The sequence below is a fragment of the Salvia miltiorrhiza genome, chromosome 8 (assembly GCF_028751815.1).
Source record: "Salvia miltiorrhiza cultivar Shanhuang (shh) chromosome 8, IMPLAD_Smil_shh, whole genome shotgun sequence".
Lineage (NCBI taxonomy): Eukaryota > Viridiplantae > Streptophyta > Magnoliopsida > Lamiales > Lamiaceae > Salvia > Salvia miltiorrhiza.
In genome coordinates, this window is record NC_080394.1 from 33,067,267 (window position 1) to 33,139,355 (window position 72,089).

Genomic DNA, 72,089 nt, shown 5'->3' on the forward strand with positions numbered 1-72,089 from the left:
CATATAGTTCGTAACAGTAATATTGTAACCTTTTGATAAAACAATATTAATGAAACCTCCAACTGCCCAAGAAAACTCACGAGTAAGCCACGTTAGGGTGGTCGTTTACTCATGATTTCCTCAACCAGACTATTTACCTAGTCATTTAATTTCCATCCATGTCAACTTAACCTTTTGACAAAGGAAATTAATTGTTGGACTTTAACTAGACCATATCATATTCAAGAAGGGACTCCGTTGGGGAGTTGTACATTGTACTTGAAATGATATCTAAGCAGCGACCACAATTTAACCTTGAGCATTAAATTCTTAAAATTGGCATACTCACTAGGACCATACCGCTTTCAATTTAATCTCTTGGTTATCTTATTTAAAATCCATCCTCTAAAGTACTTATGAAAATCATACGAGTAAGCCACGTTAGGGTGGTCGTTTACCGCATAACTCCCACTACTTAAACGGATCTAAATATTTTAATAGAAATCTCAACTTGACAAACTCGTGAAATTAAATATAAAGTAAGCCACGTTAGGGTGGTCGTTTACTCATATTCTCAATCACTTCGTCTTGAGACCGCATGTGGAGGTCTAAAATAATTTTTAAGTACTATAAAAATTATTAAACAGCTTAGTCTTTTTCATTCAAAAGGTTCGTTCATGCTCAAGCACATAAACCTAAACATGCTTTTCTAGAACGCAACATGTAAAACATGCTCGCAGAATTCTAAAACATGCTTAAGAAAACGGCAAACCTACTATCATGCTTGTCTAAGCGCAATTAATAAACAAATATTAACAAGCAAAGACGTGCAAAAGCAGGTAAAGAGCAAAAGGGATTAACAACCACGACATGCAAAGAACAGTAATAAAAGAATTAAAATTCTTCGTGACCCATTCGTGGAAACCCAACATCTATTCTATTACAAAATAAAATAGAAAAAACAAGCCCAAAAACTGAAAATAAAACTCGGCCCGAACACATGGGCCCGTCAAGCTAGGGTTTGGGCCCCCTAGGGTTTGAAACGCAGCCACCTAGGGTTTGGAACCCTAGGCGCCGCCGCCTCATTGCACAGCCGCCCCGGCGCGCGCGGCAGACCGGCGTGTGCCGCACCAGCAGCCCGGCGAGCGAGCAGCCCAGCGGCAGCAGCCTCTGCGCGGCACCGAGCGAACAGCAACAGTCGGCAGCAGCCTCCAGCACGCCTCCAGCGCGCCTCCAGCGCAGCAGCAACAGGGGCCTCGGCGATCTCGGCGGCAGCTGCTCCAGCGGACGTCAACAGCAGCGGCAGCAGCGGCAGCGCGCCGCCCGCCGGGCGCGCAGCGCGCAGAGCGCGCAGACGCAGCCCCGGGCGCGCACCGCCCCTGCCCGCTGCTTCCAGCCGTTCGCCCAGCCCTAGCCGAGCCCGCCTTGGTCTGCCTCGCCTCGCCACGCCTCGCACGCAGCAGCAACAGCCTTCGGCATCCGCGGCACCCGGCGCTGCTCGGCAGCCCGACCAGGCGCGCGCGGCACAGCGCGCAAGCGCTCGTGCGCACGCGGCCCTCGGCGCCGGCAGCCCGTGTCGCGCCGTGCTGTCCCGTCGTCCTCCCACCAAACATCGTCCTTCGTTGTTGATTCGTCGTCATCCTCGTTTCGTTCTTCAATTTTACAGATTTACAACGGAAAAACAAAAACAATTGAAATCCTAATCTAACCACGGATTTTCTCGTGGTGAAAAACGATTACAACGTCAAAACGACGTATCCCACGAATCAACGAATCACGAAGAACAACAGCAGTTAAAAACAACGCACATTATTAATCGTACACAAATTAATAATAGAGCCAAGAAATTAATCCTGGGCTCTGATACCAATTGAAGGAATATTAAATTGAATTAATACTCGATTGCCCGATGATCGTTTCTTGGATTATTATTAATTCATCATACAACGATTAATTCCTAACATGCTCCTATGAATTTAACAGCTGCACTTAGGTGTTAGGAAATACTTACTTGAGAACTGGATGCACAGATGATTGATGATCGCGTTGAATGATTCAGACTCCAGCTCTGATCTTCTCGACTGTATCCCGCTCAATTCCCAACGTTGGATGGACAACGAGCTATGAGAACTCCCAAGACAGAATGGCACCTCACGTTTTTTCTGCGCCTCCCTCTGCTCTCAAACCCTAATATTTTATCAGTGTATTTTCCTGAGAGCTGACAGCTGTATTTAATAATACAGAAAAGAGGGAGGAGGCGCCAATTAAGTGCTAGGGCCGAAAATCTGTCTTCTTGGGCTAGGAGACATTGGGCCAGCCCAGGGACCAGATACAAGGAATAAAGATGGGCCTCAAATAAATTAATTCATCCATGGTCAGCCCAGACCATAATTAATTTATAAATATCAGTTCATTCCACTAGAGAACCGATACTGACTTACCCCTTTATTGCCGGTGATGAGTCGGGGCTTGTATTTAGACTTATTAAATCTCCGTATTTAAAATATCCGACATCCATTAATTAATTAAAGCTCTGACAGCTTAAATTAATTAATCTCTTAATAATTCCTTAAGCAGTACCACTCAAACTTTATTATTACGCCTGAACTTAATCAACCTGCAGGGTTTAGCGTAATAAACCTTATTGAGCTCCTTAAGGGGATGTCATTATCCTATACCGGATACGGGTACTAATACAGATAATCAAATATCATATATTAACCGCTATCACCCAAGATACAGAGTACTCGAGTTAGTATTTAACTCTCGCTCATAGTAAGTCAAAGTGATATACGAATTAACATATATATTTGAATACTTATTAGTATTAAGATTTATGAGTCACCGAGATCTTGATTCTTCACTTAAGTCAGATAGAAGAATACATCTCAACTGTTGGTCCTATCAATACGTAATGACGTACCAGTATAGACAAGTAGCCAAGACAAACTACTTCCATCTATACTGCAGCCTAAACCAATAACTTGTCCTAGAGTTATTTCGGCTGTGATCATATTATATCTCTTAAGGTTATTCCAATTATACGGTCTTCTGTGATCTACAACACACCATATAATCTACTTATACAGAGATAAAGAACATACATATGCAATCATGAACACAATCAGATAGGAGATAAGAATAGTGAATAACAGGAATCATTGTATACAAGCATAAAGTTCTTGCTTTCAGTATACAAATCCAACAAAGGATCGTTTGTAGAGTTGGTCATTAAGCAAGCAATAATTTTCGTATCGGGCCCTCTGATTAGATTCTCTGTTCAACCGCTCCCCTGTCTTGAGGAAGTGTATAATTGGGGCCCGCCAGTCATCCCTGATCTCCACGGAGAAGACCTGTGAAGTCCCCATCTCTCTGGTATCACAAAGTAAAATGATCTCGTCATTCCACGTTTGCTCTACTGCACTGGCCATGCGTGCCAATAAGTCCACTTTTGTGTTCTCGTCCCGAGAAATCTGCTCGATCTTAAATTCCATGAACTTTTCTTTCATCTCGCTGATTTTGCAATGATACGCCTTCATCCGCTGATCTTTGACATTATAGGCTCCTGACAACTGTTGAGCTACTAACTGGGAGTCTGTCTTAATGATGACACATTCGGCCTTGAGTTCCGACAGAATATGCGCCCCTCTGACCACAGCCTCATATTCAGCCTCATTGTTGGACAGCCGGCAGGTGAATTTGATGGCGAACTGATATGTCCCATAACCTGGGGAGGTGATGTACACCCCGATTCCACACCCCTCCTTCGTTACTGATCCGTCCACGAAAGCAACCCAAAACTCTGGCAAAGGACGGCGAGTTGTTTCTTGTATGAAATCCGCTAAAGCTTGTGCTTTGATCGCCGTTCTCGACTCGTACTCCACATCATATTCCCCCAACTCCACAGCCCATTTGACCATTCTTCCCGACAAATCTGGCCACCCCAACACTTGTCTAAAAGGTAGAGCAGTGCGCACCACTACCCGGTGTGATAGAAAATAAGGTCTCAACTTTCTTGCCGTGACCATGACCGCCAGAGCAGCCTTCTCGATTTCTGTGTAATTCGACTCAGGACCCTGGATGATTCGGCTGACGAAGTAGATGGGTTTCTGGTGACTTCCCTCCTCTCTGATAAGCACAGAGCTGATTGCGTCTTCCCCCACTGCTATGTATAGATACAACGTTTCTCCCGGGACCGGCTTGGTCAGAGTTGGTAGCTTTGCTAGATACACTTTGAGATCTTCAAATGCCGCTCGGCATTCCGCTGTCCACAAGAATTTAGTTCCCTTCCTTAAGATTTTGAAAAACGGCATGCTACGCTCTGCCGACCGTGAGATAAACCTGCTCAGAGCAGTGATGCGCCCATTCAGAGTCTGCACTTCCTTGATTCCTCTGGATGGTGTCATTTCCATGATGGCCTTGACCTTTTCCGCGTTGACCTCAATCCCTGCGGGAGTAACTTTATAGCCCAAGAATTTCCCTATTGTGACCCCAAAGGTGCACTTCGCTGGATTCAGCATGAGCCGGTGTTTTCTAACAACGGTGAAGATTTCCTCCAGGTCAGAGACTTGTTCCTCCGCCCTGATACTCCGCACGAGCATGTCATCCACATACACTGAGATATTTTTGGAGAGCTGTTATTTGAAGACTTTTTCCATCATCCGCTGATATGTGGCTCCCGCATTTTTCAAGCCAAACGGCATACTCCTCCAGCCGTAAACCCCACAACAGACGGCGAAGGCCGTTTTGGCAATGTCTCCTCTGTTCATTTTAACTTGATGGTATCCCTGATATGCGTCCATCATAGATAGTAAGGCGCATCCCGAAGTAGCACCTACCAGCTGGTCAATCCTCGGCAGAGGATAGTGGTCCTTTGGACAAGCAGCGTTCAAGTCTCTGAAGTCCACACACATCCTCCAAGTATTTGTTTTCTTTGGTACCATAACCGCATTCGAAATCCATTCTGGATATTGCACCTCCTCTATGTGCCCTGCTTCTAACAGCCCTTGGACATGCTCTCTGATTGCAGCGTCCTTCTCGGCCCCAAAATTCCTCGTTCGTTGTTTCACTGGCTTAACTCTGGGGTGCACGTTAAGGCAGTGCTCTGCCAACCCTCTGTCAATTCCCTTTAAATCAGCGGTACTGAATGCGAACACATCTGCATTCCGCCGCAGACAGCCAATGAGCTCTTCTCTGACCTGATCACTCATGGAAGACCCGATTTTGGTCTGGAAGCCCTCCTTCCCTGGAAATAACTCGATCATGTTACAAACATCACTTGTAGAAACCAGAGCGGTCTTCTCTGTACTATCCCTGTCCTTCAACAAGTCTGCCAACTCCTGACGTTCCTCTGCCGGGGCCTGTACTTCGCCCACTTTCCTCTTCTTCCGCATATTCACTCCCTCTGTTGTTCTTTCCCTTTTTTGCCCTGAGGAATGTGTAAGCATTTGTACATGGCATGCTTTCGATGCCGTTTGGTCACCACAGACTTCTCCCACTCTTCCCCCCTCGATGGGGAACTTCATCTTCAGGTGAAACATAGAGATTACCGCCCTGAACGCCATCAAGGCAGGCCGGCCGAGTATTACATTGTAAGATGGTTTTGGCATATCCACCACCAAGAATCGCACCATTCTAGTTTTGCTGCTATCAGCTGCAGTGCCGAGAATTAACGGCAATTCCACGTAACCTATAGGCATGACCATTTCTCCCCCGAACCTATAGGCAATTCCACGTAACCTATAGGCATGACCATTTCAATATGTACTTCGATTCCCATGTTTTGAAGGCACGACAGATATAAGATATTCACTGTGCTACCTGAGTCTACAAAGATACGGTGAACAATGCAGCCCGCTATGTTCGCCATAATAACCAGCGCGTCATCATGTGGGTACATTAGTGTGCGTAAATCCTCTGCCCCAAAGGTGATAGCCAGCTCCTCTGCCGCACTTGTAATCTCCATAACCCGTGTAGGGTAGTACCCCGACTTGACTGCTCGCATGACTTGTTTCTTAGCCCTGTTTGACGTGGGCATCCCATTTTCTCCGCAAATCATATGAACTTCCCTCCTATACGGGAAAGGAGGTGCTTGTCCTTCTGGTCCCTCTCTTCGGTTATCCCGGTTGTCATCAGGTCTGCGGTCCCTATTGTTTCCCTGTTCTTATCTTTGTTCTCGGTTATTTCTCTAATCCCTCTGATCCCGTTGATCCCTCTGATCCCTATGATCCCTCTGATCATTCCGCCTCTGGCCCTCATTCCCCCTGTCAATGAACTGATCGAGATTTCCCTGGCGAACCAATAATTCCAACTGGTGTTTGAGATGACCACAATATTTGGTATAATGTCCAAAGACATTGTGATACTCGCACAGCTTATTGTTGGGCCCCTCCTGCGGCGGCCCGTCCCGATAAGTCCCTGGTGCCCGGAAGAATGTTTGGTTTTTTATCAAATGGAAGATTTTCTCTTGTGGTTTGTTTAGAGGTGTGTATTCGGTGAATCGCGTGACTTCGTTCACAGTACGTTGTTGTCGAGGCGGCATCTCTCCTTGGGGTGGCAGTTCCCTTGGAGGTAACCCTCTGAATGGTGCCCTGTCCTGATGTCGTTGTCTCTCTGGTGCTTCCTCAGCTCTTTTGACTTTGTGTTTATCGTTTTCCGCTTTTCTCGCCATCCTGGCGTCCTCTAACTGCAAATAGCCTGGCAACCTTGCCATAATATCGTCAAAATCCTTTGCTGGTCGGATCTGTAGTTCATCAAAGAAAATCCCCGGCCTGAGCCCTCTGACGTAGGCGCAATTCTTAATTTGGGATTCCGCCTCTGGCACCTCCAGAGCGGCTAAGTTAAATCTGGCAGTATATTCCCTCAGTGTTTCATTCTGATCCTGTTTGATATCCATCAGCGAAAGAGCTGACTTTCCCACCCTTCGCGAGCTTGCGAACTGACGTAAGAAGCGAGTCTGCAAGTCCTCAAAGGAGTAAATAGAATTGGGGGCAAGCGTTCCGAACCATAGCTGAGCTGGTCCAGTCAGAGTCGTGGAGAAGATACGGCACTTGATGCCCTCAGTATACATATGCAGTGTGACCAACCCCTCAAACCGATTGAGGTGTACCTCCGGGTCGGTAGTGCCATCATAGTCTAGCGAGATGGGTTTGTAGCTTCTGGGTAAAGTGTCCGCCAGAATGTCGTCGGAGAAAGGACTGCGGTTGTTGATAGGGTGGAACCTTGACGTTTTGGCCCTTTTATCCTCCTTATCTCTCCCATGTTCCCGTCTGTCCCTCGGGGAGTCGTGAGCGTGGGGGCGCTTGTGATCCTTGCGCCCTGGCCTGCCAAAGGAATACTCCAGCTCCTGTTCCTCTGACTTCTCTATATAGCGTGATTTCTCTGAACGATGGGACCTCTCTGCCCTGTACGACCTTTCTGCTTTGTTCGATTTCCCTGACCTCTGCCCTCTATCGTCCCTTCGGGATTTCTCCCTCAGTGATTCCTCCAAATCCTCAAGCTGGTGCTTCAGTTGCGACACCTGGTTTTTCAGTCGTGCTTTCTCCTTCGGCCTCTCCTCCTCGAACACGAGCGAGACGGATTGACTATCAGACTCATCAACCCCCTCCCGTCTAACAACACTATTGAGCCTGACCCGACTCCCCTCCGGTCTTTTCTCCACTTCCTTGTCAGCGGGAACCATTTGTATCTCCCTCGGCAGCGGGGCTTGTGCTTCGGGTGAACTGGTTGTTCATCTCCTGAATAGTAGGAGGCGGGGCTTCAGTACCCTGTGGAACGAGCGCTCCTGCCAGAGGAGTTGCAGCGGGGATGGTGGACAGCAGAGGAGTCCCCAGCGCCTGACGCATAGTAGCGTAGTTGAGTAGAGCCATCATTTGCTCTGCCAGTCCGAAGTTGAGCGGTCATCCACCAGATGTAGGGGCCAAACCTGGCATCTCGGAACCCGGAGTCACCAGAGCAAATCTCTGGACCCCAACACTTTGCCCTGACGGCGGAGTGGCTGAGACGGTGTGAAAACCCGGCGGTGCAGTGAAGATGGTGCTGGTGGGCAGCCCATTAAATAACAAGGTGGGCACTTCAGTAGTGTGGGCAGCAGAGCCAGATCCCACGTTGTCGAACTCCTTCTCCAGAATACGGCGAGTTTCAGAGGAACCCATAGTACCTGTACATAAACAGAGTGAGAAGAAATCCAGACAACAAATGAATAGATCCTCCTTTACTGATTGAAATCCCGATATAAGAAATCCCGAACATCGGCACAGAGGCCGTTTAAAAAATTCCCCTCAAGATAACTCTATACCCTGGGAAATAAACCCAGGGCATAGATTGGAATAACAGAGCCCGAATAACAGAAGTTTCCCCCGTGAACTCGTATTAAGATCCGGCAGAAGAAACAGAGTGTCAAGAAAGTAAGAGACGCAAGGATAGACATGAACAGAGTAACCACCAAGAAACTTGTTAGCGCAATACATTAGGCATGATATATAATGAGAATTATGCAGGAAAACGAACATCGTAACCCAGAATTATCACGATCGTGCAGTAAAATAACAATAAAACCCAAAAATGGCAAAATCACCACAGCAATCAGCCGGATTATTAACAGAACGCGCTAAATAGGGGATAAAACGAAGATTTATCATTCTTAAACAGGGGAAGACGAAGATTTAGCCATAAAAACATAGAACCCACCGATAATTATCACCCTTAAGCAAAAAACACCCACAAATCCACAGCACAAGCCCAACACAACAGAAACAGAGTACCACCCCATAGTCCACCGATAGAAAACGAAAATTAGCCGCAAAAACATGGAGAACATCGATAATTAACACCCTTAAACGAAAAACAGCCGCAAATCAACAACGCAAACCCAGCATGACAGAAACAGAGTACTAAACAACTTTTCATCGGTGCGAAACCCGTAAATCAACAGCAAAAACCCAACACAACCCAAAACAGGGTAATACCCCACGATCCACCGGTATAAACATCAGATCTGTAAGTAAAACCCCAATTCTACGAAGGAACCCTGCATTCGCGTACAATTAAACCGATCAATCGGTAAATAAACACAAATTCCCCCAATTCACGATTTACAACCTTCACCACCTTTCCCCATGCATTAAAAACGTAACTAAACACAGATCGCAGAAGATTAAAAGCACACCAGCCCGAAAAACGTAATTAACGGATCGAATTCATCTGGGTGCCCGAATTATCGGCTCGAACGGTACCGACACACGCAAACCCGATTGGAATTTCAGATCTGCGCGCGCCGGCGACCACAAACTCACATCCTAACTCAGTTATTTTCCCACAGACGGCGCCAGTTGGTGAAGCAAGGAACCAACACCTAGACTAGAGAGTAGTGAACGTAGACTATACCTAGTGTGGTTGAACGGAAGAGACAAAGAACACAATCGGAATGCAGAAACTCAAGAGAAAATACTGCTGTATTGAGAATTTGAGATAACGTAGCTTACAATGCACGAGCTCAAGGCTTATTTATAGATTACATGGAGGGCAAAATAGTAAAATCGGCATACACGCATGCGCCTTGCGTGGTCGAGGGTATTATAGGAAATTCATCTTTACGCGGGAGATTTCGCCGCGCTTTTGTTGCTCCCTTCTGGCGAAAGTGACTTCTCTGGTGGGCGAGACTCCTCTGGCGAAAGTGACTTCTCTGGTGGACGAGACTCCTTTGGCGAAAGTGACTTCTCTGGTGGACGAGACTCTTCTGGCGAAAGTGACTTCTCTGGCGATCAAGATTCCTCTGGTAAGAATGGTTCCTCTGGCGAGTATGACTCCTTTGGTGAGGATGGTTCCTCTGGCGGATATGATTCCTCTGGCAAGGATATTTCCTCTGGCGAGTGTGCTTCCTCTGGTGAGGATGATTCTTCCAGCGAGTACGATTCTTTTGATGAAATCTACCTCGCTGCTCCCCGTCATTCCACTGGTAAATAGATTCCTCCGCTCTACATATATTACTCCTCATCAGTTTGAATGCATAGCTATTTCCATTCAAATGCGCATAGCTATTTCTAAGCTATTTCCATTCAAATGCGCATAGTTAGATTAATAAATATTTAAATGTTCATAATCATTTTATATCTAAGTATAAATATTATAATAAATATTTATCTAAGCTTTTCTTTGTTTTAAAATGTTTTTAATCATTTTATATGTAAGGATAAATATTTTAATAAGCATTAATCTAAGATATTTATTCTATGTTCGCATTTTACTTTTAATCTAATGGAATATGTTTAAGTATAAATATTTTAATGGAATCTAATGCTATGTTGCGCATTTTACTTAACTTTCTTATAATTATATGTTGCTCATTTTGTTTGTTTGATTTATTGGGCATTTTTTTTGAAAGAGGTACTTTCTTCCATTTAATTGCTGAAATGTGGCGCCATAAGTAATTAACATAATTCAATCATATATTGCATAATTAATGTATTTTTATAATTGGGCATTTATGTAGGAGCAAGACAGATTGGAGTTGGTCCCAGATGAATTTGAAGTCACCACTATGTACTACTTGTCTACCGTTGGAATTTATATGGGGGCACAGTATAACGAAGGCCAGAATCAGGATTTTCAGGACATCCCTATCCAAGGTGAAGAGCCAGAACAAGAATATGAAGTGCCATTGCATGACACCATTGTACAGGAGGAAGAAGTATCTCTGCATGATATACCTATTCATGCGCATGATTTGCCCGCGACAGGGATGGATAGACGGGCGCGGAGTTCATCCTCCCGCGGAGGGGGTTCTCGTGGACGAGCTAGGGAAAAGCGTGTTAGGCCACCTACTACATCTTCATCCTCTAGTAGCGGCGATCATAGTAACCGACCTGTAGACCGTGCCTATCTAGATGCCACTGTGAGGAGGATGGAAGAGGCACATGAAGAGAGATTGAAGCGGCACAGCGAATCTATAGAGGCACGGGTGAAGAGGACTTTGAAGGAGTTTTTAGTGGAACTGAAGGGATTTTTAAGTTGTAAGAGTGTTCAAGCTAGGGATGTACATTCCCCAGCTCCTCGACCTACACCGGCATCCGAGACAAGACATTTTGATGATATACGAGACGAGGGTGCCGAGGAAAGCGATGTTCCTCGTGATGATAATGTGACACAATCGCCATATGTTCCACAGTTTACTCAGTTTGAGTGTGGGAGCACATCTTTTTTGGGCACTGATGCCGAGATCCCCCGTTTCTCCAACCCAATTGATCAAATGAGAGCATGTTTTGATTACATGGGAGAGGTACAAACTTAATTATAATTTAGAAATCTTTTTTTTTTATTTTATATTCTTATTTCCATTTTGTTGGTATTTGAATAGGAGATGGTTAGTTTTGGAGAGCCCTCCCAACGCATTGAGGCACCGGTATTGCCCCGTAGAAGTACACGTCAGAGATTCCCATCTCAACAGTTGGAGTCCCCGTATGCTGCATCTGGAGAACCCAGACTAGTTTCAACAAAGGAGTTGGATAACTTCAGGTCCTTTCTTAATGGAAACGATTCTGGGGCAACCGTGCTGGAAAGTAACCATAAGCTATCGAAGAATTGGTTCAAGAGCATACTGAAGCCCGATGCTTCTCTTCATCAGGATGTTAGTTGCTTGACTTTTGTTTTTAAATTTCTAATTATTTATGCAACTTTATGAACTGTATTGTATCTTGTAGGTTTTGGAGTTGTTCATATTGAGCTTGCAATCCAAGTTGATGCATCGGGTTTCTCTTCTCCCATTTGTTAAACCCGATAACACGATGATATCCTCTTTTGATTTATATGTAAGTACTTTTATTTGTCTTTAATATTGTGCGCATGTACTTTGCCCTTGCATAAATATGAAATTATTTTCCGAAATTGACATTTGTTTTATGAACAGCGAGTTTGTGAGCAATATTGGGGTCGTTGCTTCTTTAGTACAAGGTTGAACCATGTTATTCCTGGTTCATACGAATCATTTCATGATTGGGTTGTCCCACAATCCATCATATCCATGATTCAAGGAGTGAACGGTTCATCAACGGCTCAAAATTGGTTTGGTGCCACTCAGGTACAATATTTCCATAATGGTCATTGTAGCTCTAAATATTCTTTTGTCTTCTATTGATTAGTCAAAAATATTTTTTTATAGATTGTTGTTCCATGTCGGATTAAAGCACATTACGTGGTTGTTAGAATATGCCCGGGACCTTGGGAGACCGAGTTACACGATCCACTATTTTATGGTATGGATGACATAAGAAAGAAAGAGCGTGTAGCCGAAATCCAAAGTTTGTTGAGCTTGTTTGGAAAGATTTTGGAGGATGCTGGGTATTGGACGTTGAATGTGTATGGATGGGAAAGGAAGACTTGTCCATTGACATTGTATATCCCTGGACCGGACGAGCAGTTCAGTCAAAAGGATACTGTTTCGTCTGGGCCTTTTGCTTGCATGGTGATGGAGCGCGTACTTTCCGATTCTCCTAGTATTACTTGGGGCAACACCCGAGTGAAAAAATACAGGGAGATTATTGCTGCAAGCGCTTTTAGTATGTGTGTTATTGATTAGATTTAGTATTCGTCTTGTTAATTTTATTATGAAGACTTTGAGAACTACCATATTTCATCATTTCAAAAGGTTTGTTGCACAAAATGGTTACTTTTTAGGGATGCGCATAGTTTTAATTGTTTTTATGCGCATATATACCATTATCAATGCGCATAGTTTTAATTGTTTTTATGCGCATATTGACCATAGAATGCGCATAAAACAATTGAATGCGCATAGTTTAAACTTTATGAATGCGCATAAAACAATTGAATTGATGAATGCGCATTTGTTGTTTTATGCGCATAGTTTAAATAGTTTTATACATTGTACTATTATTTTATCAAATTAGACAACTGATTCATTAAATATCAAATTAGAGGGCCACAGGGAATCAAACATAAGGAAATATGTCATTAAACAACGTAATTCAAACATAGTTCAAACATAATTCAACCATAGTTCAAACACAATTCAGTCACGGGGAATCAAATAAGGACATATGTCAATAATGTGCGATTCAGATCCACACAAGCTACATGTTAGAGGGCCACGGCTACTGCTACCTGAAGCAGCATTCTCTGATTCATTTCTTCGTCTTGATGTAGTTCTTTCAGTTGGTGCCCGATGGCGCGTGCTCTTTGGACGTCCAACTTGTTTACCGATTTTAGGCGGATCAATGGCAATACCTTGAAGGTTTGCAGGAATCGTCCATGAAGCTAGTGGGGGCACTGAATTAACTCGATACGAGTATGCCTCGCGCAATTTTGCAGCCTGATAATAATCCCCCACATGCTTAGATATATCATCACCTGTATTAGAGGTGGCCACGGTTCAGTTCCCGGTTCGAACCGGAACCGGAACCGCCGGTTCCCGGTTCCAAAAACTGGAACCGGAACCGAACCGGAAAATAACTCTCACGATTTCGGTTCTGAACCGTGAACCTACGGTTCCGGTTCCGGTTCGAACCGTTAGAACCGTCAATTTTTTTATTTTTATTTTTACTTTTTTTATGTAATTTGTATTATTTTATATATATTGTTGTGTAAAATTTAATGAAATTTGCTTTAATAAAATAAAAGACACAAAAAAATATAAATTTCATATACTTTATTTTCTAAATTAAACTTATAATTCAAAGTTACACCTTACAACTCTTATAAATACAATTTACAAATTACAACTTTTGGATGTTAAAATAAAATTAAGAGCATCCGCATTGGGACCTCCTTGATAGCCTCCTTGATAGCCTCCTTGATAGTGTTTGTGTTATTGAGTAGGTAGTGCTGCATTGGGGTTCCTTGATAGCCTCCTTGATAATATTAGTTTTGATTTTATGTTTTTCATTTAAATTTTATTGCATAATTTAAATTGCATATTTAAATACTGGATTAAACATAAAATTTTAAATTACTTAAAACATAAAAAAAATTTAAAATTACTTAAAACATAAAAAAAAATACATAAAAATTTAAAAAACCTAAAACATCATTAAAATCACATAATTAAAAGCCTAGGATAGACCACGACGCCTGAGCACGTCGGCGACCATGGACGCGTGCAATGCACGTTGTGCGTCCGTCATGTTCGTCGTATCCGTGTTCAGGAGCTGCATATCGAGCTCCCTCTCCCGGAGATCGTTCCTCCGCTGGTACTGGGCGGTGAATGCCCTCATCTGCGCGTCGTTCCTATCCAACCTCTCCACAATTTCTGGTGGAGGATCCGAGCTCGTATGCGACGCTGCAGCCTTCCCTTTCCCTTTCGCCGCCGCCGTCGCCGCCTTGGCCGCCGCCTTCGCCGCCTTGTTGCCAATGGGCCGAGCAGAAGAGATCTCCTCGCCCGACGCCGAGCTGGTGAAGCCGCCCTCTTCCGTAGTCTTTGTCCTCTTGGAGGCATGCACGTCTCCAAGGAGGTACATCGACTTGAACTTGGGATTGTGCCGGAGAGTTCTCCACGCGTTCCAGAAATTGAAGGAGGCATTGGTTGGGCTTCTAGCCTTGAAGATGGTTTGGGCCTTTTCACGAATCATATCATCCGAATGACCGGACGGCCAATTGTTGCTCGTCTCCACCCAAACAGCTTCCCAGAGACGCACATCCGCGCTCACCCGGGACCAGTGGCCTTGAAGTTGCTTAATGCCGAGGTCGACGCCGATGATGGGGCACACACGTTCGCGGATCCGGCCCCAATATGACTCGCCCTTCTGATCCGTCCCACGGATCGAGTCGTTGGTCTCCTCCGCCCAAACTTGGACGATGAGATCTGTATGCTGTGGAAGGTAAGTATGACGGTAAACTTTTGGTTTGTCGTGCTTCATTTTGGTGGCCTTTTCCTTCCTCCGGCCGCCTTTTTTTGGTGGGGAGACACTCTGCTGAGCACTCACCGGTTCCTCCTCGGGCGGGCTCTCCTCCAAGTTGATTCCTCCCATATCGGGATGATAATCGGAGGAGAGATCAGGGCACCAATTTGGATCGTAGAAAGGGTTGTGTGGATCCATGACGGAGAAAATTGTAGGACAAGAACAAGTGTGAAGAGAAGAAGGAAGAAGGATGAAGGAAGAAGGAGAAGAGGTGTGGAGAAGAGAAGAAGAAGATGGGTGTTTTAAAGAAGAAGAAGAAGGGAAAATTAAAAAAAAAAAAAAAAAATTAAATTCGTCGGTCAAAGGTGCGGAGACCGAGGAGCTGCAGTCAAAAAAGTGTATAAAAATTCGAATTTTCGATTTTTTCATTTTTTTTTTTTTTTTTTAATTGGGCGCGTGCATTGCACGCGCCATCACCATTTCCTATCGAGGATACTCGATAACTCGAGGAGGCCTCGAGGAGCTCCTCGCCGCATCGCCCTCCTCGAGTGGGATGGTCTCCTCGAGGACCTCCTCGAGTACCCGCGATGCGGGTGCTCTAAGGCAACTTAGTTTACAACTTGTAATTGGGGGAAAAAGAAATAAAGAAAATAGGACTTGAGCTTAATTATAACATTTAAGTTATAATTGAGTTGCCTACGTATCCCGAAAGAATCAAAGTCCACTATGGATTAATTAACGAATAACTATTTTTAAAAAAAATCAATTAACTGATAACTATTAACCTATACCACTAATCAACAACTAACGACATAAGTATTTTTACAACTCACGCATGATCCTCCATTTGTAACCAAAATAACTCGGTTCCCAAAATAATAAACACTATGGAGCTACTGATATAAACTCCCTCCGTTCCGTCTTAAGTTGATCAACTTCTTTTTAACATAAAATTTAAGAAATTAATATTTTAAATGTATTTGATAATAAAGTAAATACCTTACTTATAAGCAGTTCTCAGACGGTTCCACGGTTCCCAGTTCTAACTGTGGAACCGTAGGTTCACGGTTCCAGCCCGGTTCCAGCACGGTTCCAACACGGTTCCCGGTTCCACGGTTCGGTTCCGGTTCGGAACCGGGAACCGGCGGTTTGAAGAAATTGGAACCGGAACCGAACCAGCCGAGCACGGTTTCGGTTTCGGTTCGGAACCGTATGACATGGTTCCAGTTCCAGAACCGTCCCGGGCGGTCCGGTTTCAAGGTTCTGTTCCTGGTTCTGGTTTTTTTGGCCATGTCTAACCTGTATGTCTGAACAACATTCATGCAAATATAAAAATATTAAATTCTACACAAAATAGAGCTCTACTTATCAGGATGATCAATACCTTATGGCTGCAACTGCATGCGAGCATGGTAGCCTGTTCGTATCCCACTCCACACACGTGCATGAATGCGTTTCAAGGTTCACTTTAAAAGTCTTGTTAGAACTCTTAACCTTGAAAGCAGTACGTGACATGGGAACGACCTCATATCTCCTTGATCTTTCCAATTCAACAGTTAGCTTGCTTAGAGCTTCCGGTGTCACATCAGCAGAAAATGACTTGGCGGCTTCATGTCTTTCATCGAACCATTTTTCTATGATATGACGGATTGCCTCAACCATGGAACATATAGGCAACCTTCTTGCCCACAATAAACGAGAATTGAACGATTCAGCAATATTTGATGTTAAGAAACTATATCGTGGAACAGGACACTTACATCTTGACCATTTCTCCGGGCCAACCTGCATCAATTTGCTATAAGCTCCACCTTCTTCCTTAAGAGCTTTTAAACTTGCCATCGCATCATCAAACTCTCTTTCTCTATATGCATAAGCTGCTTTCTGATATAGTGCAACTGCTGCCTTGCCAAATCGAGTGAGTTTGTTCAACAGATGGTAGTAACACAAACCATGTGCAACCTCCGGATATACAGCTTTCACAGCATTCGCTATACTAACATGTGCATCAGAAACAATCAACATTTCTGAATTCTCACCATAAGCTGACTTCAGTCGAGACAAAAACCACATCCATGATTCATCATTCTCTATAGGCTCAACACCGAATGCCAAGGGAAAGACTTGTTCGTTGCCATCCTTCGTCACTGCAACAAACAATATACCTTTGTTACGTCCCTTCAAGTGTGTGCCATCTACCACAATTGCTGGCCTTAGGCACATAGTATATGTCAGTCTACATGAACCTAGTGCCACAAAAAGGTGCTTGAACCGACCACTAGCATCAATTTCCAAGTCTGTCAACGATCCTGGATTGCACGTCCTTAACATGTGTAAGTAGGCAGGGAGCAATGAATACGATTCTTTGTGCCCCCCATATATCATCTCAACGGCACCATTTCTTGCTCGAATTGCCACATTGTAACTGATTTTCACACCATATTCCCGCTGTAGGTCGGCCATAATAGTCCTCGGCTTCACGATTTCACCATCCTCACGCATTTTCTTTGCAATATGTGCTGCAATGACTCGAGCATGGAACTTTCGCACACCAGTGTTTACCATGTCCCCAATGCAAGTATGCGCAGGCCCAAACTTGCGAATAAACCAAAAAGATCCCTGCTGAGTGGCTCGTAACTGAAATGGACACCGATTCCGATATTTGCATTTGAAAGTAATCCTATCCAGGTCGGAACGAGGAATGATGAATTCTGCTCGATGTTCCAAATGCCACAAGCCAACAGCTAGCTTCAGAAGTTCTTTGCTTTCGAATATCGAACCTTCAGTTAGTTCGTCGGGATTTGGTATGTCAGCAAGTCTACCAGCAAAAAGATTCTCTGTAAAATCTTCTGGAATAATCGGAACTAACCAATTCCTCAACTCCTGCGATGCTTCTGGACCTAAATCTTCAAACAGACCTCGTGGGTTTGTTTGCATTATCATCGCCATAAGCTCGCCAATTCCACCCTCACGGCGTATCCACGCAATATGCTCTGCAAATGTTCCATAATCCACTCGAGCTGACTCCCGCTCCTCTGCTTCTTCTTCCTCTTCATCATCCCCATCAGAATCTGTTGATGGGACGTACTCATCATCATCAACGTCATCATCCCTAACAGATCTCATAGTGTGATGATTCATGGTTGAATTAGGAGTTGAATCCGAAAACCAATCAAACCCTCTCATCTGGTCTATGATGGAATGATCAACTGAAGTGGAAGAAGAAGGTATATCCACTGAAGGTCGATACACTTCTTGCTGCGGCGGTGGAAAAGTGCTCTCTTTCAAAGTCACATAAACCTGTGGCTCGACCTCAGTGGTGCATAATCGGAAAAGTTGTTCATCGTTGCTTAACAGAGACCGGATCAGCCTACCACATCGAGTTCTTGATAAATAATATAGATCGTAGCTTGGATTCAAAGAGTTGGCAACCAGATAATAGTCAATACTTTGTCTCAACTCCAAAATGCATATTTTATCGGCTCGAATGTAACAAAATGTTGCACTCCCACCATTGTAAAGAATATCATTCCAATATCCTCCATAATTTACAATAATATTCTTCCACTTCGCCATCTAAAAAAACAAAGTTAACACAATACTCGTATTAGAAACTATGCGCAATAAAACTATGCTCAACACAAACTATGCTCAATTCAAACTATGCTCAATTCAAACTATGCTCAATGCTCAATATAATATACTCCGCGCAATAGATTCAACATTTTCAACTATGCTCAATCATAAATACAAGCAACAAAGTAAATTGCGAAACAATAAAATTCAACTATGCCCAATAAAATACAGTAAAGTTTTCAACTACAAAATTCAAGTAAATTGTGAGACCATAAAATTCACTCTGCCCACAAAATTGCGAAAAATATACCTCGTTCCGATCAAGCTTTTCCTTGTAGTTTTTCTCAGCTCCCTTCCAATTTTTTTGTGAGTTCGTAGGTTGGAGAAATTATTTGATCTATTTTAACACATTCACCCAACAAATGAATGGTCAAAGAAATGTAACACATTCACCCGTGAACTACGTGTACCTTAATTGATTACTATTATTATTATTTATTTTGAAGCCATTGTACATCAAATAGCTACTATACATGTGAATATTGTACATCAAATAGCTGCTATACCTAAAAATATTCACGTGAAATTTGAATAAATTGTGAAAACATAGTACATCACATATAACTTTTTGCAGATAAGATTCTTCACGTGAAAGTGTAACAATTTTATTCGAATTATATGCGCAATAATTTTATTATATGCGCAATAATTTTATATGCGCAATAAATTTAAAACTAATTTAATTATATGCGCAGTAATTTTATATGCGCAATAGTTTTAAGTCTATAATTATATGCGCAATAGTTATAAGTCTATAATTATAATTATTAAAACTAATTTTATATGCGCAATAGTTATATGCGCATTAAGTTTTATATGCGCAATAGTTATATGCGCATTAAGTTTTACTATAATTTTAACTAATTTTATATGTGTATAAGTCTATAATTTTATATGCGCAATAGTTATATGCGCATTAAATTTTTAATTAAAATACTAATTTTATATGCGCATAGTTACTGCGGAAATCAATAGTTATATGCGCATAGTTATATGCTAATTTTATATCTCAATCTTAACTTCCAATTATTAAAACAATGCGCATTCAAATTGCAAACACTGCGGAAATCAAAAAATTACAACGCATAGTAATACAAACAATGCTCAAATTAAGTATAACTCAACTATGCGCTCCAATATTAACTCTGCGCATATTAATTGCGCAGAGTTTGGACTATGCGCAACGAATAACTAACGGAATCACTCAGTACGTCGACATCCACACTGCAAATCATTTTCCCCAATCATTACGCACAACTTTTTCAGGGTAAGAAATATTAAATTAATACAATGGGTATGGGGTAAATCATTTTCAAAAAGTGGGTATATGGGAAATGTAATTTGTAAAAGGTGGGTATTTTAGATTTCCTCCCAATTTAAATTCCATTTCTTTTTTTAAATTTTTTTCTTTTATTTTTGATTTTATATATTTTTATTATAATTTCAGTATGGATAAAATAATTCATTTAAACAAAAAATGGTTGTAATTGACCTTTTTTTTTTTTGTATTTTGAGAATGTAATTGACCTTTTCTCAAGTAAACTAGTTGTTTAAGAGTATTAACACAAGAATTCAATTGGAAATTGTAGCGCACATTAAATTTTTTGTGAATGTAATTAACCTTTTCTTAAATAAACTGCTATTTAGGAGTATTAACGCAAGAATTTAATTGAAAATTGTAGCTCACATTAAATAAAGAGTGATGATGCTGAGTAGTCACATTGTGGCTATTCACACACTATTTAAAATTAAAAAAAAAATACTTATTTTGCTATATCATTTGTATAGTAGTTATTCTAATGTAGCTTTTTTTATAAATTTTTATTTAAAAAAAGTACAAAAAAATTATTAAAGTAAGTACTATATAAAAATTACAATAAAATAATCAAATTCTGTTTTTATTTTAAAAAATAAATAAATACATCGATTTTTTTTTTTCTATTTAACTTATTTATGGGTGATCACATTATCACCGCAAACATTTATTATTAAATAAAATGCACCACAGTTAAAGGATAAAAGCAAAGGGACTTGGTCCCAATGGTTCTTGATGTTTCCCTGTGGTTCTTCAATCCTCAGATGTTGTTGGCCGCTGATTTGTTACGCTATGATTGGGTGAAAAAGTGATGTTCACGTGCCACATCCTTGAGTCACATGGAATGGAATAGCATTTCACGTTTTGACGGGATTGCACTCGCATGCGCATTTATATATATATATATATATATATATATATATATATATATATATATATTATTGTGGAAGTGGATAACTAATAACGAACAATTTGGTTCACTATATATTTATCATAGCCAAACATTTGCAGGAGCGGTATGTAGTTTTGTGATTCTTTCTGAATATTGAGATCTATTTGGACAGATGAGGGTATTATGAGGTGCGTTTATTTTTTCTGCATTTGCACCTGCACCTCTTTCTCTCTCTTTCATTTATTTAACGGCCGATGACAAGAGAGATATGAAAGGTGCGGGTGTCAGTGCAGAACAAATACAACATCTTTCGTTTTATTTTACTCATCTTCTATCATTTATGATTTTTGAAGATTTGTATGTATCTATAGGATTCGGTTCCGAATTAGTGATTTTGAGAATCCACTTTTCTTACAATTCGATAATTCAATAAGAAAGACGTTACAAAATATCGATATTTTGATGATTTTATAATAATAATAACAATAATAGAAAATTTGAGTTGTGGGGATTCTTCCTATTAGTGCAATCTGTTTGTCTGGAAATGTGAATACCGTTTGCCTTTTTGTTTTTCATGAATAGGAATAGGATCACTTGTGCAATTAGCTATATACAAGAGGTTGCAATTAACATCCGCAAAACATTTACAAAAGAACTACAATAGTCTATTGATGTTTTAATTGATTTTGATTCCTATTTTCTCATCACTTCTTACTTTTACTTTGTTATAGTTATCTAGATAATTTATCTTCTTTAGATAATGTTCCATTTTCTTTTCTTGGTTTTTTATACAAAATAAATCAGAATATGTAATATTATTGTTAATTTGTAATTTATCCAATAGCCTTAAATTATATGTTTACCTATATAGTACTTTGTTTGCTAAAAAGAATAAAAATTCATTTCCAGTTATCTCAAATAATATTCTCTCTGTTCCAAAATTGTAGTATTATTTATCTTTTCTCACACAAATTAAGTAAATGTATTAAACGCATTAAAAAGGTAAAATCAACCTATGAATTTCATAGTATTGTATATCTCATGTACGTAGCTATAAAAGGTATTCATTCTACAAGATCATCAACTTGTAGGAGCATATTAAGAAAAAGGTGTAATTACAAGTCTAGTCCCGACATTTCAGCTTTTATGAAATAAACTACTCCGTGCGATGCACGAGTATTATATTTTTTTAGATATTATAATTTTTATTTTTTTCTTTAAAAAAAATTATTATATTTTTTATTTTATATTAGTATTAAATTATATATTATATAAAAATAATGTGATTGTGATGAGTTAATATTATTTTTTGAAGTGGTATAAATTTAGGAATATATCTTTGTAAGTGGCATGAAATCACCAATCATATACTATATCAATAGTTTGAAGTGAAATTGTCTAAAAAAAAGTTTAAAGTGAAATTAACTAAACGATGAGTTGCGATCATATTTATTGAGCTTCACTATTATGTACACAACATTTATTTTATACACTTGTTTTAAAATTTAATAATAATTATGCAAACGATAATTTATTATTGAAATCCATAAAATTAAACATATTTTGTTGTTGATTTTATCATAGCCATTAAAAATAATGTATTTACAATTTTTTCAATGAACACATGATCTGCTTTTATATATAAATGTAGCTTTCTGATTAGACGGTTGCACTCGCGTTCAAACTCTGACCCGCGCTCAAATACAAACCCGCTTCCTGATTCGAACCTTGTAAATGACACTATTCAGTTACACAAATGACACTGCATGTAATTGACTCTATTCTGTTATACAAATGACACCACGTATAATTGACATTATAATATTGTAAATGACACTTCTTGTCATTGACATCATAAAATTGTAAATGACACTATAATGTTTCAAAATGTTATAGTGTAATTTGTATAACTGAATAATGTCAATGTTTCAAAATGTTATAGTGTAATTTGTATAACTGAATAATGTCAATTATAGGCAGTGACATTTGTATAACTAAATAGTGTAATTTACATGATTTAAATCAAAATGCAGGTTAAAGTCTGAGTGCGGGTGTAATCCGATTCTACAGTGCACCCAATAGCACCTAAGTTTTTGTGTTCTGTTTAATTGTTTACCTATTTTTATAAACGAAAAATTAGTGTTGCTGATTATTTTGTTTCAAAATCTAAACAATTTAACAATTATCATCTAATTTCATGAAGAAAATGCATACTACCTAAAAAAATACTCTATCTTAACTATTTTTTTTCCATGTCATCGTTTTCAATTTTAGGGTGAAATTGATTTTTTATTTTTTTAATCTTTTAACCTATATAAATAATTAAATATTTTTTTAATTTTATTTATGTCTCAGTGAACATATTTTCAACTAACTTCCTATCCATATAATCATTTTACATGAAAACAATTTTTTATATATTTTGACGATAATTATTAAGTTTAGAATAAATTAATGTGGTTTAAGAACCTAATGTTATAAGTGTATTGTATGAGAGATTATTTTTTACCAAAAAAATATCATTATACTTTTGTAGTATTGATTCTCATGAAATCCAATATTTTAAGATAAATATAAATGCTAATTCAATTGAGCATTTATATTGAAAATGAGAACAAATTGTAGTCGTAATTTAATAGATCAGAAATAGAACTTGCTAGTATAAATAAAAATCAGCATTAATTATGTAAATAAATGTTGAAATTAATATTGAATTGTGTAAATTGATTAATTAAGGTTAAAATTGTAAATGACACTATAATGTTTCAAAATGTTATAGTGTAATTTGTATAACTGAATAATGTCAATTATAGGCAGTGACATTTGTATAACTAAATAGTGTAATTTACATGATTTAAATCAAAATGCAGGTTAAAGTCTGAGTGCGGGTGTAATCCGATTCTACAGTGCACCCAATAGCACCTAAGTTTTTGTGTTCTGTTTAATTGTTTACCTATTTTTATAAACGAAAAATTAGTGTTGCTGATTATTTTGTTTCAAAATCTAAACAATTTAACAATTATCATCTAATTTCATGAAGAAAATGCATACTACCTAAAAAAATACTCTATCTTAACTATTTTTTTTCCATGTCATCGTTTTCAATTTTAGGGTGAAATTGATTTTTTATTTTTTTAATCTTTTAACCTATATAAATAATTAAATATTTTTTTAATTTTATTTATGTCTCAGTGAACATATTTTCAACTAACTTCCTATCCATATAATCATTTTACATGAAAACAATTTTTTATATATTTTGACGATAATTATTAAGTTTAGAATAAATTAATGTGGTTTAAGAACCTAATGTTATAAGTGTATTGTATGAGAGATTATTTTTTACCAAAAAAATATCATTATACTTTTGTAGTGTTGATTCTCATGAAATCCAATATTTTAATATAAATATAAATGCTAATTCAATTGAGCATTTATATTGAAAATGAGAACAAATTGTAGTCGTAATTTAATAGATCAGAAATAGAACTTGCTAGTATAAATAAAAATCAGCATTAATTATGTAAATAAATGTTGAAATTAATATTGAATTGTGTAAATTGATTAATTAAGGTTAAAATTAATGCTACACTTTGGGCGGGAAAATAGTATAGGCATATTGGTTCCACTTTTATATATATATAGATACTAAGAGCATCTCCAACCGGGGGATCGAAGGGAGCCTCGATCCGGTGCGCCAAACTGCTGCCTGCGTTGGAGAACCGAGCTTATGAGAGGCCGTGTCCATTTAAAAAAAAATCGAAAATTTGATTATTTTTTTTTTCAAATTATAACAGCTGGAATTTATTTATTTATTAAAAAAATAAATTGGACCGTTGGCTTTAATTATTTTAAATATCTTTAATTTTATTTTAATTATTGTAATGTAGAATTTTAATTTTAATGAAATTTAAAATTTTAAAAATAAAAGTGTAGAAATGTGAATTTTGTGGAAATGAAGATCTAAGCACCCCTCTAAGACACAATGCATTGGAGAGGGATGTGTCTTAGGTGGGGATCACCATCTAAGACACCCCTCTAAGTCACTTGCATTGGAGATGCTCTAACTGAAGTATCATATGAAAAATGATAAATTTGATAAATATATATATATGATAAATATATATTTTATTATTATTTTTATTAAAATAAGATTTTATAAAAGAAAAACGAAAACCTAAACCCTTGAAAGCACAGCGAAGTAGACTAAGGGTCGAACCTCATTAAAACCTCAACTTGAGGAAAAAGAGTACTCGTCTAAAGAAGCGAAGAAAAACTGTGAGGGAGCGGAGTGAGACCACCTCAGAGACTCCGGCCTAACCATTGTCCCTAGATTGTCTCGGCTACCCAACACAGAAAAGAAAAAAAGAGAATAAACAAGAGCAGAAAACAAAAGAAACCAACAATAAGAGCAACAAAACTAAGTGTTATCCCAACCAAGCCAGCTCCTAAGAAAAGTGGGGAACTCTGAGTGATCAAGTAGCCTATTACTGCAGCCACCAGAAGACCAAAGCTCTAAAAAGAGCGAGACACGGCGTATCAACGACCAAAACTCGCCGGTCTCAAGAACTCGATGCCAAAAGGTGAAAACGCCAACGACGGAGCAACCAAACGAGGCCAAACTCACCAGCCCCAGCCTTGAGCTCACCCAAGTACTGAAAAAGAATAGGAAAGCAACCCAACAAAACAAGCCATTTCCCCAACGAACCTTGAAAACAAAATCAGCAACACAGACCCGCAAAGTGTACGAAGAAAGTCCCCAGCGAAAACTGGCCAAGAAACCCAGGAGATGCGCCTGCTAACCCCCCGAAAAATTCAAAATCTGCCACCTCTAACAAAACACGTAACCATTCCAAATCAAAAGCTCAGAAACGAGCGAGACACGGCGTATCAACGACCAAAACTCACCGTTCTCAAGAAAACTACGCCAAAAAGAGAAGACGCCTATTGCGAATAGAGCTGTCAAACCTTGCGGGCCGGCCCGGCCCGGCCCAACCCAATTGGCCTAGGCAATTTTTTGGGCCGGGTCGGGCCGGCCCAAAATTTCAGAGGGCCTTGAACATTGAAGCCCAGCCCGGCTCTATACGGGCCGCCGGGCGGGTCGGGCCAAAACGGGTCAAAAATTGATAAATTAATATATATATATATATAGTTCCAAAAATTAATAAATTAAATCAAATTTAAAGAAAAAGATTGAAGACAAATTAGATGAAACAAAAAGGACCTTAAACAATCTACATCTAAATTACGTAATTGACTAAAATTAAATGTAAACAAATATGACTAAAACTAAATGTAAACAATATGAATACAAGTAAAAAAACAAAAACTAATTGCAAAAACAACAAAAACAGAAAACGATTTATTCACAAATTAATTAATACAGTAATCAAATCAACTGGAATCAAATAACAACCACCAAAAATAAATAAATCTTTCAAGTAAAAATAATTTAATATTGATTGTTGATTGCTAATTTAAATCCTAAGTTAGGCTTCGACTCGTCATTGTCGTCAATTGAAGAAATGGACTTAGATTGGGTTGGGTCCATTGGAATTTGGGAGGAGATATAAATTTTCGAAATTTTCACCTTCTATATTGACGGGCCGATTTAGGCCCGAAAGCCCGGCGGGTTTTTTTGGCCCGCGGGCCGCATGGGCCAGGCCAGGGAGGCCCGGTTTTTTTTGGGCCTTGAAAATCCTAGCCCAGCCAGGCCAAAACTACGGGTGGGCCAGGTGGGCCCATCGGGCCAGGCCATTTTCGGCCCATTTTGACAGCCCTGATTGCGGAGCAACCAGACGAACCCAAACACTCCAGTCCTAGTCTGGAACTCGCCCAATTACTGAGGAAGAACCAGAAATCAGCCCAACCCAGAAGACCAAACCAAAGAGCCGTGAAAACAAGCTCAACAAAGCAAACCCGCCAAGTGTATGAAGAAAGACCCCTACGAAAAGAAGCCAAAAAAACTGAAAAACTAACCAACCCTCCGAAGATGGCTGTGAGTCAAGATGTCCAAGCAAACTGCATCTTTGATAATATCAATTTCAAACGGCCACCACCCCTCGGGCATCGAATTATGCGCAAGAATGTCAGCCACTTTATTTCCTTCTTTATAAATATGAGTAACATGAACATGAAGACACTTAAGAATCTCCAAAACTCTAACCCACAGCGTCGCAAACCTCCAAGGAACTGCCGAAGAGCCAGAGTGCAGCACCCGGACAATGTAAGTAGAGTCCGATTCAATCCACAAAAAGTTCCAGCCTTTAGAGTGAGCAATTTGAACGGCAATAATTACCGCCAAAAGCTCAGCTTCAAAAGCTTAACCGAGACCCCCTTTAATATGAAAACAACCCTTGACAGAACAAAATTTATCCCTAAAAACACCTCATGCAGCAATTTGCCCAGGCGCTCCAGAGGCCGACCCGTCCGTATTTACCTTAATCCAGTTATTGGTCGGAGGCCACCAATAAACATTAACAAAAGTTGGAGGGGAAGCCGCCCGAGGCCTAGCACCAATATTACGAAGAATTAACAAATCTGAGCAGGTGTTACTCATGTATCCAAGACGTTTAAAATTGCTTTCCAATTCCAGGAAAGAGGTTTTAACGTAAGCAAGAATACTCTTCGGATTAAACGACTTATCTTCAAAAATGCACTTATTTCGGTGAGTCCAAATTACCCACAACAAAGTAATAAGCCCAGCCTTCCAAAAACATTCAACTTGAGAGCTAAAAGTTTTATTCCAAGCAAAAACTAAGAAGCTATGAATGTCCGGAGCCCCCATATCCATAGATTGGTCGAACCAACCCAAGAAATCCCGCCAAACATGTTTAATCTGTTTACACGTCCAAAAAATATGATCCAGGGACTCATTATCATTGAAGCAGAAAACACTGTGATTAGGCATTATGAGACCATGCCGAATGAGCCTATCAAACGTCGACATCCTATTATGTAAAATACGCCAGCAAACCAAAGACCGCCGAAGAGGTCTCCCAAATCCACTTACCCTAACTCACATGAGGGAAACTATGGCAATGATGGGAAAAAGCCAAGGCAGAGGTGACATTCCCATGCAACGAAGGCTTCCAGTATCGAGCATCCTCAACATCTCCAACAGGCAGAAGAAGAATATCACAAACCACTTCCGGAAAATTATCCAAAAAAGACTGAGTAAAGTGCCAGACTCCCTGAAAATAAAAATCCGCAACAGAGTTGGTCAAGAAATCATGCATGTAACCCGGAACTTCGCATTTCTCCGCAATCTTGTACCCCAGCCAATCATCAGTCCAGAAATTGATGAACTCAGCCTTGCCAATAGAACAGTAAGAATCCCTTACTAAAGGCATAATTTCACTCCGAAGTCCGATCCAAACAGAGGAGGGAGTGACCACCGCTTTAGGCAAACCAAAAGCTTTAAGATATCTAGCTCTCATAATGTCAAAACCGAAGTCTTGACCATTGATAACACCCCAAGCCCTTTTCATGAGAAAGCTCTTATTCAATGTAGAGAATGAGCGGATACCAAGACCACCTTCCTCCTTAGTAGCACACATCCTTGCCCAAGCTACAGTACACGCCTGCCGCTTATCAGCATCCCCAGACCAAATGAAATTTCTGCACTTCGAATCCAACTCTTTTAGAAGCGACTTCGGCCATCTATAAATCATCATTGAATGCGTGAGGGAACTTTGGATAACCGAAGTGACAAGACAGACCCTCCCAGCCATCGAAAGATGTCGTCCCCTCCATTTAGCGAATTTCTGAATTATCCGATCATGAATCTGCCTGAGATAAGACGCACGGACACGTCCAATGAAAAGTGGAACTCCAAGATAAGTAAAGGGAAGAGAGCCTTTCTGAAAATTGACCACCCTTTCAATAGCTTGACACAAACGAGTAGAAACTTTATCATAGAAGAAAACGTTGGATTTTTCAGGGCTATAAATTTGGCCTGAAATTCCCCTATAGAAATCCAAAATTTTCTTAATGGTTTTGGTGTTTTCCACCAAGGCACGACAAAAAACTAAAATGTCGTCTGCATAAAGAAGATGAGTGGGTAAGAGACGACCCCGAACCATCTTCATAGACGTTAGATGCCCGGACTTCACACAATTGTGAAAAAGAATACTCAGCACATCTTCCGCAATTCCAAACAAAATCGGAGAGAGCGGATCTCCCTGTCTCACCCCTCGAGAGCAAGTAAAATACCCATGAGTAGCACCATTATATCTAATGGAAAGTCTAGCCGAACGAAGCAGAATATCAATCCAGGAGATAAACTGATGAGCAAAACCACCAACTTTCAGAACAGCCAAAAGAAAATCCCATCTGAGAGTGTCAAAAGCCTTTTTAATGTCAATCTTGCACGCCATATTTTGACCACCAGAAGTCCGTTTCATACAATTAATCCCCTCCGTACCAAGCATGATGCAATCATGTATACAACGACTACTAATAAAACCAAACTGGTTCTTCGTCACATACTTCGCAGCCACCGTACTAAGGCGAGTGGCTAAGATCTTAGGAATGATCTTATAGATGAAATTAGACAGAACAATCGGACGAAGATCCGAAACCGAATGAACCACCTCTTTTTTCGGCAAAAGCACCATAACGTTAGCATTGTAGCCAGTGGAAAGATAGGATTTGCGAAAAAAAGTTTGAACGGCACACCAAATATCAGCCTTGATCACGCTCCAATAAGTATGAAAAAACTTCCCAGAGAAGCCATCTGCACCAGGAGAGCTGCTCGCCTCCATACCAAACACCGTAGCCATGATCTCGTCCTCATTTGGAACCCTAGTAAGGAGCCCATTATGGAAATCATCCACAACCGGGTCAATAACCCCCTCAATAGCAGCCATCTCCAAATCATCGTGTTGCTCTTCCTGAAAAGGAGTAGAGAAGTAATCCACACTATGTTGGCTAATAATATTCTGATCATAAACCACACTATCATCAATAGTGAGATGAGAAATCAAATGCGGCTTCTGCTTATGTTTTAGCATCGTGTGGAAAAATTTAGTATTGTGATCTTCGTCCTTAAGCCAATTCACTCTACTTTTCTGCTGCAACAAACTGCTCTTCCTGGAAATAGCAACATTAATCTGAGCCTGAATCCCCACTTCCTTATCAAACAAAGCCTCAGTATAACCATGAATAGCAATCTGATTCTGAACCTCCAGCAAATCGCTTTGCTTCTCGGCTAACAACCTCTCCACTCTACCAAAAACATTTTTATTCCACTCTTTCAGGACTGTCCTAAGCCTTTTCAATTTCCTCATTACCTTATATATAGGACAGTTGCTATCCACCTCCTGAGACCAGGAAACAGCCACCGTATCAAGAAAACTCTCATGTGTCGTGCACATCTGCAGAAACCGAAACAAGCGAGGACTCTGCTGCAAATTCTTAATGCACCTCAGGAGAAGAAGAGAATGGTCTGAAGTAATTCTGGAGAGAGCCTACGTATAAGTAGAATCCCAAAAATCCGAAAATTTCTCAGAGAACAGCCCTCTATCAATGGTGGACTCCACGTGGGTAAGCATAAAACGGCGGCCCGACCAAGTGAATTTCAAACCAACATTCGGCGGCTCAATAAAACCCATAGCTTCAATAAAACTACAGAACTCTTGACAAGTAGTAACACTAGGAAGGCAGGCACTACTCTGTTCATGAGCGCCTTTCATCGCATTGAAATCACCCATAAACACCGTTGGACCATTAATATGATCAAGCAAATCAATCCAAAGCTGTCTTCTGTCAGTATGAGTACTAGCTCCATGTATGATGGCAAACTTGAAGCAAAAATTACTCCAGGAACAATCTAAAATGACCACATGCTCAAAAGAGATAATAACATTAGCAATCATATCCGGATGAACAAAACACCAAATATTTGAACGCTTCCCCAATCTGCGATTTTGATGAAGAGGGATAAGATTTAAGGAATGCCAAAAAGAAAAAGGAGTTTTAGAGAACTTAGCTTTAGGTTCTAAAATTCCCATAATTAAGGGATTAAAAGAGCGACAATGCTCTTTAAGAATCTGTTTAGATTCGTCCGAGAGGCCCCGAACGTTCCAAACCAGACAATTCATGACAAACTAAAATTGTCTTGTGGATTGGGCATCACCCAACTCCTCTTCGGTAGCCCAACTTTTAGCAGAAACATTGTCCTTAGTTCTAGCCTTTGACGTGTTGCCCGGTAAAAGAGCATACTCCCTCGGATTGTGTCCCATATCAATGGCGGCCGATAATTTTTAGAAATGTAATCCTCCGATTTTGAAGCTTGTTTAGACTGTTCTGATCTCCTCAATCTGCCCTTAATACTCTCCTCTGGATTGACATGTTTTTTCACGGCTTTTCCCGTAGGCCGTCCTCTTTTTTTTCTGTAGGTGGAACCAGCGAATTCTTCAACTCTTGAGTCACCCTATTCGCCCTAATCAGCTCATCCATTTTCTGCATCCTCCTATCCGCCTCAATCAGGACCAAATTATCCTTGTCTTGAGTATCTTGATCCGGAATATCCCCTTCCGCTGACACCGCCTCATCATCCTTCGTGCTAGGTACAAGAGCCGCCTGCAGGAGATTCGGACCTCTGACGTCCTCCTCCTGCATATCCTGCTCCTCTTCTTCCGAAAGCTCCTCCTCAGAATCCTCTGTGTGAACCTCCTCATCTTCCAAAATCAGAGCATCAAAAGAGTTTCCAAAAGTTTGAATCTTTTCCACTTCTCTAGGTTTCCAACTCTTGAGAGGTTTTTCCATGATCTCAGATGCCACATTTTGTTTTTTATGTTCCACAACCTTCGCATCGTTCTTATGATCATCAACCTTCTTGTGCTTATTATCATTATCCAATTTTTTGCATTTATCAACGGAATGGCCAGTAATCTTGCACTTGTTGCAAAAAAGAGGCAGTTGTTCGTAACCAAACTCCACGTAAAATGGCCCATCATCACAATTGATCAGCAAAGTCTCAATAAGAGGCGACCTTAAGTCAATTTCAATAAAAATCCGTGCAAAACGACCAAACTCTCCAACCGCCGAAGCATTATCAACACGAATTGGCAGACCAAGGTGTCGACCAATTCCTGTTATTATTTTCGGATGCCAACACTCCATCGGTAAGTTATAAATACGGACCCAAACTTGACAAATGGAAGAGATTTCTCGATAAGGATCAATTTTTTTTACCTAATCACGTATACGCATCGTTCCAGTAGAAAGATCCCAAACCGTATGAGCCTTAGCCTTGGTTTTGTCATCAGCAGAAGTGAATTTACAAGTATAAAACCCCTTACTCATGGGAATGAGGTTCCAGCTTCCCGAGATTTGCCAAAGTTCTTGTAGCTCGTGTTTTAACTCCATTTAAGGGCGTGACTTATCCCCCTTACGTAACATTAATCTGCCAATAATGGAATGTTGGAAAGTGGCGACCTGTTGCTGATAAAGATCAGAAGGTATATTAAGGGCAAAAACTTCGCCTTGCTTAACCGGTTTTAGAGCGAAAAACTTGTGCGCCGGAAGATCTGGCTTTCTTATCGGACGCGGCGCCGCGATAGCAGAATACAACGGTTTAGTAGAGACCGCATGCTCACGAATCTGTTCCTGAGGGTTAGTCTTTTCATGCAGAATCCTAGGGAAAACCCTAGGCAAAATTCTAGGCGATCCCTCGTTAGCCGAAGAAGCACCGAAAGGAGCCGCATCAAAATTGATAGAAATCTTCGGCATGATCTGGCTGGGATGCCCACGAAGATGAATGGAGACAGTGTGAGTAGTTGGCCGATCAGCAACCCCAGAGTTTCCATGTTCCGTCATCCCTTGAAGCAACCCATCAGGCAAGCCGTCAGTAGCCTGAGTAGATGTCACACGACTATGTGACTGAACTGGAGAGACCATCGTGGAAAGAGCCGGCACCGAAAAAAGGCGGCGATAACTAGGGTTTCTTCTCAAGAGAGAGATACCGTATCATATATATATATATATATATATATACATATATATATATTTATCATATATATATATATATATATAGCAAAAATTTATTTTTCACAATTCATACCTTTATACAGCGAATTCATACGTGGTCTACATAAAATTCATACATTAAAAATTGCTCTTATTTCTTATTTTAAGATGTTATATATATATATATATATATATATATATATATAGGGTTGGGTTCCGGTAGTATCCAAGCTTATAATAGATCCGTAGATCCAAATCTAGACCACACATTTATGACATGTGGCGCATCAAGATGGTGACACGTGGCAAGGAACTTCCAAGCATTCCAAGGCAAAATCTGGAGGGGTAAAATTGGAATGTAATTTTCGGATTTAATAATTAAAAAAATATATATTTTTTTTAGATTTTCTCAAAATAGATATATTTTAGATGCATATAGTTTCACACAAAGATGCATAAAGTTTTCACATGAAATGCATAACTTTGAACAGAAAAATGCATTTAATTTTTCCAGTTTTGGTATTTTCACCACCCCACCCCATACCACCCCGAATCCAGCCCACACCACCCCCCAACCCTCCCCATTACCACCCCCCAAAAATAGGCATGTTTCACATGCATATAAAATCAAACAAAAATGCATAAAGTTTTCACATAAAAACGCATTAAATTATACAAAAAATGCATTTCATTTTAATAAATCTGGTAGTTTCGCCACCCCACCCCTGCCCCACCCCCCACCCCCCACCCCTTCCCCCCCCCCAATTTTTTTTTTTTCAAAAACTGATTTTCTGATTGCTGACCCACCCCCCCACCCCCCCCCCCCCCCCCATTTTTTTTTTCAAAAACTGATTTTCTGATTGCTGACCCACCCCCCACCCCAAAAAAAAACTTATTTGTAGTTAATGTTTATGGATTTTCATGTAATAATATATGCATTTTATTGTTCTTGATCATGCATTCTTCTTTTTTATATACACACGTTTTATAATATTTTATTTTAGGGTATAGGGTTAGGGTTTAGTGTTTAGGTTTTTAGTGTTTAGGTTTTTAGTGTTTAGGATTTAGTGTTTAGGGTTTAGTTTTTAGGGTTTAGTGTGTAGTGTTTAGTTTTTAGGGTTTAGGGTTTAGGGTATAGGGTTTAGGGTTTAGTGTTTAGGATTTAGTGTTTAGGTTTTTAGTGTTTAGGATTTAGTGTTTTGGGTTTAGGGTTTAGGGTTTAGGGTTTAGTGTGTCGTGTTTTCGTGTTTAGGGTTTAGTGTTTAGGGTTTCGTTTTAGGGTTTAGTGTTTCGGGTTTCGTTTTTAGGGTTTCGTTTTTCGGGTTTCGTCTGTCGTGTTTTTCGTGTCTCGGTTTTCGTGTTTCTCTTTCTTTTCGGGTTTGCGTTTTCGTCTTTCGGGTTTCCTGTTTCGCTTTTCGTGTTTTCGTGTTTCGGGTTTCGTTTTTCGGTTTTCGTGTGTCGTTTTTTCGTGTCTCTCGGTTTTCGTGTTTTCGTCTTTCTTTTCGGGTGTTTGCAAAATTTTTGTCGTTTGTTTTATTGCATTTTCATGTAATAATATATGCATATCAGTATATGAAATTATGCATCCCCAAAATTAAAAAAAATTGAAAATTAAAATTTTTTTGGGGGAAGGGGGGTGGGTGGGGTGGGGGTGGGTCAGTCGGTCGAAAATCAGTTTTTGAAAAAATTAAAAAAAAATTTGGGGGGGGGTGGGTGGGGGGGGTGGGTCAGCAATCAGAAAATCAGTTTTTGAAAAAAAAAATTGGAGGGGGTGGGTGGGGGTGGGGGTGGGTCAGCAATCAGAAAATCAGTTTTTGATAATAAAAAAAAAAATTGGGTGAGGGGGGTGGGGTGGGGGGGTGGGGGGTGGGGGTGGGGGTGGGGCAGGGGTGGGGTTCAGGGGTGTGAAGGGGTGGGGTGGGGTGAAATCTTATGCATATTTATACGAAACTGTATGCATTTTTATATGAACTTTCATGCATTTTCGTATTAAACTTTATGTATCTAAAATATATCTATTTTGAGAAAATCAATTTTTTTTAATTATTAAATCCGAAAATTACATTCCAATTTTACCCCTCTCCAGATTTTGCCTTGAAATGCTTGGAAGCTTCTTCCCACGTGTCACCATCTTGATGCGCCACATGTCATAAATGTGTGGTCTAGATTTGGATCTACAGATCTATTATAAGCTTGGATACTACCGGAACTCAACCCTATATATATATATATATATATATATATATATATATATATATATATATATATATATATATATATATATATACATACACAATTTAAGTCATTATATTTTTCAATCGCGAATCGACTCAAGATAAAATTTGACAAGTACATTTTGACTACATAAATAAATAACTACTTTAAATTTGTTGTGAGATTCTAATTTGATATACTCGTAATTTTACTGATACGCATATATACAATATGGGTTGGGTTCTAGTGAGATTGTTTGTTGGGAACTTAATGAAATACCCTAACCCTAATTTTGATGATACCAAAATCCTTAAGTTTTTTTTGTAATAGACTATAATCTTTTGAACTCAACTGTTAGGGTTTTCTTTATAATTTTTCTAGTGTTCTGAAGACTGAAGACCGGAGGATTAAAGACTGAAGAACTCAACTGAAGTTGCAAATTAAAGGCAAAAGTCAAAAACTGATATTTGACTTAATTGGAGAATCAGTTATGACTGATTCATCAAATGCTGCGGACTGATACTAAAGTCAAGTATCAGTTGATATTCTTCCTCGAACTGAACCTCCAACGTTAAAAGGAAGCTACGCACTTCCAAGTACAGCTGCATTAAATGCAGAGATATTGAGGATCGGCCTTTTCTCTGCAGAGCCTTCCTTTTTTGTGATTACTTTTCAGAGGGACTCTACCTACTGCATCTGAGAAGACCTTTCTCACCAAATTAAGGAACCTCGAAGATTGAAGCCTCAACCAGGATTTGAATATCTCACAACGGATGAAATCTTGAAGATCATCTCCGCCAACGGATATATTCAAAGCCTCTCCTATAAATAGCGCTCGAGGATCACTTCAATCAACACCGATTCAAAAGCTCAAGCTGAAACGCTGCCAAAGTTGCATCTCAACCATTCCAAGCAATTCAACAATTTGAATCGAAGAAGAGAATCAACAAAGCCAAAATCAGAATACTGATTACTCACATTCTCTTAGGACCTTAGGCATATATCTTGTTTCATTCTAAGCCTAAGTTTCGATTACTGAAGAGCTTGTTCTTCGTAATCTAGTTGGTACTTTGAACCTCATTTTCAACTGACCGAAAAAAGTGTTTGAGTAGTGTGGAGTTCAGACCAGTGTTCTGACTCCAAGAGATCTTAGTGCCCAGTGCGCGCTAAGTGTGTTTGAGAAATCCAACCCAGTGTGTTGGTGCTGAAACGTGTGTTTTCAGTTCAATGTTTGTTGTGCACCCGCAAGCACAAGCCCAGAGTGTTTGTCAGTGTGATCTACTGACCGTGGATGTAGGAACTTGTTCCGAACCACGTAAAATTTCATTTGTCGATTATCGCTTTCAGTTTTACTTTCCTAACTGTGCACAAACGTTCTTAACTGAAACTGATTAATTGCAAAGTGAAACATTAACCTGACAACGTGTATCAAAAATGCTTTTTCAAAAGATAAAGTTTTTCGCTGCGTGTGTTATTAGTATAATTGATAATTCTTCAGATAGTCAGTAAGATTCATAACACTTCTGTGTTCAATCCAAGACTGAAGCTCTACGAGTGTATCGGTCTTCAACCTTACGTTGACTGGTTCGTCAGTCTTACTTTCCAGTATCAGTTAACTGTTAAAGGTTGTATTGTGTTTGATTTTGAAAAGCTGCTGATTAGGCGTATTTATACGCATTTATTTTGGGGATTTTAGTATGATTTATGTGCTTAATTCGTGTTAAATATCATCTTTAGGATATAAATTCTGATCTTATATGATTTTTGATGGTATTTGTTAGGTTTTGAAGAAAAGACTTGCTTTTGAGAAGAATTTTGAAGCTGAAGAATGAAAGTTGTGTTCCAAGTGGCAAGAATAACAGAGAATTTGGGCTGACATTAGTTTTCTATTTGTTTTGCTAAGAGCACTCCCAGCAGATCACCTAAATGCATCACTAACTTTAAATTTAGGCTAAAACAATTGAAAATGAGATAAAAAATGCAACCAGCAGATCCCCTAAATTGAATGGGGCCCATAAAAATTTTTACACCTACCTAAATTCAATCTTAAATTTACACCCACCCTAAATTTATTTTAAGCTTATAATTTGTAGGGCCCACACATAATTATTGTTTTTATGTAGAAAATAGGAGATCTGGTGTATGCATTTATAAAATCGAGATCCTAAAATTAAATAGGGAAGCTTTAGGGAGGAATATAGGAGCATAATTTTGGGATTTCTGCTGGGAGTGCTCTAAGGGCTATACGCCATTTAGGCTTTATTAGGTTAGATTAATTTTGTTTATTTAACTAAGGCCCATGGCATGCGCCACTTTTATTGGTTTCACTAGTAGATTAGGTTATTTAGTTTTTTCCTTAAATATATATATGTGATAGACGCATACTTAGAAAAAAGGGGGAGGACACATATGAGACGCCACTTTTTGGAGAGCAGCTTGGGGGCGTGACTTTCAACAGTTCAATTCAAGTTCTTTTCTTCTTTATTTCTCGCAATTATTTGTTTATTTTATTTGATTTATTTTGTTATGTGTTCTAGCTAATTTCTTTTATTCCAGTAACGATTAGGGAAACACTAGCAATATTATTCTGTGAGATCTAATTTGTTCTTATACTTTATTTTATGCTTGCATCTGTTATTCTCCGTGTTTATCATCATTCATTGTTTTAATCCATTAGGTAGTGCGCAATATTTAGTGGGTTAGAATTAATTATACAGCCAATTGAACCGGCCATTCGTAATCGTGGTTTAGGTTTGATTAGTGGTAAATTGACACATCAGGGTCAAGGGAAAAGCAGTCTTAATTCAATAATCCTGCGTCAGAGTTTATTGGTTTTGAATCGGGTTTCTCTAGAAATTAATGTTGTCGGCTCATTAAATCTATAGAGCGTTTCTTACGGTTGTCAGTCGATTAGGGTAGTAATTAGTGAAGCGTCTTCCTAATTACCAAATAATTAAGGAGAAAAAAGATCACGTCAGAAACGTCTTCGGTGGTTATAACTGGTTTGCTTGCATGAATTAAAGTTATATTTGCATCAATGATCAGAATAATTAAGCTAGGGTGGACTTAATTGATTGTTGGAATCTTTTATTAATTGATGGAATTTTCTATTTATTTATTTAGGATTAGAACCTTTGCAATTCTTATAGGTTTTATTTATTTATTTCTATTTTAATATTTTCATATATTTTCCCCATAAATCTCGTTTGTTTAGTTACTTTGCAGGTTGAATTTTAGGAGAATTCTCGCCGATCCCTTGGGAGACGATTTTGCTTACTGCTGTCTGCGCAGTGTGGGCATACCGGCTGACTGCCGGATATTTTTGGTGTAAAACGACGCACCAAATTTTTGGTGTAAGATTCATAACACTTCTCTGTTCAATCCAAGACTGAAGCTCTACGAGTGTATCAGTCTTCAACCTTACGTTGACTGGTTCGTCAGTCTTACTTTCCAGTATCAGTTAACTGTTAAAGGTTGTATTGTGTTTGATTTTGAAAAACTGCCTTTAGGTATATTCCCTCTCCCCCATACACCTATTCTAGACCTTCCGGGACCCAACAATTGGTATCTGAGCTGGTTGTTCGCAAGAACGTTCGCTTTGACCCGGTTCTACTGAACTAGATCCTCTCTGGAAGGATTGTTAAAAAGTTTTCAAGTCTTAAAATCTTTACTTTTTTTTGTGCTACTTGTGTTCTTTAACTGTCATTTTTCTTTTCTTTGAACTATGGAAACTAACCACAGCAGAGTTTCGTCACTCCCAAAGTTCACCATTGAAAAATATGATATTTGAAGATTTCGGCTGGAAAGCTATCTCGTCGCCCAACACTGCTGAATGTGGGAAGTCATCACGAAAGGGTCAATCATCATTACAGAGATAGTCAAGAGAACTCCACTTGATCCTATCAAAGATCCTTACGACGAACAAATGATCAAAGACAAGGCCGACTTCACCACCAAAGAAAGAAAACAAGATGAATTGGATAATCTTGTTAAGAGCATCATCTCCGAAACAGTCCCGGACAAATATGTCACCAAGATCATCAAGAGCAGGACTGCAAAGGAGATGGGGGTCATCCTTGAAGCAATGTGCATCGGATCGGAAGAGATAAATGAGAATAAGCTATCAATAGCTTGTCAAAAGTTCAACTCCTTCCTCATGCTAAAAAACGAATCAGTCGAAGAGATGGAGCATAGATTTAACCAAATACTGAACGAGGTTCAGTCCATCTCAAAGGACAAGTACACACAACGAGAAATCAACCTGTAGATTCTACGAGCACTTCCACGAGGCGAATGGCAAATCTACGCAGTCGCCCATCAAAACAAATTCGGATTCAACGTGCTTCCGACCAACAAGCTCTTCTCGGATCTCGTGGTAAATGAATTCGATATTTAGAGAAATCGAGAAACCAAGAAGGCCGAAAGATCAGACGAAGAAGCTCCATCGATATCAAAAGGAGTTGCGCTGAAGGCCTCAGCAAAGGAAAGCAAGAAACAGTCGAGGGAAACGACTGAACTGAAGCCAGAGGATTTCTTCAGTCAACATGCTTTGTTGACTGAAAGATTCAACAAGATGGAATCCAAGTTTCGTAGATATAGGAAGTTTCACAAGAAGCACTACCAGGATAAAGAGAGAGAGCAGAAGTCCAGACACTCCACAGACAGAAGCGGAGAGAAGAAGTCTTCCGCGATTGACCTCAAAGACGTGAAATGTTTTGAATGCGGAAAGAAAGAGCACTTACAAATCAGAATGCCCTGAATTGACGCAAGAAGAGCGCAAGGAATTAAGAGCCAAGAGGGATCGCATGAATGTGAGGAGGAAGGCAATGGTAGCTGAAGATGCTGGATCTTCAAAATATGCATCTAGATCGTCAGCCTTCAACTCCACTAGCTCAAACAACGAGAGCCAAGCCCTCATGGCCAAAGATACTGAAAGCATGGCTGAAAGCTCAAGTGACAGCTATGACAACGGGAAGAAAATAGTCGCAGAGAATACGGCTGACTCATCAAGTCATGTGCTAAAGAGTATACTGTAGAGTGCAAAGTAAATCATATCTTTAGTTTGTTCAGAGGCAGTATTGTCTATCAAGAATATATGCAATAGTATAGAAGAGTTTTTGAAGTGTTTTTAGCGGACACTGGTAAACGTAGTCAAAATGCTGAAGCAAACTTCCATTTTAGATATTCGATTTCTTGTTTCTTAGTATTATCTATCAAAGCTTTTTTCTACAATAAACTGATTCATGAACCAATTTAAGTTCTAATCCCAATATCTCCATTAATAATGACAGGATTAGTTGTTTTATTTAGAATACATAAATCTTCGTTTAGTCCCCTTACGTGGACAATCTTTGTACACTTAAAAATTTGAGACTTTTCTTTGAAATTCAAGCGCCTGCAAAATAAAAAAGTTATAAATAAGTTGTAAAATACATAACTTGATAACTGAAGAACCATTGAGAACATCAAATTTTCAACCAATCAAAATTTAAAATCGAAGTATCAAGTAATAAAAATACAGAATCGATCTTTCCTTCTTGATGACCAGAAAATGCAGTAGGAACAGAGATATATCCATCTTTAGCTTCAATAACTAATAAAACAGAAGAGTCGGAATACAAGTGAATAAGTGTATAGTTTATTGTCCCACTCTAATATATAGCTGAATTTATAATCATCCCATCACAGCAAGAACAGGAAGCATAATCCATTCACGTATAAATGGATAAAAAAAAATATTCACTTTCCACTTCGCAAAAATCTTTATCTCCACCAACGATTGCTTAAGAGTAATTGGATCCAAATCTGCACTCATAGCCTTCAACAACAAAACAAATGTCCAGCATTGAAAGAGAGAGATCTAGTCCTTTGTGTTCTCTTACTTCTACCTTTCTTAACGGTCTCCTCGGTGGGATCTTGCGATGTGGTTACACCAAGATGCCTAAATGGAGGTTCGAGTAATCACTGGGATTGCAGTGCAGTTGAGCATCTGACGTGAAGAACCGAGATTGAATAACTGGGAAAGAACTGCAATTAGCAAATCAAACAATAAATTAAATTTGCTTTCGAAAGTTTGAATTTTCTTATACAGAGACTACATTAGGAATAAAGTGGCAGGATTAAAGTTCGTCTTCTATGAAAGAAAAATATCACAATTGAAACATTGTGTACCAACTTCATTGCACCAACAAACAGTAAAAATATTATTCTCTTAACTTAATCACAAAGAGCAATTTCCCTCCCTCAGCTGCCACGGGTCCAGCAGAGGCACAGAGACGGTCCTGTTCCTGATCCTCTTCTGGGAAACTTTGAGAGCCTTCTTCGCCCAGCACGTGTTTTTAACATCACGAAGGCGTACCCTTTCGCAGCCTGGTGTTCTTGTCGGTGATTAGCATCCCAGCCTAGCCCGAACACGATTTTGGGGTCCTTCGCCGCTGCCTCTTTGAGAATGTCTATGATTTGGCATTTTCCGAAGGGTTCCAATAATTCATGGAGGGCGCTTTGACGCCTCGTTCTCTCCTTCTTCTTCATTTGAACAAGATTGTTCTTATTCTGATTCAGAATCCGATGATACAAATCCATGGCTTCGGCATTAATTCAAAATATCAACCAAATGATTCAAAAGGAGAATAATGTAGAACTCAAGAAAAATCAACAATGACTACAAACTGTGTCCTTCCTTCGAACAGTAAAGAAAGTCTTGATCTCATGGATTTGGTTTGGCGCTATGTAAATAAGTTATTTACAAATATTTTAGTTGGGGCTATATAGATAGATAATGAGAGTATACGTGATGTTATTTCAAATTATTTAACTTTGTTAATTAATTATAAGGATATAATAATATAATTATAATTATTTTATTAATTTTTTATAAAAGGGGCTATATTAAGAAAATTGGGGGCTATGTTAAAATTACCCTAAGTTAAAAGAGTGCTGCGAAAATCACCCTATAAAATCCTGCGACATAAAAATTTAGCCCAATATGTTATGGGCTTTCAAATTAATAATGTTCAGTGATATGGTCCAAGAGCTCTTTATACTTGGTCACATACACAAAGTCGCAGTTGAACAAATAAATAACAAGCCTTCTACCAGAAACAAGCCTTTGCGGCTTCACCGCCATCTAGGGTTTTCGGTTTCTCAATTCCGACCAAATCAAAAATTCGAATTTCCCAATTTGCTTCATACATTGAAGAAGAATGGGCGGAAAGTGTCCGCACAGGAGTGTGAAGAAGCGTCGCTACTCTCATAAATCATTTAGGCGCAGCAAATTTCTTATCAAGGATATCCTTTTATTGATAATATCCGAGTAATTTCTGTTTTTGCTAAAAAAATTCTGTTAAAAAATATGATTTTCTTGACTTTTGAGGGTTCACGCGACGACGCCGTTTACGATGAGCTTCAGAAAGCGGAGGGACAGAGCAAGCCCTTGCCCGTGGATGAAGATCTTCCAGGAATGGGCCAGTACTATTGTTTTCACTGCGAGTAATGTTCAATTCACATTTTTCTTGCTATTTTGGTAAATTTTTTGTGCGTCGTACGCTCTGTGCGTGGCTGAAGTAGATTGATTGTTCAACGTTATTCAAGTTTTAAACTTTCACCCGTTTTGCAGTCGCTATTTTGCTAATGTGGCTGTCAGAGATGAACATTTCAAGACCAAGCGGCATAGGAAACGGTATGCTTGCTTTGTATTAATCATGTATTTATTTGTGAAGAGTTTTGGTATATTATTATAGTTTGTATATATATTAGTCATTTGAGAAAACTAGGAATAATTTGAAGAAGCTAAACCTCTGAGGCCAAAGAGTCTAGTGTATTAGATTGTTGTCCATTAAATTGTTGAACGATCCAGTTGAAAACGTTTAAATTTTCAAAGTAAATCGTAATCATAGCATTTATGTTTGTTGATGGAAAAATTGGGAACTTAATAGCATACTGTTTTCGTTTTTCTGAAGTGGAACTTTTGTTGAATTACTCGGTACTGTAATAATTATACATGACGATCAAGAATGATCGCCAATTCTACGTTATTTGGCATCCAAATGGACAGTCTGAAACTGTATTTGTTCAGATTATGTACTCATTTTCAGAATAACCGAGTCTCTTTTTTGGGTTGAGAATCTTGGGCTGCTTAGTAGAAATCAAGTTTTAGTAGAATTGTTGAACTTGTGATTCATCACAAACACAAAGGAAGTGTTACTTTAGCTCAGTAAGAAAAACTAGTTTGCAGAACTCATTTCTTTGTTTCTAAGGTCCCTAGTTCGATCCTCCTTCATTACCATCAAATTAATTATTTAGTGTGTGAGCCTAAGCTTCGAGTCCATCGGGGCGCGGTCATTTTATTTTCATATTTAATTGTTAATTTATAAAAATAATAGAGAAAAACTAGTTGTCTTGCAAATGTTCATTCTTGTATGTCGTGATGATCATAGTAGATTTGAAGCACTTGGATTAGAATGCTAATACCTTTCCTGCACAGTGTGAAGATAATGATGGGTCCTGCACCTCACACACAACTGGATGCTGATATAGCTGCTGGAATGGGAAAGCCAGACAATGGCCCCAAGTTAATGTCAATGTAAACTTATTCCTATGTGTTTGTTTGATCTAGCTGCTTTTTTCCCCTTGTTATTTTATTACAGTGATACAGAGTGGCAATCTTTAATTTTAAGCTTGTGCTAGTATGTCGCAAATGATGGTACCTTACCTTCTTAGTTATAGATTCTCAAAGTCACTGCGATTTTCTTTTTGCAATATAGTTGAGTTTTACTCAATTCTATGTTTTTGCATGTTAGGGTCAATTCCTTGGAGTTGAAATAGTTGTAGAAAACAGTCCACGATGCATCTATGATTAGATGGATTGGTCTATTTTCGCATACTAGATTTGTCTATATGCAAAAAAAAATATCTTATCCCGTATTTAATATTTTTAAGGGAATATTTATTTTGCATGATTGAGTATTTTTATCCACAATAATAGGATTTTTTAATTCCACCATTTCAATGGAATAAGAATCAAGCAAAGTTAGCTTAAATAATAGAAATAATCAAGGATTTTAGGATATCTCAAAGTTTCTATTCATCAAAGTAAACAATGAATTAGTCTTATTATTTTTATTTATCAAGACTAATCTTTCAAAATAAACTCTCCTTCAATGTATATATGAAGCATATAAATAAAAGGCGGCACCTTAATGTACTCGAAACTTTTTAGTTGTAGGAAATTCTAGTCATACAAATAAAAATATAGAAGTAATAACATTCTTGACTAAAATACCCTTTTAGTGTGTTACACACAATCGCAAAAAGTGTGTAATATCGTATTTTGAATTGTTACCCACTTTTTTTGCAATTACACATTTTTATTATTGTTATGCACTTTTGCAAAAAAAGTGTATAACACTGTAAAATAAATTGTTACACGATTATTACACGATTTAGTGAACATCGTGTACTAGTGTATTTTACACAATTACACACTTTTACAAAAGTGTGTAATCATCACGATTTTTGGAGGTTGCAGAGGTGAGGTGTTGTGGAGGTCGTGACGGCGATGGCGCCAGCGGCACCGCGGACGAACATAGAGAGATAGAAAGTAAGAAGCGAAGCAACTTAGAAACATGTGGTGGTATCAGGTGAGCAGCGACGCCGTGAAGGGGAGATGGTTGCGATGGCAGCGGCAGCAGGTATGGGGAGTAGGGGCTGCAAATTTTGGAGGTGAGCGGCAGCAGCGCAAGGAAGCACGATGAAAGGCCGTGTAGGAGAAATTTGGGGGGAAAGGCTCGGCGGCAACGCAACAACGGGGGGAGAGATTGTGTTCAGCAACATCGGAGTAGGGAACCACGGGGAGAGGCGGCTCTGCAAATTGGGCAAGGGAAGTTGGTTGGACGCGAGGGAAGGGTGGCACGCAAGGGGCGAGGGGTGGCGCACAGGGCACAGGGAGAGGGGCAGCGGTGGCGGCACTGGAGGGGAGGAAATTAGGTTTGGGGGCATGGCAAGAGTAGTCGACGGGTTTGAAAGGGAGGTTGGGTAACTTTTTAAATTTTTTATTTAAATTATCAAGGGTATATTATACATTTACCTCTAAAAAGACTAATTTTTTCAATTTTTTTATCCTCATGGATAATATTTTCTTGGGTTAATGCCGTGAAAAATCATGAACTTTGGGCGATTTCCAAGTTTGCCATGAACTTTTTTTTTTATCAAAAATTCTCTGAACTTAAGGGGTTGAACAATTTTTCCATGCTTTTTTGCTCCGGTGAAGCTCCGAGCTGACGTGTCGCTTACGTGGTAATACCAAGCTGACCTGTCGCCTACGTGGTAATACCGAGCTGATGTGGCACGTACGTAGTAATACCGAGCTGATGTGACAAAGCAGAGCAGAGCAGATTCGGCATAACTGAGTCGTAGAGTAGGGGCAGAGCTTAAATTTTGGGCAGAGTCGGCAGAGCTGCCTCTGGCAGCTCTGCACTCTGGCAAGGCTTAGTCATCTTTGGAACCCTTCGTCATCTTCAATTTTAGGCTCGCATCAATCCATAATTCTCCACCACCGCCGTCCACCGCAGACCTTGCATCATTCCAGAAAATTCTTCTTCTCCCCATACCTCCACCGCCGCCGTCCACCACAAATCTCGCGTCGTTCTTTCTTCCCCAAACACCCATCGTCGCCGTCGACTTCTTCTCCCTCAAAAAATCTTCTTTTTCCCCAGATCTCACACCTCACTAGGGTTTGCGCCCCCTTTCGTGCGGCGCCACCACCCGACCTCGCGCCGCCTTTCATCGCTCTGGCGAGATTAAGGAATGAGAGATTTGGGAAATTAGGGCTCTGCAAAACTGAGGGCAGGGGCGATCCGGTGGGCGGCTCTTCGCCGGAGTTCAGAGAGGAGAAGATGGGGGCTAGAATTTCAGGTAAAACGACGTCGTTTTACGCCCAACTAAACGACGTCGTTTTGGTTCCCGTCCGGCGGCGCCATGTCATATTTCAGGTCACTGAAAAGTGCCATGTCAGCACTCAATTTGGGGATTTTTGAAAATCATGGCAAAATTGATCAGTTGGTTAAGTTCATGGAAAATTTGATAAAAAACTAGTTCATGGAAAGTTTGAAAATCGCACCAAAGTTCATGGTTTTTCACGGCATTAACCCTATTTTTTTTTTTACTAAACGAGAATGTATAATTTGGCCTATTAACTCTAGTTGAAGTGGCAATGCTGAGGCACTCAAAGACTCTTCTCTGTGAGAGGTCTTAGGTTCAATCACACTTGTGTTCTCCTCTGTGAGAGGTCTTGAGTTCAATCATGCTTGTGTGCAGTGTAGTTTTCTCATCTTGTGTGGTGTAGTGGTCTCACCTGCGTGTTGTTATTTTTTCAGTTTTGTGTGGTATAGAGGTCTCGCACGTAGGTGGTATAATTTTTACATTTTAGTATAATGTAGTGGTTCCGTCCATGTGTAATTATTTTTTCACCATTTTACCTTTTTAGTTTTTTGTTTTTTAACGAGAATGTATAGTTTGACCTATTAACTCTATAAATAATGTTATTGGTGCAAGAGGCCATCTACATTAGAAATAGAAAGGTCGAAACACGAGCGGAAAATGGAGGGACCCACTTGAAATTTAGCAATTTGCGCGCGAATCATCTTCACTTTAAAAGAAGAAAAACAGATTTAGGGGTGGTTATCACTTATCAATAATTAGATTGTGGAGGCTTTGTCACATTGTCCATTCCAAATCTCATTTGTTTCATCATTCATCTCCTCCACCATTGCATGATGAAATGTCCCTCACGCAATAATGGTGTTTTGTTCCCCATCTTCTTTACGTACTTGTCAATCCCTCTCACCCAACACATTATTCTCACCAAAAGGACTGCCATCTCCCCATAACGTTCAAGGCCACACCCACATTTGTTAAGACTATAATTAGATAATCCACAATGTTATATCACATGAATCAAAAATATATAAACAAAACATGGCTACACATCACTTGGAACGTGTTGTGTGTGCGCAGAAGAAGTGGAAGCGGTGGGAAGAGGGTGGCCATGGCCTAGTCTCTGCAGCTGTATCATGCGCGCATACACCCCGTCAGGGCAGTTCTTCAACAGATGCGAATGCGATCCCTGCTCCGCCACCTTCCCATCATCCAGCACCGCTATCACGTGGGCGTTTCTGATAGTCGATAGCCTATGCGCCACCACAATCGTCGTCTTCCCCGCACACGCCCGCTCCAGAGCCTCCTGTATGCACCTCTCCGACTCTGCATCAAGCGCGCTCGTAGCCTCGTCCAGCAGCATCACCTCCGCCTTTCTCAAGAAAGCCCGAGCAAGGGCCACCCGCTGCTTCTGCCCGCCCGACAGCTGCACCCCTCGCTCCCCGGCATACGTCTTGTACCCCTCCGGCAACGAGGATATGAACTTGTGCGCGTTTGCTAACGTTGCTGCCTCGATTATCTCAGCCTCCGTGGCTGACTCATGCCCGTAGGCGATGTTCTCGTAGATGGTTGCACCAAAGAGGCAGGGCTCCTGCGGCACCACAGCAATGTGTCTCCTCAACGACTTGAGATTGTACTTCCTTATATCCTTCCCATCGATCATGAGGCGGCCGGACGACGGCTCGTAGAATCTCTGTATCAGTGCGATCACCGAGCTCTTCCCACAGCCGCTCGGGCCAACAAGGGCTAAGGTCTTCCCCGCCCGAGCACGGAGGTTGAGGTCACGGAAGATTGACACGTCGGGCCTCGAAGGGTACGCGAAGTCCACATGCTTGAACTCAACCTCGCCACGGAGCTTATCCGGGACAGCAACGGCATCTTGGTCATCCGGCTCGATCTCAGTCTTGCGGTCGAGGAGCTCGAACACGGACCTCATTGCGCGGCCGCCCTTGATGAAGTCCGGTGCAAGGGTGAGCGTCTCTGCAGCGCCGTTGGCGGAGACCATCAGCACCATGAAGACGCGTATCGTCTTGGAGAAATCGGAGATGCCGTGCTTCACCAGCCAAGAAGCGTACCATAGGCCTAACGCGTATGAGGCATAGAGCAAGAACTGAGCTATTCCATAGCCACTGCCAGCTATCTGCCCCTTCCAAAAGCAACGCCGCAGGGGAATGTTGAGGCTCAAGCTGAATAGGCCGACGATCTTCTCTTCTGAATTGAATGCTGCAACGGTTCTCACATTCGCCACAGCCTCCCCGGCCAGCTGTGTCGCCTTAGCATGTGAAGCTTCCAAGTCGCCTGAGAATCCATTCATGAACATTTTCTGTTCCCCCCCAAAAACACAAAAAGTTAGCACTATTTTTTCAGCTAATGTCTGGTCTTAATTGTGAATAAGAATAACTCTACTTGTACCTGCAACACAGTTGCTGCAACGACGACGGGAAAAACAGCAACAAGAACGAGGGCGAGGCGCCACTGCAACACAAAACCAGCAGTGCAGGCAACAAGCATAAGAGCAGAATTCTGCATTATAACAGAAATCCTATCTCCAATTGCAGACCTCACATTGTTCGCATCTAGAGCTAGCCTAGCTGCAACTCTGGAGCTCTCATTCTCTTCCTGATCGAACCACGCCATTTCGTTCCTCACGACTGCAGCCAGCATCTTCTCCCTAACGCGTTTTGTCAAGTTCTCTCCCACTCTATCCCAGAAGTAATGCTGCATTGTGTTGAAAATGAGCGCAGCTGATGACACACCAATCAAGAGGTAGCAGTATTTTGCGATCTCCCTTATCATGTAAGCGTGGTTCGGGCTGTAGTAGACACTGAGAACAGCGCTCAGCACGTACGCAAAGAACGCGCTGAGAGAGCCACAGACGACGGAGCCTATAGAGCCAAACAAGGCATAACTCCACTCGGGCGAATTCATCTTTGCAAGGCGGCAGAACGAGCTTGCTTGCTCCTTAAATGCAAGCTTGTCATGGCGATAGTTAGGGTATGAAGCGTCCAAGGAGAGACTGAAGTCCGAGGTGGAGAAGTCGGACAGCCTTCTCGAGTAAGGTGATCTGCCATAGGATGAATTTCTAGTGATTATTGGCGAGCTCACCGAGTTTCTTGCACTAGAAGGCCTGCAAAGGAACCAAACCACATAAAAATACCAGCACATCTTAATCCAATCACTCTTATTCACAAAAGATGTGTTATTTTAATACCTTGCACTGCTCTTCCTGGCATTATTAAGAGCAGCTTCATGAGCTGCTGCTTCTTGCATTCGGATGAGCTTGGCGTAGATGCCACTATCTCCCCTGGCAATGAGCTCCTCGTGAGTCCCAATTTCAGTCACACTGCCTTGCTGCAGTACAGCAACAAGGTCAGCTTTTCGGATGGTGGAGAGGCGATGGGCAATCACTAGAGTAGTTCTTCCAATCATGAAACGATCAAGCGCCTCTTGCACTAACTTTTCTGACTCGGAATCTAATGCACTGGTTGCTTCATCCAAGAGCAAGATGGCTGGATTCTTTAGCATTGCCCTTGCTATAGCTATTCTCTGCTTCTGCCCCCCCGACAGCTGCACCCCTCTCTCCCCGACCTGCCATCATCGACTTTCAGTAAAGCTCATGAAAACAAGAAGAGATAACTTGATTTTCTTATTAATGAAATTTAACATTTTTAAATTTGGTCACTTATGACTGTTTTGTTCATTTAAGCAACACACGTCAAATGTAAAGTCCTTGTATCTCATCTGAGCTCCTAGTCTTAGTATTTCTATTCACGAGCATTACTCGAAAGTGTCTAGTGTAATGGCATTATTTCTTTATCCTCTGGTCTCAACAAATACCAACCATTTCCCCAAAAATTAGAGAAATTCAAGATTTAACAGAAACCGACCAACGCTCTCTGCACATGCACTGTTGACTGCAAAGCATGTTACCTTTTATTTAAATGCATGACCAAACATTTCCACACTTTTGACTTTAATAAAAAAATAAAACGTTAGGTTTGTTTGTTGACCAAACAACCCCATTTAGTCCGCGGCAGTGTGTGAGATCCATGGCTTTTTCATACGGCATGTGAAGTTGATGAAACATTTAAGGTGAAGTGAACATGGTAAATATTTTAGTAGAGGGCCCGAAAACAAAGTCTCCATTTCTAATTAAAGTGTTAGGTCTCCATCCTATCAATCCAGCATTAATGAGTAGGTATACCATAAGTAACCATAATTGAAGTGCAACATTGAGCTTTACCAGCTAAAGATTAATGTGATGCAAGAAAATGTACAATAACAACACAATCTAACCTGAGTGTCATAGCCATCTGGAAGCTTGGCAATGAATGAATGCGCGTTGGCAACTCGCGCAGCTTCTTCAATCTCGACTAAACTTGCATCCCCTCTGCCCAATAGTATGTTCTCTTTGATGTTTGTGGCAAACAGAGCAGGCTCTTGGCTCACCAGCCCAATCTGCTGCCTCAGCCATCTTAATTTCAACGTCGTTATGTCATGACCGTCTAGCAGCACTTGCCCTGCAAAAAACCGCGATTGTTAATCAAACCCGTGGTTGAAACATCAATGAGATGATTATGGGAATGGATCATCACCTGAGGAAGGATCATAGAATCTCTCGATGAGGGACACCACCGTGCTTTTACCCGAACCACTGCTTCCCACAAGGGCTATTGTTTTCCCAGCCGGAACAGTCAGACAGAAATTGTTAAGTATTTGAGTTTCTGGCCTTGAAGGGTAGCAGAAATCGACATTTTTTAGCTCCAATTTTCCGGTAATGGATTCCAACTCCACACCGGACTCACTGTTTGAGACGACACCCGGTTTGTGGTCTATTACACGGAAGATTTTGGCAGCTGCGATTCTTGCCTTTGCAAATGCAGCCATACTCGGAGCAGACTGCCCCAGAGCACTATAAAGTCAAGAAATGTATTAACTCCAAAAGATGATCGAATGAAAAATACTAAAATTCAGCAAAAAAGGGTCATGAACTTACAGGCCACCAATCATGACAGCAAACATGGTTGCGATTGCAAGACCTCCATTGGTGTAATGGTGCCTAACCAAGTAGCCTCCATACCATAGCAGAAGGGCATAGCAGCAGAAAACTGTGAAATATGTAGCTCCAAGTCCCAACCCTTTGGCCAATCCAATCTTGTATCCAAGCCTTTGAGCAACCCTCAACGCTGCAGAATACGACTGCAACGCCCTCGACTCGCCCACGTACGCCAACACTGTCCGAATTTGAGCTATACTCTATCAATCAACACACAAACACATTAGCCCAATTTTCATATCATGGATTTTTTGTGATGAATCATTCACCTGTTCCGCGATATTTCCTGCTTGCGACAGAGCATCCTGGCTCTTGGCAGAGAGCTTGGACAGCGTGGTGGCGTGGATGCCTCCGATCACGGCAATGAGGGGAACCACCGCGAGAGTGACAAGAGCTAGCTGCCACGCGGCGGTGAACCCCACCACGAATCCAGAAACAAATGTTGCCATGTAGTGCAGGAAATTCCCCAACTGGGGAAAACCAACAATCACAAAATGCCGAATCAACAACTGCACGACAAACTTCTTTTTACACGCGGAAAAAGATCATTTTTTTCTTTCTTTTTTACCTTTTCACTAATGGCATCTTGGACCATGACGGCGTCGGTGTTGATGGCGAAGACTACATCAGATGTCCGAACCTCGGTGTCGAAGAACTGAATGTCTTGGTTGAGAGCCGCCTCCAAATACTTGATCCTCATCTTCGTGGACTGCCTCTCTCCTGTCCACATCCAGCACGATATCTCTGCAATTCAGCCATACAACAATCATGAATCAATCTTAAAACGATAAAGATTGCATTTTTTAATCCCAAAATTCAACCTGCCCAAGAAGACGCCCATATCGCAGCTCCCACAACAAGAAAGTAAAGCGCATACTGCAACAACAAGAAAGAAAGAAAGAATGTAAGTAAGGTTTTCCGGTATGTAGGAGAAAGCGAGTGAAAATCTTGTTACCTTCAAAACTTCTTGCATCATCTTATCAACATTGTTGGCATTGGCGCCGAAAGAGTTAACGAGATCAGCGAAGAACCTAAGGAAGAGAGGCAGCGAGCTGCCATGAACAATCGCACCAAGTGTGCCGATTCCCATGAGAGCGTAATCCAATCCATCGGCAAAGCGGAAGAGGTCCTTGAGCGGAACCGGCGGCGGCGAGGCGGGCTTCTCCGCCTCGTCTTTCTTGGTCTCAACCTCCATGGCGTTTGGTTGCAGTTGAGTTGGAATAGCAACAGCAGTTGATAATGATGATGTTGCGCTGGTGTTGTGGGCTTTAATAGACGGAGAGTTTGTGTCAGTTTGAGCTGACACAACAATTTCAACCCCTCGCCTTTCACTCCATCTCCACTCCTCTATCGTCTTTATCTCCTCACTATCTGCTTCTCTCATTAATTTCTCTCTCTCTCTCTCTCTCTCTTATTATTTATTTATTTTAATTAGTTTTTAATCCGTTTTCTTCAACGGCTGGAAATGTTCGGACAAGTTTTCTCAACACTACAACACTCTGTACACACACTCTCTCTCTCTCGAATTAGCTTTATTGATGAATTATTTGTTTTTACGACGTCAGTAAAAAAACAGCACCACACGCACAAGTGACCTCAAATTGACAGATGATGGGCCTCCCCCATGGGGTGAGGGGAGTCTAGAGAGAGAATGTGGAGAGATAGAGAGAGAGAGAGAGAAGCTTTGGCACCCGACAAAGAATACTGTTCTTAAACTTGAGATTGGGTTTTTGACCAAAGACAGATGCCAAAGATGTGTGGATAGGCAAAATACTGAATAGCTTTGCTTAAATACAAATCTTTTACATTTATTTTTCACATTAGTTAACGTGATCACATTTCTTATGCATATTACATTAGTATATTGAAATGTAAAAAAATATATACTAGTATTAGGTTTGAATTGCAATATGGGCGGTGAAGAAATGTAAATTATTGGAGAATGTGAGGCTTCTGGTCCACGCTTGAAATGTAGTGTGTGAAAAAAGTCCATGTTCAAACTATTCCTCATTGTCTGTCTCCTATAAATCCGGCGCGCTTTACCCCTCTCCACCACAACCTTTTTTATTTTTAATTTTTCACCATCTCCTTTGTGGAGTATTTCTTTTTCTTCATTTAATTTTGACATTTTTTGGGGGGGCTAAGTTTTCCACTTTATTTGCTTTTCTACATTAACAGGGAAACTCATTGAATACAGCATTTTGTACATAACACATGGAGAGTAGTACCTTGGAAGTTGCTTGATTCCATTCATTACTTGCAAAGTCTTCCTTGCAAGACTTTATTCCTTTTATAGGACTAAATTATTGTTCATTTTAAATCCCGACTCACACTAAACTAGCTTGACTTTGGAATTAATAAATTTATATAGGAGTAAGAGTTAAAATTTCGAAAAAATGTTATTTTCATCCATATGTTTTTGCTGTTGAGGGCCATTGAAAAAATTGGCTCACAATTAATCATATTTTAGTGGCTAGAAGCAACTATACGTTTTCAGTAAATCCATAGAAGAAAATCCCCCTACTTTTTTGTATAACAAAAGAATGAAGAATGACAAATATATATATATATATATATATATATATATATATATTTTATCCGTCTACAAAAATTGCAATATTAATACTCCCTCTCCCCGTTTTAGTTGCCATGCATTTCTTTTTGAATTATTCCATCCAATTTAACCTAGTTCATTTTGACAAAAATAAGGGCCACTAATTTCCACAATAAATGGATGCTCCTATATAATTGAGTGTAAAAAAACGTAGGCCAAGTGAGGTAGAAATAAAGAGGTAGTACTTTGTCTGGCCATAAAAATTAACTCATTTTTTGTGAAAAATATTCATTCGTATGTTTAAGCTTCATTCACAATTAATATTTATAAAAGGGTTAAGGTGCAGATAGGCCCCTCAAGTGGAGGCCCTTAGAGCGTTTGAGTCCCCTTACTAACTGTGTGTGCAAATTGGCCCCCGAACTCAAAAAAAGGTGCAGATCGGCCCCTCTGACTTAACACCGTTATGGGCCGTTAGTCAAGGGGGCGATCTGCACCGTTTTTTCGGAGTTCAGGGGCTAATCTGCACCTTTTAACTTTTTAATTAATTCATCTCTCTCGCTTAAAATTTGATCGTCGTTGTCGCTGATTCAAGCTCCGGCGAGGCCGGCGGAGGGCGTCGCCCCTTTCTTTCTCTCTTGGGCCCTACACCTCGGAGCTCGCTCGACTGCACACGCTTAGCGTCAAGGACGAGCCCTAATTCTCCCATTCCGTCGGAAATCGCCGCCGCAATATCCGGTGAACCCGCCGCCTGGCTTTTCTCGATGAGGAGTCGCCTAGCTTTTCTCGATAAGGAGTTGCCTCTTTCTCTCAAATCCGGCGAAATCTGGTGATAAAGGCCGACGATGCCCGTCGCCATCTACACTATCGGCGTGCTGTTGAAGAAGGACGCCTTCAAATCAGAGACCATGGCCAACATGATCTCGATCTCGATTGGGGCCACAATCACCGCCTACGGCGAGGCGAAGTTCGATTCGTTGGGGGTGATTCTGCAATTGGGGGGCGGTGACGTTCGAGAGAGAATTCGAGTTTCCATTTCGTTTATGTGATTTTCGGGAGCAATGACGCTAATTTGGAATTCCCGATTTGGGGCTTGGGAACTTGATTTCGTGATTTTCCTCATCTGACGGCGATTGACGCCGGAAAAGTTGGTCGGAGAAGATGAGATGTGATGTTTTTTTAATGAACGGTGTGCAGATTAGCCCCCGAACTCCAAAAAGGGAAAATGTGCATATTAGCCCCTGAACTCCAAAAAAACGGTGCAGATCGCCCCCTCTGACTAACGGCCCATAACGGTGTTAAGTCAGAAGGGGCGATCTGCACAATTTTTTTGAATTCGAGGGCCAATCTGCACACACAGTTAGTAAGAGGACTGAAATGCTCTAAGGGCCTTCACTTGAGGGGCCTATCTGCACCTTAACCCTTTATAAAAATTCAATGATTTAACACATCAACTTTGATTGGTCTCATTTTCAACTCAATTTTGATGGATCAATTTCTCCACTTTATACACATCTTCCAATCATTTATTAAAATCAATGCCTTAAACCACACTACAATTTTCTACGAAGGGAGTAAAAAATAAACTTGAAAATATATTTATGTATAAAATTGAATAAAATATGTGTAGAATTGAAATACATAACATTAACACTTATTTATTAACATGCATACACAGACACACATATTGATAAATTCATAACTGGTAAGTATATCTACTAATTGTTTTAACATTGGAAAATGAATAACAACAATATATGCAATTGATTTAGATTTTTCTTAAATCACGATATTAGGTAGAAAGATTCTAGGTAATTAAAATTCTCACGAACTGAAATACAGGGCAGAGCCATAATATATTTTCAAAATAATTCCGAGAAGAAGTGAATTAAGTATAATATCGTGGTGGAATCTGCAGATTTCGTGATGATATTCTGACAAAATAAATCATTAGTAAATAGTAATCCAGGTGCTTAACGTACTTATTTTGTGTTTCTATATCTTTCTCTGTTTTAATTTGTTTTGTTACATAATAATGCATTGATGGTGGAAACGTGTGGTGTAGTATGTATTAGGTGAAAAATTAGAGCTTAAAGACGAAGCGTTACGGACAAAATTTAGTGGATACTTGATTGGATCCATCCACTACTTATTTCTTCTTTCTCTCTCGTCTGCATAACATAATTATTAGTAGAACAATGCTCTCCCATCTATTTATTTCTTTTAACTTGTACAATAATCTTACTGCATTAATTATATACTCACCTTTTTATTCAATACTATATAGAAATCTGCATTTACTAATTTTGGTGCGCGCAACAGTACTGTCATGTTATGTAGATATACGATTATTACATAATTTTACCTTCAATGAAATAAATTTACCATTCTCCGAGGTAACACCAAGAGGTGCGAGCTCCCGTCTACGAACAGTGAGGTCCAGGGTTCAAACCCCATCGCTCCCTCTTCCAAAGTCAAAAAAAAAAAAAAAGTGGTTAGGGGAGGAAGCAATTGTAGATATACATTTTTTGCGTGAAAGTAGATAAAAAAAATGTTGGGAGAGAAGCGTGAAAGTACGTGGTACTTGACATGAAAGCCGTATTTAAAAAAAATAAAAATAACAAGGATAATAAGTGGAAGGAGTGTGAGATAAAACATCATATTACATGGAACTAGGAAAGACATGAGTAGTTCATACTTAAAGCTGTCTGAATAATAATCATCCGTTTCATGTCTCTCTCTCTTCACCATTATTTTGCACGGCACGCCCTTCATGTTTTTTCCTCATATCCTTCATTTCTTCTCCTACTCCCGTTTGCTCGTAGCGCAAAATAAAACTTGGTTGTAATACATTATTGGGGAAAAAAAAGTAAAAGAAGAAACCAAAGTACGAAAAAGAAGAGGTGAAATTCGTCAAAACAGATGTATCCATCATCATAACTTCAAACACAGACTAGATATACTATTATTTACTTCATGGATTTCTTTTTATACAATTCGAGAGGAAACTTAATTGGTAAAGTTTGAAACTTGAAATGTCTTGCAGGCAGGGACGGAGCCAGGAATTAAGTTCGGGGGGGCTGAACTACCGCCCTGAGAAATTTTTTTGGGCATTCTGTATATTTAAGGTATTTTTTTTTATTAAAATACGAGCATAATACTAATAATAACGAACAATATTTTCATAGATTATATAGTTTCAATATATCACAAAACTTTTTTTGGACATTCCGTATATTTAAGACATTTTTTATTAAAGGCAAGCATAATAATAATAATAACAAACAACATGTTCATAGATTATATATTTTCTACTCCATATATTACAAATTAGTTTCAATACATTATAATTTTTTTTAGCATTTCATACATATTAGGCATTTTTTATTAAAAGACAAGTATAATAGTAATAATAACAAACAATATGTCATAGATTATATAGTTTTAAATAAGAGAATTATCCTTAAATTAAGTATATATGAGAGAATATAATAACCAAATACTCTTTTATAGAACAAAATTATTTTATAATAGGTATAAACATATATTTATATATATTTTAAAATTAAATTTAAAAAAAAAAAAACTCAAAATTTGGGAGGGGGCTCTAGCCCCCCTGCCTCCGTCCCTGCCTGCAGGTGTATATATATATAGGGTCAAGTTAGACAGAGAATTATTATATACTTTTCATTTTGAACAAATCTATACATTTTACGAACACATCAATATAACTAACGAACAGATGTATTTGATAAAAAAAAGAAAAAAACTCGCCACCAGTAGGATTCGAACCTGGGGCAAATTGTTATTCATGCGGTACATTGATTTGTTCAACAAATTTATACATCTGTTCGTTTTTATTTCACAAATTCTCTATTCTCTAAATATTTAGCATTCTCTGTTTAATCTCTCTCTCTCTCTCTCTCTCTCTCTCTCTCTATATATATATATATATATATAATAAAAGAATAAATTGAAATGAAAACACTGAACTGAAATTAAAAAAAGGGATTTAAGAGGTGAATCTTTATGTGATTTAGTTACATTTATTGTTGAAGCGAATATAGAAGTTGAAGAGAATATAGAAATTGAAGCAAATTTTGATGAATAGATTCATGATCCAAGATTACAAAAACCAATTGAGGGGTTTGGTATTGATAATCAAGATCAAGTACGTGAAGAGTACTTGTATATGAGGCATTGTCAATTAATTGAGCATAACTATCTGAAAACTCAATTTAACAATCAATTAAAGAGTTTTCAAGATGTTTGGTATCAAAAATTTGTGTGGCTAGAATAAAACGTAGCAAAAGATGTTTACTTTTGCTTCTAGTGTTATATTTTCAATTAAGCACCCGGATCAAGCGGGCCGGTATGAAGCAGATACATTTACCAAAATAGACTTTACCAATTGAAAAAAGGTTAGATTAATGATAATTTGATCGTGTACATTGAGAAATATATTTTATCATGATAATGAAAAGATTTTGCAACGTTTTCAATCGATAAGTACATGTCGAAATATATTGCCATTGTTTTTTCAAACAGAAACAACTAACTCGCCAATTATTTATTTATAGATTATTTGCAATGTATTAGATATTTAATATATGATGGTTGCATGCATGATCAAACAAAAATTAACTTTTTATCTCACTCTTTATGAATAATAATAATTGTAGTGGGCAAATTAAATTCGTCAACTTGGCTCAAGCCCAATTAACATTCCAAGCTGGACTAATGAGCCGAACAAGCCCGGCCAATCCAGCCCGACAAACCTCGAACCAACTTGGATCATTAACAAGGTTGGCCCAATTACTTAAAAAAACTTGTCGTCTAGCCCAATAAGTGAAGTTATACTTATCACAGGATCAACCTGGACCGACCCAGGTTGACAATCCACTTTAGGTCCAAATTGTCTAAACAGTCGGGCTGCATTCGGCCTAAGCCCACCTAGCTAGTTTGCCAGTTTGGTACAATCCTAAAAAGCCCAACTAGTCAAACGGACTGGTCCGTCTAGCCCGAAAAACTATAGATCGACTTAAATCCACAACCAAGCTGGATATATCGCATGCGGCCCAAGGGTTATAGCCGGCCTGGATTGACGAAGTTATAAGACCTAGCCGTCAAAACCCTAAAAAAGGTCTCCCAGCCGTCAAACCCTAAAAAGACGTCTTCCACCAAGCTGACGCGGTCAGAGGGGAATCCTCATGATCCCATCCAAATCGCAACAACCGGAGGGATGAGGGTTTTGACGAGACCAGGCTGTAAAAACCCTAGCAACCGAATGACTCCTATATAAACAACCCGACTAGGTCATCAAAAGGACACGAAAAATCCTACTTGCTCTCTACTCCTTGAACTCTCTCTCTATTCTGCCGCCAGGCTGATTTCTCTTCCAAACCGGAAATAGCCAGCTTGGCCTATCGCCGCCTCCAATATTCCATTATCACAACTCACTGTCACCGTTTCCACCCTCCGACGTCGCCTACAGCCTGGAATAATCGCCGCCTCCAATAGGGAAAACTTTGAGAATGAAATGTAAATTGTGATATCATCAGAATATATATATAAATAATTATGATAAATTCACATATATAACTATACAGTTAAAAAAAAGGTAGTACTACTACTTTTTGTGTGAACAGTTACAGTTTCTAGAAGAGTTGAGGAACATGTAATAGACATGTGTAGACACGTCCAAAATTGTTACTAAAAGTTTACGATATATATTCAAATTATTTTAGAAAAACATCATAGATTGAGTTTGAATACCATGTTTGTGCATGTCTATAATGTAGCATTTGCTTCTTTTTACGTACTTCCTTAGTGGCATCCACACTACTAGTAGGGTCTCACATTTTATGTTTTCTCGAAGCATCATTGAAGGCTGAAAAATATTCCGTAATATTAGGAATATTGCTGGACAAAATATCCAAAAACTAAGATAAAAATTAAGTGATTAGTGAACAAATTAAAAGAACACTGTGATATATATGACGACTGGTAGAGAATTGAAATTAATCTCTAATTTTTTTAATTAATATATTATTTAAGTTATGAAAAGAGAGAAAGATGATAAGAACATGCTTAACATGTTGAATAAGCCTAATCCGAACGGCAAAGCTAAGACACCAAACGAGTTTTTTTCCTAAGAGATAATTGATTCAAGTAATTAGTACAAGTTATCAATGAGGCCTAGCTCAAGTGAAAAAACTGAATCATCCAAAAACTCTCATTTTTGAGAGGTGTTGGGTTTAATCTCGTCTGCGTGCAGTGTAGTTTTTTCACCTTTGTGTGGATAGTGATCTCGTCTGTATGAGATTATTTTTCCACCTTTGGTGATGTAGAGGTTTCGCCTGCGATTATTTTTTTCATTTTTGTATGGTATAAAGATCTTCCCTGCGTGCGGATGACTTATTTAATTATATAATAAATACTTCTTGTAATAAATAATAATAATAATAAAAAAAGTAACGAGTGCAAGTTAAATTAAAAATGGTGTATTAAATTCTATCTTAATTAATTGAGATTTCGGGATAAAGCAACGGCATGTGAATAACCATTTGAAACGGTTAAAGATCTTTATAGAGTAGATAGCTTGAAAGGGATATGCCTACCACGAAGTAATAATCATAATTTATTTATTTTTTTGCCCAGACACACTAGATAAAGAATCAAATTAAAATCTAGTTCCAACCATATTTCAATTTTAATGCGTTGTTATTAGCACTATGTATATGTATGCGTGTGCGCGCGCGTGTGATATTTTCACAGTTTTAAATATATATTTTTTGAGGGGGAACAGTTTTAAATATATTTATCCAAATATAGTCTCATTCTCACATTCAATTCGATGCAATTATATAAACATGAATGAATGGACATATCGATTACTATCAACCATTAATATTACCCGATATATCCTTGACTCATCCTCCCCATCCACCAATTCATATCCTAATTTGTCATTTTTATCCGTTTATTAATTCGTGTCCTATTTATTTTTACTAACTATTTTCTTAATTACTATCGTTATATTTTACACTTATTTATACATATGTTACTGAGACATCCACCACTTCTAATTTTTAAAAATGCCATTACTCACTAATTATGGATCTCATTCCACTTAACAAATAAACAATACTCCCTCCGTCCCAATAAAAGTGGCCACATTTCCATTTTGATTTGTCCCATTAAAAGTGGCAACTTTCTAAAAGTAGAAATATTTTATTTAATTAAATCCATTTAATCAAAATTAGGGCTTTCTAATTAAATTCTCTCTTTTGCTCACCTCTCTAACGCTCTCACCTCTCTCTCTTCGAAGGTAGGCACTCGTCGGCGGCACCCCTGCAACCTCCGGCGGCGGCGACGAACCTTTCCCCTCACCGCGCGATTTTGGGGGCTAGGGCTCCGGTTGGCGATTTTGGGGGTTAGGGCTCCGGCGACGTCCCCTGCAATCTCTGATTTGGGTGTCTGATTTTGGGGGCTAGGCCACTCCGTCCGTCCGTCCGTCCGGCTATGCCACTGCTCTGCTCCGGCTATGGCACTCCGTCCGTCCCCTCACCTCCCTCTCACTCTCCCTCGTCTCTGCTCTCTCCCTTGGTCTCTCTGATGTATTGAATTGAGACTCAATTTTTGAAACAAATCATTTTTTAAACACATATGGGAGAATTTGAAGGTAATTTCTGGATTTGAAGATTTTTGGATTATGCGATTTATGGGTTTGAAGAATTTTTGGAATGGAAAAATTTCTTGGAGAATTGGTTTTGAGTTTGAAGAATTTCTGGCTATGCGATTTGATGAATCTGGTTTGGGTGTTGGATTTGCGGTTTGATAGAGGGGCATGGGGCCACCGTCGCCGGCGGCATCGCCGTCGTCGGAACAGATGCAGTGAGAATGCGACCAAACTTAATTAGTCATTTGATTTGATTTGGGTGGACCACATTAATTAAAACATAATACTTCTTTTCTTAATCTCCGTGCCGAAAAGAACGTGACCGCTTTTAGCGGGACGGAGGGAGTACATTTTTTCTTAAAATCCGTGCCCCTTTCCTTAGGACACGAATTGATGTACGAATGGAGTATAACATAAAAAGCATAAAAGCTACAAAAGAAATACTTCTTTCATCCCAACTTTTAGTATATTTCTATTTTTGAATTTTCCATATTTTTGTATCAATTTCTATTTTTAGTTTTAGTAAAAATAGTGAGACATTTATTCCACTTTAATTATTTTAATACGTACTCACATAAAATAGGACTCTTCGAGCACTCCCAGCAGATCACTCAATTGCATCACTAACTCTAAATTTAGGCTAAAACAATTGAAAATGAGATAAAAAAAAAATGCATCTAGCAGATACCCTAAATTGGATGAGGCCCACAAAAAAATTTACACCTACCTAAATTCAATCTTAAATTTACACCCACCCTAAATTTATTTTAAGCTTATAATTAGTAGGACCCGCACATAATTTATTTTTTATGTAGAAAATAGGGGTGTATGCATTTATAAAATCGAGGATGAGAGATTTTTGATCGCCGACTCTGTGCGGTAGATCCCAGATCGCAGACTCTTCTCCAGACTCCACCATCGCCGATCCCACTATTCTCCACCATCGCCGATCCCACTGTGCGAAATCGCTGGACTCCATTCGCCCGCGGCTCAAGATCTTACGGCGGACCAGATCTGGAGCAACTCGCGGCGGCTCACGGAGACTCCTTCGGCCAGATCCCACGGCGGCTCCTCGAGAACAGCCATTGGCTGAAAACAGAGTGACGGGAGGTGAGCTAGAAACACAGCGGCGCGGCAGCAGCTGCTGCGAGCCGTCTTCCTCGCCTGCTCCACCGCGATCTGCTCCGGCAAGCTCCACCTCCTCGCGAGCTCTTTCACGAAATTGCAGGAGTGAAGCGGCTGCAAACGGCGACCTCGGCGACCTCACGCCGCTGATCTTCCGTCCGTCCGATGGCGTCAAAAGGCGGCAATGGCTCATCGAGCGTTGGTTGGTTCCCGCCACCGTCTTTGGCTTCCGGTGGACTCAGTTCACCGGGCGACAGAGGTGCGCTCAATCTGCCGGTCGTCTCTACAAATTTTCTCCCAAATACTCCTCGTTCCTCCTTCGTTGTTGGAGAGCACTCCGAGACCGCTTCTCTGGATCGAAGATCGGGTGTTGCTACTCTACCAAACCCTTCGATGGCCCCCCCGTCTGCTCCGAAGGTGTCACCTCCTCCTCAGCCGAATGCCTCTTTTGCAGATAAGCTGAAGGCTAGGGATGGCAGTCCGACCGAGCAAGTTTTCAAACCTTGGGACGTCCCCGCTCATGACTTTACAATCCTCCGGCCGGAGTTGGTGGATCTTAAGCGTTGCCTTGTTTTGGACCCTTCTTTCCACCAACGACAAGTCCGGCGTTTCGCCCATGCGGTTCACGGCCGACTGATCCTCCGCAAAGGTGATTCACCTCGGTTTGCAGCGGACCTTTGGGAGGAACTTCAACAGCTTTGGAAACCGTCTGCTGGTTGGTCGATCCATCCTCTCGGAAAAGGTTTCTTCACTTTTAATTTCACAACCGACGAGGATAAGGCAGCGGCTTTCACTAAAACGACTTGGCGTCTACACTCAGGTATTCTACATCTCCAGGCCTGGGTGCCGAATTTTGATCCCTACAAAGCGCCTTCTACCCTGGTTCAGGTATGGATTAGAATCTTTAACTTGCCGCATGAATATTGGCACCCAGAGGTTCTTTCCGGGGTCGCCCGAGAAGTGGGTACGCCTATCTTGATTGATGGTCAGTCTGCACAGGCTCATGTGGGTCACTTTGCTAGAATTCTAGTTGAGTTAGATGTTTCGGCTGATATTCCTGAGGCTTTAGATATCAAGTGTGGCGACATTGATTTTTCTGTCAAATTTCGATATGAGAATTTGCCTTATTACTGCTCCGTTTGCAATGCTGTGGGACATACTGCTAACCAATGCAGAAGGAGTAAAACGACCACGATCGCGGAGGGCTTTACGGAACATCAGGGCCGGGAACGTGGTCAGTCAAAGGTTGATAACCACAGGGTTGATCCTCGACCCTACAACGGAAATCAGGAATCTCCAGCAAGGGCTGGACCTTTAGCTGAGGTTGGACAGAAACTGTCTTCAGATCCTACCTCATCCAATCCCTTTGCTGTGTTGGTTTCTCTAGAGTTGCAAGATGAACAGAGACTTGTTGGTGATGATAACATGGACAAGCCGCCTTCTGATGGAGGCCGGGCTTCAGATGCTTGCATCCCTCAGGACAGTCAGGGTAGAAAGGATATGGAACAGCCTGGGTCAGATGACGAAAAGAAGATAGTTGAGCAGGAACACGAGAGGACTTCTGCACCTCTGGTTGTTCAGCCGCTTGCTGTTATGACTGACAACAACGCTGTGCTAACTTTGACTGGGACGACAGGACCCATTTCTCGTACACGAGGGCGTCCGAAAGGGGCTATCACCAAGAAGGGAAGAGTTTCTGATTCTTCTATCAAGCACAGGCTCCGTCGTATCCTAATCAATGGCATGTCTTCGGATTTCCAAAACTCAACACGTCGTGATGATATGCATGGCCCAGGTCTTGATGCTTCTACGCCTGTGGAGTTCCTGAATAAAGTGAAGTATGCTCAGTCTGAAGGACAGATTCTGCAAAACTTTGTGATCAACTCCTCTAACTCTACCGATGCAGCCCATGCTATGTCGGTTGTGGCCTCTTCAAAAATGAAGGAAAAATGGGGCGATTGGTTGGACGATGAAGAGGACGATGTTTTAGACGAGGAAGATCCGCTTAAAATGTTCTCTTAGTCTTGGTTTCTTTTTTAGTTACCCGGGGTTTCTTGCGGGTGCTTTTGCTTGTTTCCTTATGTATCTGATCTCTCTTTTTTTCTTTTCTTTTTAATAAAATTCCTATTTCAGCATTTATAAAATCGAGATCCTAAAATTAAATAGGGAAACTTTATGGAGGAATATAGGGGCATAATTTTGGGATTTTCTGCTGGGAGTGCTCTTATTCCACTTACAAATACACCCAATAACTTTATTAAAACATGTGTTACTCTCAATTAAATACTAAAAGCTCCCATCGCTCAAATATCTTCATTTTTTTTTTATCGTACTCAAAATATCTTCCTAACACATAATTAATTTTTATTAAAATTTGTGTCATTCTTCTTTAAAAGAAGATGTTTGGTGGAGGGGGAAGTAATTGATTGATACAATATAACTTAGTTACCTAATATTTTTATACGTCGTTTTTCAATATCGGTATTGATGCTTGACTAAAAAAAATGATTATGCATATGTAGTAGTGGCCATATGTTTTAAATCTGCGCTTAAAAAACATAAAAACCAGGCAATGTGATATACACGTTCGACATTAAATCTCGAAACACGTGGTTTTCATTCAATTTAATTATCTGGATTTATATTTGGAATTGAGATAATATTTATGAATTTAAACTTCCAACTTTACATAAACTTCGAACCTCATATTCATAAATGCATTCATTTGCTTTAGTTCAATTTGTGTTCAACACTTCAACTCAACTAATTAAAGTTGGTTAAAAGTTCATATTGCTGATCAACATACATTAATCCGATGAAAATAATTTCAAAAATTATGTTTTCTACAAGCCAAGGATTTCTTCGCGTTCTGATATAATAAGAATTATTTTAAAAGTAATAAGTTGAAGAATTTTAAGTTTTTACAAATGGAAATAGTAGATATGAATTCGAAAGAAGAAGACAAAGCTCAATTATGGAGGGTTGGATAGTAACCATGTGGTGGAGGAAAAGCAAAAATCTAAAGATTCAATAATTTGTTTCAAGATAGGTGTAAAGCGACGCGGCAGGTAGTCTATCAAGATTATTATTTATTGGTATGCACTTAACCATCATTAACACCAAATTAGAAACTAATCACCATGATTAATGGGCTGTCTCTCCAAAAGTCAAAAAAGGTAACTATATTTATTTTCTGACGAGGTTCTATCTTGCATTACTTGTATTTAAACCTCCTAAAATTTGTCCGGACAAAAACAAGGTTAATTTTTTTAAAAAATCAATTTATTTATAAATTTTGATTCAAGATTAAAAGGATTTAGTTAGTTTTATTGTTTTCTCCATGTTGTAGTTTTTTCGTAATTTTTTAACAATTTTTTTTATTTTTTATTATTTTATTTGTAGTTTGTGTACTTTAAAAATAATAATAATTAAAAAGGTTATTAAAAAATTACAAAAAAAATTACAATATAAAGAAAACAATAAAACTAGCTAAATCCTATTTTATTTTGAACCAAAATTTTTAAATAAATTTATTTTATGAAGTATTTAACTATATTTTGTCCGGACAAATTTTGTCCAAATAGCATTATTGATTCTTTAATGCAGTATTTGCATGATTAAATACATAATATGCATTGGTTGAATAAAGTACGATTACAAAAACATAATAATATAAAGAATTAATTGCATACAAATTACTCAATTCTCAATAAATTCTCATTTTTTATGCGAACTTTATAATATTTACTAAAATTACTCAACTATTAGCCTTTTCTTATTTCACATACTCGTCCATTTTTTGGCGAAACTTTGGACCTGAAACGATGTCGTTCCAATCCATACAATATGATGTCAATTTTATTTTTTCACACGGTCATTTTTATGCCACGTGATTATATTTAGTGTTAATAGGCAAAAATGCTCTATTTTTTATGTTGTATATGAAAAATGTCCTACTTTATAAACTTAAGAATTTTTTATGCCATAATTATGTAAAGTACCTATTTTACCCTTTGATGTTGATGGTTTTGCTTGGTTTTTTGTGAAAATCTTACACATTTGACCTATTTGACAACCATCAGTCATCAAAGTTAACGATTTGACAGTTATCAGTCAAGAGTACATATGACCGGTGGGTGGCTAGATCATGTGTCTGCCCGGTGAAATTATGTGTCCGCCTGGGCGGATACATGATCTAGCCACCCACCGGTGATCATATGTACTCTTGACTGATAGTTGTCAAATCGTTGACTTTTATGACTGATGGCTGTCAAATCGGTCAAATGTGTAGAACTTTCACAGAAAATCAAGCAAACCCATCAAATCAAAGGCTATTTAAATAATGGGCATAAAATACTTATGTTTATAAAAGAGGGCATTTTTCACATATAACTTAAGGAATATGACATTTTAAATTTTCACTCTTATATTTATGCCAAACGAGTATATTTATATGTCACCACGTACGATGACAAATGGACGAATATGTAAAATGAAAAAATATTAATAATTAAATAATTTTAATAAAAAAATTAAAATTTATGTACAAAATAAAAATTTATTCAAAATTGAATAATTTGTATTCAATTCAACCCTACTATAAAATAGTGTATTTTAGGCCCTATGTCCTTTAGAGATCATAATAACCCCATTATCACTCGTAAAATGGGGAGGGAAAATAATTCGAAAAAGATAAACTAAAGTTGAGAAGAGAGGTGCATGTGATTTTCATTATGACATTTCATTGTCTTGTTTGTGCTAAAGCATGCCTATTTAAATGTGTTTAGGTTTGAGTAACAAATATGCAATAATTTAATTCCCATTTCACTATTTAAATAACATGGTCTAAAGTGGTAGCTATATCCAGCAATTATATGAGCATCACATCAACGTGTAGGAGTGGTAATTGGTTCGATTCGATTATAATCAAATCGATTTTTTGATTAATCAGAACCGGTTAACACCGAAAATACTAATTGTACAACGAATCGATTTTTGGTTCGATTAACCGAATCGAATTGAACCGATCAATCGGTTAACCGAATTAACCGGTTAACTATACATAGCGGATCAAGCATAGTCAAATTTGCAAAAAAAAAAAAAAAAAATTGACTTTAAATTGGTGGTAATAGGATTTGAACCTTGGCCCTATAAAAAAAGAAAGGGTGAAAACTTATCCACTTCACTAACTTATAATTTATGTTTATATAGAATAAAAAATAATTTTATAAAAACTTGTAATTTTATATTAAAAAAAAATGAACAACTCTTAATTATCATGTTTGGAATGGACATATACTATTATTCAGTTGAATAATGGCGTAAACACCAGTCTTTCTTCCAGCGTAATTCACAACTAATTTCATCTAAGTTTAACTAATTTTTGTTTAAATTTGTCACCGTCTATCTATACTATATTAAAAAAGCAGTTTCCAATTTGAAATCAATTTCAAAATTGAGTGGCAATTTTGTAGTTATAATAAAATTGAAGGTTTATGTTTAAACTATATTTTCTTTTTATTTTCCATTTCTTTAACTTCTTATTTGTTGTTTTATTTATTTCCAAAATTGTGAAATTCGATTAATTATAAATATTTAATATGCATATCAAATTAAAGATCACAATAAGAGCTTTAATTTGATATATTTTATATAAATATTTGTGTTAAAATGTACAAATTAAATTTGTTTAAATATTAAAATTTTATAAATTTCTCTCTCCTCTCTCATCTTTTTGAAAAAAAATGTATTTTAAATTCTTTTTTATTACTAGTATTTTTTATTTTTTAAAACTTTTTTTTGTGCTTTTCATAATATCAAATTTTAAAATTGTACATTATTTTTTTATTATTAAAATTCAATTCAAATATATTTAATTAAAATTATTTTTTATTATATTTATGAGTATGATAATTGAATTAGTATTAATTTTTATATAAATATATAAAATAAAAAATATTTTTCCTTGCATTGCACGGGATGCAAATACTAATTTATATGTATAAAGAAGCACTGCAATAAAATAAATATTATTGTATATATAAAAAATAATTAATGTAAATATAAACAAGCATGAAGCATGGTCCATAATTTCTACTCGGATTTATATCAGGCAACAATAGTTCAACTAATATGCTAAAAAATAAACATCTATTTCTGATTAATTTTCAAATAAAATAATAAAACATTATATGTCAAATTGAATAACCAGTTAATTCGGTTTAATTCGATTTAATAGGTCGGTTACCGGTTAAACCGAATAATCGATATTTTTAAAATATAATAACCGGTAGCCGAACCGAACTCGATTCGGTTACGGTTATAGTTGAATAACCGAAACTGAATTACCACCACCCCTATCAACGTGTTCCTTTTTTTGTTATAAATATGGCAAGTGGAAAAATAATGAAGAACAAAATGAAAAAACACACAAATTTACGTAAAAATCTAAAATGGGAAAAAATCATAGACAAATGTGGTGAAAATAACGTATAAAAGAACACAAAATCTCATGTACACCCGGGTTGACCCATACGGTCTGATGAAACATGAAATCAACACATAAACTAGAAAGCAATAAAGGAGACAAGATTTACGTGGTTCGGTCATGAAGACCTACGTCCACGGGAGGTTTTTCGTTGTTTTCACTATTTCAAGAGTATTTTACATATTACAAGTGGAGTGGTAGAATGAATTGATCCCCCTCATGCTAATGCTAAACCTTCTATTTATAGATAACTAATTGGGCCTAACTTTAAAGCCCACGAAACAGAGAAATGGAGCCCAACTCGATGGTAAAGTTAGCTCTGGCAAGGTCGTCTCTGGCAGAGCTGGTAGCTCTGCTCTGGCAGCGCGGTTCCTCTGATTCTGGTAGGGCTGGTAGCTCTGCCCTGGCAGCGCGGTTCCTCTGACTCTGGCAGAGCTGGTAGCTCTGCTATGCTCCTCTGCTCAGCTCTGCTCCGCTGCTCTGCTCTACTTCTCTGCTATGCTCTACATATATTACTCCTCATCACGATCGTACCCAAATCCTGACCCGCATGCTAATCCAAACCTGCATTCTGACCCAAATCGTGACACTATTCAATTATACAAATGACACTGCTTATAATTGACACTATTCAAGTGAGTTCAAAATGTTTATAGGCCACTAACTTAGGGCGCTTTGCAAAATTAGGCCACATTTTTTTGGGCTTATAAATTTGGGCCATTTATTATTAATTTCGGCGTAAATGAGCCACATTTGGCCCCGATCGGGCTATAATGTGGCTCACTTACACCGAAATTAATAATAAATGGCCCAAATTTTGAAGCCCGAAAAAATGTGGCATAATTTTGCAAAGTGCCCTAATTTAGTGGCCTACAAAAAATTTTGAACTCAATTAAATTGGTGGCTAACATTTGATTTTCACTATCCAATTCGCATATTTCGCACCATAACACATTTGAGAATGTATATAATGAGAATAAGTGTAAATAAAAGAAATTTGACAAAAATTCAAATAGTGAGATTTTAGATTGTCATGTAGAAGAGAACATTAATATTTTCCTATTATAAAGTATAAGATGTCTTTCTATAAATATATAAATAATTATTGTTATATTGAGGAACATATATATTTTTTTACACGGTGCATTAGGATATCTTGAGGAACATATATATTCCTACAATTTAATTTCTACACTCCGATGTGTCGTCGAGCAAAGGCAATTATTTGTATATTTTAATGTATTTTAATTCATTTTTTATTTGTGTTTTTTTAATTATGATTATTTTATGATTTATGTTTACATGTGTATAAATATACCAAATAAAAGAATGAAATAAAATTCAACATCAGCGTTCAGGCTCCAACTGTGAAGTCACGCACGTCTCACGTGCAAAATAGTTCGATCGGGCCCAAATATGGCTTATTTACGCCGAAATTAATAATAAATGGCCCAAACCTGCAAGCCCGAAAAAATGTGGCCTACAAAAATTTTGAACTCCTATTCAAATATATAAATGACACTGTAACATTTTAAAATGTTATAGTGTCATTTTCAATCTTATAGTATTATTTAAAATGTTATAGTGTCATTTACAATCTTATAGTGTCAATTATAAGCAGTGTCATTTATATTTCTGAATAGTGTCAATTATACACAATGTCATTTACAATGTTATAGGGTCATTTATACGCAATGTTATTTATATAACAGAATAGTGTCAATTACAGGCAATGTCATTTGTATAACCGAATAGTGTCATTTACACAATTTGAGTCAGGATGCGGGTTTGGATAGGATACGAGTCATGATATGGGTACGGGTCAACCCGGATGTACCCAAGACCACCTCATAAAAGAATACCAAGAATCAAGTAAATCATGCACAAAATTTGTTAATTTATAAGGGCCCAATCATGATAGTTACAATTAGATTGCGAAAAAATTCTAACCGCATGTAAGTTTTGTAGGCTCAATCTAAATATTATGTGTCACTAACATCAACAATCCTCACCTTGATATGAAATTTACAATCAAAATAGTTAGACATAAATTTTTATAGATTATTTCACAAACCTTATTGATCACATAAGAGGCCCAATCCTCATGACCCTCGTCGATCTCACCTTGAGAATACTCACATTTATGAAATTGCCAACTGTTAGGTTCGGAGGGTCTCGAATAGGTGTATGGGGGGAGGGAATACACCTATAGGCTATTTTTGAAAAGCAGGATCTCAATACAGAGATCAAAAATGAAACTACAAACACAAACTCAGACACCTGTTTACAAAAAGGAGTTTTGACCAAAACAGGGTTAGCGACTGATACTGAAAGACTCTTTAGTAAGGAGTTATCAGTTAAGTTACGAGAACTTAGCTGATGCACGTAAGGCTTCAGTCGAGTTTGATAAACAGAGATGTTATAAGTCTCACTAACTATCAGAGGACAGATCAGTCAGACTAATAACACACGCAGCGAAAAACTTTTATTTTGCAATAGCCTTTTGGGTTGAGCACGTTGTTAGTCTTAAGTTTCTCTTTGCAATTAATTAGTTTTCAGTTTATGAAATGAAGAGCACAAGTGACAAATTTAAATACTGAAAGCTGTAAATAACACAGAGATTTTTACGTGGTTCGGAAAACACTTCCTACATCCACGGTCGGTTGATCAGACCAACAAATTCACTCTGCAAGTGCTTACGGGTGCACTGCAAACCGATGCTCGTGCTTACGGGTACATAACAAACCGAACCGTGTGCTTGCGGGTGCACACAACCGAAACAATTGAAGATCCAATCTTCAGTACCAACACACCTTGTTGGATTTCTCACTCCTAGCACGAACTGGCACTAGGACCTCACGGAGTCAGAGTACCTTCCTGAACTCCTTTGCAACTCAAACACTCGATTCTATCGGTCGAATGGAGGTTTGAAATCTTGCCAACTGAACTTCAAAGAACAAGTTATTTGGAGTTAGTTTGACCTAGGCTTTGGATAATCAAGGTTTGCCTAAGGTCTAAGAGAATTTATGTAATCAGCAGTGACTGATTTTTGGCTTTGAGATTCTCTTCTTCGATTCAAGCTTTGGGGAATTTGAGCTTTGGTTGAGAAGCAATTTTGGCAGAGCTTCAGCTTATGTTGTTGAATCGGTGAAGATTGAAGTGATCCTCGAGCGCTATTTATAGGAGAAGTCTTGAATAGATCCGTTGGCGGAGAAGGTCTTCAAGATTTCTTCCGTTAGAGAGTAATTTGAACTTGGGCTGAGGCTTCAATCTTCGAGGTTCCTTGTTTGGTGAGAACGGCTATGTTAAAGAGCAGGAGATGCGACGTCTCTGATAAAGTAGTCACCAAATAGGAATGACCTCTGCAGAGAAAGGACGATCCTGAGATCTTTGCATTTA

The 72,089-nt window shown here is 39.1% G+C and overlaps 5 protein-coding genes and 1 long non-coding RNA gene across 6 annotated transcripts; 2 read left to right on the forward strand and 4 right to left on the reverse strand.

Annotated features, from left to right (window-relative positions):
* Window positions 1-3,167: 3,167 nt before the first annotated feature.
* On the reverse strand, window positions 3,168-4,292 carry LOC130998349 (uncharacterized). Its single transcript, XM_057923774.1, has one exon. It carries the CDS (start codon window positions 4,290-4,292, stop codon window positions 3,168-3,170), a length of 1,125 nt encoding a protein of 374 aa, XP_057779757.1.
* A 1,874-nt stretch (window positions 4,293-6,166) lies between these two features.
* On the reverse strand, window positions 6,167-8,132 carry LOC130998350 (uncharacterized). Its single transcript, XM_057923775.1, has 2 exons — window positions 7,929-8,132; window positions 6,167-7,537 (listed from the first exon to the last, which is right to left on the reverse strand). Exons 1-2 carry the CDS (start codon window positions 8,130-8,132, stop codon window positions 6,167-6,169), a joined length of 1,575 nt encoding a protein of 524 aa, XP_057779758.1.
* Window positions 8,133-10,472: 2,340 nt separating this feature from the next.
* LOC130997796 (uncharacterized) lies at window positions 10,473-12,597 on the forward strand. The gene is made up of 5 exons (XM_057923226.1): window positions 10,473-11,254; window positions 11,333-11,602; window positions 11,676-11,783; window positions 11,882-12,052; window positions 12,134-12,597. Exons 1-5 carry the CDS (start codon window positions 10,517-10,519, stop codon window positions 12,548-12,550), a joined length of 1,704 nt encoding a protein of 567 aa, XP_057779209.1. The 5' UTR covers window positions 10,473-10,516; the 3' UTR covers window positions 12,551-12,597.
* Window positions 12,598-40,326: 27,729 nt separating this feature from the next.
* On the reverse strand, window positions 40,327-41,636 carry LOC130997797 (uncharacterized). The gene is made up of 2 exons (XR_009093191.1): window positions 41,075-41,636; window positions 40,327-40,885 (listed from the first exon to the last, which is right to left on the reverse strand). It is a non-coding gene; the product is annotated as an uncharacterized LOC130997797 (long non-coding RNA).
* A 209-nt stretch (window positions 41,637-41,845) lies between these two features.
* LOC130997798 (uncharacterized) lies at window positions 41,846-43,635 on the forward strand. Its single transcript, XM_057923228.1, has 4 exons — window positions 41,846-42,145; window positions 42,238-42,346; window positions 42,474-42,536; window positions 43,341-43,635. Exons 1-4 carry the CDS (start codon window positions 42,061-42,063, stop codon window positions 43,441-43,443), a joined length of 360 nt encoding a protein of 119 aa, XP_057779211.1. The 5' UTR covers window positions 41,846-42,060; the 3' UTR covers window positions 43,444-43,635.
* A 3,128-nt stretch (window positions 43,636-46,763) lies between these two features.
* LOC130997799 (ABC transporter B family member 1) lies at window positions 46,764-52,362 on the reverse strand. Its single transcript, XM_057923229.1, has 10 exons — window positions 51,802-52,362; window positions 51,668-51,722; window positions 51,415-51,590; window positions 51,116-51,316; window positions 50,787-51,046; window positions 50,386-50,702; window positions 50,087-50,310; window positions 49,002-49,378; window positions 48,203-48,917; window positions 46,764-48,113 (listed from the first exon to the last, which is right to left on the reverse strand). Exons 1-10 carry the CDS (start codon window positions 52,228-52,230, stop codon window positions 46,836-46,838), a joined length of 4,032 nt encoding a protein of 1,343 aa, XP_057779212.1. The 5' UTR covers window positions 52,231-52,362; the 3' UTR covers window positions 46,764-46,835.
* Between the last annotated feature and the right edge of the window lie 19,727 nt (window positions 52,363-72,089).

Excerpts from the sequence above, each read along its gene's own strand:
- LOC130998349 (XM_057923774.1), bottom strand. The coding sequence starts at position 4,292 with ATGCCGTTTTTCAAAATCTTAAGGAAGGGAACTAAATTCTTGTGGACA.
- LOC130998350 (XM_057923775.1), bottom strand. The coding sequence starts at position 8,132 with ATGGGTTCCTCTGAAACTCGCCGTATTCTGGAGAAGGAGTTCGACAAC. Across the intron at positions 7,538-7,928 it reads GGGTCCAGAGATTTGCTCTG|GAGGAGAGGCCGAAGGAGAA; the intron begins GTGACTCCGGGT and ends CTCGTGTTCGAG.
- LOC130997796 (XM_057923226.1), top strand. The coding sequence starts at position 10,517 with ATGTACTACTTGTCTACCGTTGGAATTTATATGGGGGCACAGTATAAC. Across the intron at positions 11,603-11,675 it reads ATGCTTCTCTTCATCAGGAT|GTTTTGGAGTTGTTCATATT; the intron begins GTTAGTTGCTTG and ends TGTATCTTGTAG. Across the intron at positions 12,053-12,133 it reads ATTGGTTTGGTGCCACTCAG|ATTGTTGTTCCATGTCGGAT; the intron begins GTACAATATTTC and ends ATTTTTTTATAG.
- LOC130997798 (XM_057923228.1), top strand. The coding sequence starts at position 42,061 with ATGGGCGGAAAGTGTCCGCACAGGAGTGTGAAGAAGCGTCGCTACTCT. Across the intron at positions 42,347-42,473 it reads TACTATTGTTTTCACTGCGA|TCGCTATTTTGCTAATGTGG; the intron begins GTAATGTTCAAT and ends CCCGTTTTGCAG. Across the intron at positions 42,537-43,340 it reads ACCAAGCGGCATAGGAAACG|TGTGAAGATAATGATGGGTC; the intron begins GTATGCTTGCTT and ends TTTCCTGCACAG.
- LOC130997799 (XM_057923229.1), bottom strand. The coding sequence starts at position 52,230 with ATGAGAGAAGCAGATAGTGAGGAGATAAAGACGATAGAGGAGTGGAGA. Across the intron at positions 51,047-51,115 it reads CAGGAAATATCGCGGAACAG|AGTATAGCTCAAATTCGGAC; the intron begins GTGAATGATTCA and ends GTTGATTGATAG. Across the intron at positions 48,114-48,202 it reads TTGCAGCAACTGTGTTGCAG|AAAATGTTCATGAATGGATT; the intron begins GTACAAGTAGAG and ends GGGGGGGAACAG.